Source organism: Dryas octopetala, chromosome 8 (genome assembly GCF_963921425.1).
Source record: "Dryas octopetala chromosome 8, drDryOcto1.1, whole genome shotgun sequence".
Taxonomy (NCBI): Eukaryota; Viridiplantae; Streptophyta; class Magnoliopsida; order Rosales; family Rosaceae; genus Dryas; species Dryas octopetala.
In genome coordinates this window covers 19138151-19210239 of record NC_141373.1, presented here as the reverse complement: position 1 = coordinate 19210239, position 72089 = coordinate 19138151, and the positions used below count along the sequence as shown (strand labels likewise).

At 35.9% G+C, this 72089-nt stretch overlaps 5 protein-coding genes across 5 annotated transcripts; 2 read left to right on the top strand and 3 right to left on the bottom strand.

Moving 5' to 3' along the window:
• Positions 1–1878: 1878 nt before the first annotated feature.
• On the bottom strand, positions 1879–3669 carry LOC147277811 (eukaryotic translation initiation factor 6-2-like). Its single transcript, XM_086255726.1, has 6 exons — positions 3569–3669; positions 3256–3438; positions 3124–3168; positions 2841–2971; positions 2240–2350; positions 1879–2109 (listed from the first exon to the last, which is right to left on the bottom strand). The coding sequence occupies exons 1-6, from the start codon at positions 3576–3578 to the stop codon at positions 1879–1881; spliced, it is 711 nt and encodes a 236-aa protein (XP_086111852.1). The 5' UTR covers positions 3579–3669.
• A 17719-nt stretch (positions 3670–21388) lies between these two features.
• LOC147277810 (eukaryotic translation initiation factor 6-2) lies at positions 21389–23681 on the bottom strand. The gene is made up of 6 exons (XM_086254061.1): positions 23406–23681; positions 23092–23274; positions 22963–23007; positions 22694–22824; positions 22071–22181; positions 21389–21941 (listed from the first exon to the last, which is right to left on the bottom strand). The coding sequence occupies exons 1-6, from the start codon at positions 23413–23415 to the stop codon at positions 21684–21686; spliced, it is 738 nt and encodes a 245-aa protein (XP_086110187.1). The 5' UTR covers positions 23416–23681; the 3' UTR covers positions 21389–21683.
• A 30114-nt stretch (positions 23682–53795) lies between these two features.
• Positions 53796–54308, top strand: LOC147277809 (uncharacterized). The gene has a single exon (XM_086255725.1). The coding sequence runs from the start codon at positions 53796–53798 to the stop codon at positions 54306–54308; it is 513 nt and encodes a 170-aa protein (XP_086111851.1).
• A 4952-nt stretch (positions 54309–59260) lies between these two features.
• Positions 59261–60109, bottom strand: LOC147277808 (uncharacterized). Its single transcript, XM_086255723.1, has one exon. The coding sequence runs from the start codon at positions 60107–60109 to the stop codon at positions 59261–59263; it is 849 nt and encodes a 282-aa protein (XP_086111849.1).
• A 4345-nt stretch (positions 60110–64454) lies between these two features.
• LOC147277807 (uncharacterized) lies at positions 64455–68582 on the top strand. Its single transcript, XM_086254275.1, has 6 exons — positions 64455–64779; positions 65515–65593; positions 65679–65741; positions 66471–66515; positions 66591–66647; positions 68201–68582. Exons 1-6 carry the CDS (start codon positions 64541–64543, stop codon positions 68291–68293), a joined length of 576 nt encoding a protein of 191 aa, XP_086110401.1. The 5' UTR covers positions 64455–64540; the 3' UTR covers positions 68294–68582.
• The last annotated feature ends 3507 nt before the right edge of the window (positions 68583–72089 follow it).

Genomic DNA, 72089 nt, shown 5'->3' with positions numbered 1-72089 from the left:
ACAACAAAATTTGTTTTACTTGATGTTTGTAACTTAGGAATTTCGAGGACGAAACTTTTTAAAGGGGGTAGATTGTAATATCTCAGAAAATCCAAAATTTTCATTTATAATCTATCTTGTTTTTACATAGAATTATTGAAAATTTATTGTTTTTTAAAATGTTTATTTTAATTCACTTTTACAAGTGGTTTGACACAGAAGTTGACTAAATTAAATAACGAGTTTTTCATCGTAATTTTGGTATCGTTAGAAATGTCTTGAGTTCACGAGCTTGCAGAATTGAACGATTCATAGTTCTCACTTTTTTGGTATCGTTAGAAATGTCTTGAGGCCTTCGAAAGAAATATCTTTTCACTTTTTTTGTCAAACCCACTCATAACGCCATAAGTAAGTTAAAATATAAACCAATTTAAGAGGTACATATTCATTTTGCAATGTTAAATATCAAACACTTTCAATGTTAAAAATATTAATCAATCCCTTTTAAAAAAAAAAAAAAATTATCTCCACAGAGAATGCCAGTTTACTAAAATCAAACAAAACTTTGAAATTAATTTTCAAAAAATTTAAACAAACTTATCCATAGCATAGTACTGTCCAAAACAAAAACAAAAACTCTTAAATTAAGACCATTTATATTTGTCATGCAACAAAAAATAAGAGTAAACTTAAAAATATTGAAACTGAACTAATCAAAAAATTAAAATTGTGAACTGAAACTATATTTAAAAACTGAAACTGCGAACTGAAACTGTATCAGAAAACTGAAACTACAACAAAATAATAGTCCAAATCTAGTTAATTTAAAAATAAAACAAGCAAAATCATGTACAAAAAATCAAACAAAACACAAAATAAATCTCAAGTCACCAAAAGAATTAAAGAAAACAACAAATCAAGTAATCAAAACAATACAAATCATTCATAAATATATGAAACAAAAAAATTAAAAATGATACATAATTAATATAAATATAGTTGGAAAGATATTTTAAAAAAATAAAATTATATAACACTAGTTGATTGATCGGTTTGTCTAAAAGTATAAGGATGTGGAATAGAAATAACATCATGCCAAACTCACTTTTCTTCTATTCACGCTGGTAGGTGTGCAAGTAGTCAAGTAGATTGTTGGCGTGAGTGTGTGGGTTATGGCTTATGGGGGTTTATCATGCAATATGGGGAAGCGTGTAATATGAGAGTACGTGTTACATGAAAGGTAAAAACATAAATATGCAGCTCATAAAATGCCACATGTCAAGCTAATTAAACACACTGATATACCTGATTATTAATTTTTTGTACCTTACTATTACATATAATCAATTGATGCACTAGAGATTAATTAGGATGCATGACATGCATACTATAATAATAATTTTTTTTTTAAAGCAGCATCTGGAGAAACTTTTTCTCTATATATATTTATAGATTTATATACATATATGCAATATATATATATTATAAAAATTAATGAAAATGAAGAGAGAGGACTGAGAGAATACAAGAGAGAACTATGGAGATCTCAAGCGTGTGCCTTCATGGCTTTCATTAGGCTTATTTATAGGCAAATGATACTTGGAGAGCACTCCTAATTAATATTTGGAGACTACTACAAATGGTTTACATGGGAAGTACTTCTAATTAGTATATATTACATAGCAACCCCAATTTTCCTTTATTTGTGGAAAATCACATGATTTGTGGAAAAACAGAGCTCTTATAATTAAGATTGATAAAATAAGACTTCTTATGAATATGAACTTAAAACCATTGATAAGCTCAGACATAAACCATAATATGAACTTAAATAAGACTTCTTGTAAATATGAACTTAAAACATAAACCATCGATGAGATTACTAGCACAGAGATTAGCTCAGACATAGGAGTCAATCAACGATTTCCTAATTTCTCTCAACTTGAAAACACTCTCAATAACTGATAGTTCTGTGGCAGTTGTGTCTGATCCACAGAATGCTGTCCAGTCATTCACTGTCATGCCGGCAGCTATCACTTCACTACCACGGTTAACTGTCCCAGCAACCAGAGGGACCTGAAGAAGTGTTGAAAGTTCTTCCAAATCCTCAACAGATGTGTGGGGATGAACCTGCACCAAGTATTTTTGAAATTACGATTTAGAGTGGGACCATTAAGAAAAATAAGATGGAACAACTATAGTACAAACCCTTTCACCAAATATGCGTCAGAAACACCAGACCAAGGAGAGTTGTTCTTACCAAGCCACCTCTGTTGGAGAGGGCACAGTAGCTTCCCACAAGAATATTACCGGCAATTGTCTGCCTAAAAACTTCCACTCCAAGAACATCTGCAATCATTTCCTCTGTTTCCTGAGAAAAAATAAGAAACAAATAAATGAAAAAAAAAAAAAACAAATTAATTTAAAAGTTTGTCATCGGCTAAATTAAAAAGATGGATATAGAGGGCCTTGGGATGCACATTGCATATTTGTTTATTTAAGCAGTATGTTCATGGCTGTCCTACAATCACATATGCATATCTCAGCCGAGACATCCAAATAAAATATAAGCCTGAGAAGCTGACCTCACAACTTTTCCAAAGAATTGATTTTACAATAGAAACAAAAAAACAAAAATCTGGAGTCCTAGAATTTGATGGGTTGAATGCTTTTTTGGTGGAGGAATGGAAATTGTATCACCCATTTGATTCCTCTTTGATTTCCATGAAAAGGACTCTTAATGACTTTACGGGTTATTTGCTTGAATTTCAACGAAACAATTCAGCTTTTCGCAAGGCAAAATAAACAGGAACATGAAATAACCAAAGCCAACTTGCAATAAGTAGAAAAAGAATACCCACCTTATCAAGATCAGTGTGTGCAAGAGCAACATGATCATTGCACGTAATACAGTTACCGAGAGCAGATAGTCTCTCTTCAATGGGCTGAACAACAACATGATCAGGCAAGCTGTTCCTCAAGTGCTGGAGTTCTTCAAAATTTCAATAACAAGAGAAGCTCAATAAGTAACAATAAACCAAAGCAAAGCATACCATACACAACAGAACCCAACAGACCAAAAAAAAAAAACAAAACAAAATTCAAAAATACAAAAAATAAAAGATACAAAGACAGGAAAAAGACCTTGGTCGGTGGTGGTGTGAGGCAAAAGAAGCCCATTTTTGTTTCCTGCAAATAAATTTAAATTATTGAAAAAAAAAAAAAAAAACAGAAAAAATTAAAAGAAATTGACTATGAATTGAAATAAATAAATACCAGCGCAGAGGCGGCCAATGATGCGAGTGCCTCCAATGGAGGTCTTGACGACAGGGATGACGTCAGCCAACTCGGCCTCAAATGTGCTGTAAAAGTTCTCAGAGCCTCCGATGGAAACCAAACAGTAAGCGTTCGTCAACTTCGAGAAAACCCCAACCTCGCACGAGTTCTCAAATTGCAGTCCTGCATACCCAATTAATTTTCCATTAATTCAACCAAAAAATAATAATAATAATTTTTCATTACCATTAACAAAATATAGAAAATATAAGAACAATATTTGGAGAAAAGGAAGAAAGAAAGAACGACTTACTGGTAGCCATGGATTAAACCCTAAGGTCTGAATAGCAGGTATGAGTTTGTTATTAGGGTTTTTGTGTTTCGGGAAAAGAGGAAGAAAGAGGGAAAATTAGGACACCTCTCGTAACCTTTTACAGAACAATTTTTAAAAACTTATATTGTAAAATAAAAATGATAAATTAAATTTTTTATTCTCAAAATATAAGAAGGGCGTCTAATAGCGTAATTAAAAAATAATTATATAAAACAAAAATAATGAAAACAAATTTGATATTAACTAATTATTACAACAAAATAATTATATTCACAAAAGATATTAATTATAAATTATTATTAACCAATTTCATAAAATATATAATTAAAAAAGAGAGAAATTTCATAAAACTCAACCCACTTCGGCTCGCGCGACTACCGTAGAGGTGGAAAAGTTGTTGGTGGTTATATTATTAATGGAGACAAGACTATAAGCACCTATTATCTAATTGAACAAATGTATTTTCTTTATATAAGGGTATTAAGACTCGTGAGCTTCCTGCTATGGATGTTACTGAGAGTCTTGATTTGTTTATTGAAGCGAGAATTTGAAACTATAAAGGGATTACAAAGTATATATTTTGAGAGATGGGTAGAAAGAGAAAGAGAAAGAAATAGAAGAATAGAGGAGAGATGAAGAGAGATGGGTGAGGTGAGCAGTAGTGGGAGGTAGGGCTGCTGCCGGAGCAGTGCCGTTCTTGATTTTTTGGAGGCTCGGGGCAAAAATATGAAATGGGCCTCTTTGTACACAATTTTAGTTTTACAAAAAAAAAAATATTATAAATTTCTGTAGAGATGTTTTCCATTTACATATTCTTGAAAAATAATAATTTCATACAAAACTAATTAAAGTTGCAAAGTCCTTGGCCAAAAAAAAAAAAAAAAAAGGTTGCAGGGCCTTTGGAGTGGACATACAAGCTTTAAAGAGGGAATGAACACTAAAAAAGAGAAACCCCAAACTAATTAAACTAATTACAGTAAACTCTAATTTTTTTGGAGAGGGAATGAGGACTAAAGAAGAGAAACCCCAAATTGAAATAGAATCAAAGAAGAGCTCTCGGGCTGAAGCTTATAGAATTTAAGATCCAATCCGTTGCAAGGAATGGATGAAGAGAAAGTGAGAGGAGAGAGAGAGAGAGAGAGAGAGAGAGAAAGAGAGAGAAATCTTGTTCTTTTAACAAAAAGAAACTTTAATGTTTAAATTCTCCAATAGAGAATTGAAAGTTTAAAACATAAATTGATTTACTAGTTAGTTATAAAAAAATCAGTTGGGGCTTTTTACAAATTTGAGCCTTTTAGAAATAAGGTATTATATATACACTTTTATAGGAATTGTACAAATCATATATTTTTAATTATAGTTTATATTTTTATTGTATAGTGTATATATATATATATATATATATTTGGGGCCCTCCTTGAAGATGAGCCTTGGGCGGTCGCCCCTCCAGCCCATGCTCAGGGACAGCTCTGTGTCGGAGGTGGGTCTGGCTAGGTGGGGAGGAGGTGCAGATCACATGTTTCTTTTTTTTTTTCAGTTGTAAATTTTTTTATATTTGGATCCGTGTTCTTAATGATTTCTAAATTCACTGAAAACATCATTTAGTCGTTTCTAAATTTACAATATAAACTAGAAATTCTATTTTGTGTTTTTCAAAAACTGTTTTCTCAATACGGCAACCAAACGCATTTTTGTCATTACGAAACACACCCTTAGGGTTTTTATGAGAGAGAGAGAGAGAGAGAGAGTTAGGGGTCTTTGTGATTTTCTCAAAGGTTAGATCAGTTTAGGACGTGATGCCTTTGTTGGTTTTGACTTCTAAGAAATTTTAGAACAACAGCCTAATTGGTGTAATTAGGAGAGCTCTTCTAAATCTTGACGCTTCTTTTAATCTAACGGCTCACATATGCTTCTCTCATTTTATTTTCACTTTCTGGGTTAATTATAATTATATACCTCAATTATACACCACTTTTCAACTTTGTATCTCAAATTCAAAAAGTTGCATTAAGATACCCCAACTACAAAACCGTGTCAGTTAGGTACCTCTGTTAATCTAGCTGTCAAAAAGGTCATTATCTGATAACATGGCACACGCGGACCCACCACAAAAAGGCTTCCTTTTAATTTACTACCTCAACTCTACCATGTTTTCAAGTTCATACCTCAAATTCAAAAACTTGCAACTAAATAAATGTTTTCCAGTTTTTATCTCAACTTCACCCGAACTTTTGACCCATCAAATCTCCACCAAAATCATCAATCTTATACTTATTTTGAAGCTATGAATCTCCTCTTTATAACCATATAAAAATTATGCAAAAAGAAGTTATGAAACCCGAAATAATTGGTCGCAAAGTAGGCTACTCAAAACTGTCAAATTTTCCAAACAAATTGGCAATTTCGGATACCTAATTTGTGACAACTTATCTCGCGTTTCATAGCTCTTTTTTGAATTATTTCTCTGTGGCTATAAAAAGAGATTCATACCTTCAAAATGAGTATAAGATTGTTGATTTTTGTGAAGATTTGATGGGTCAAAAATTAGGGTGAAGTTGAGATAAAAACTAGAAAACATTTGAACTTAAGGTATGAACTTGAAAAACATGGTAAAATTGAGGTACTAAATTGAAATTAAGTCTTTTAGTGATGGCTCCATGTGTGCCACGTCATCAGATAACAGTCTTCTTGACGGTCAGACTAACGGAGGTATCTAACTGATACAGTTTCGTAATTGGGATACCTTAATGCAATTTTTTGAACTTGAGATACCAAATTAAAAAGTGGTGTATAATTGAAATATATAATTGTAATTTACCCATACTTTTTTGTGTTAAATAAATAGGATTTGCTAGACTTTTGTTTTGAGCCTGACACCTCATTAAAATTTGATCCAAAGGCTATGAGACTAGCAAGAAATCATTTTATGTTAAAAAAAAAAGGGCAAATAAAACAGCTTTTATAAAATTTAAAGTATGTTTTTTTTTTTTTTTTTTTTTGTATCCAGATTCCAGATTAACTACTAGTCTCATTCGATTTTGAGAATTAAAATTAGGTATATTCTTTCTTCTGGCTTGACCAATTAAATTAAGAGATAATTAGACTTACAATTTTTAGAAAAATAGTTTTTAGATGGAGGCTGGAGGTGTTTTAAAATTTATAAGAAAATCATTTTAATTCTTAATAAAGTCCTTCCCCGATTTGAAGGGTATTTCCTCTTATTTGAAGGGTATTTCCCCTTCTAGGGTGTAGAGTGAACTTTGTAAAGATTGCATGTTAGATTTTAACTCTGAGATTTTGGGTTGTGTGAAATAAATAAGATTTGCTAGACTTTTGTTTTGAGCATGACACCTCATTAAAATTTGATCCAAAGGCTATGAGACTAGCAAGAAATCATTTTATGTTAAAAAAAGGGGCAAATAAAACGGCTTTTATAAAATTTAAAGTATGTATTTTTTTGTATCCAGATTCCAGATTAACTACTAGTCTTATTTGAATTTGAGAATTAAAATTAGGTATATTCTTTCTTCCAGCTTGACCAATTAAATTAAGAGATAATTAGACTTACATTTTTTAGAAAAATAGTTTTTAGATGGAGGCCGGAAGTATTTTAAAATTTATAAGAAAATCATTTTAATTCATAATAAAGTCATTTTAATTTATAAGAAAATCATTTTAATTCATAATAAAGTCCTTCCCCGATTTGAAGGGTATTTCCTCTTATTTGAAGGGTATTTCCCCTTCTAGGGTGTAGAGTGAATTTTGTAAAGGTTGCATGTTAGATTTTAACTCTGAGATTTTGAGTTGTGTGAAATAAATAAGATTTGCTAGACTTTTGTTTTGAGCATGACACCTCATTAAAATTTGATCCAAAGGCTATGAGACTAGCAAGAAATCATTTTATGTTAAAAAAAAGGGGCAAATAAAACGGCTTTTATAAAATTTAAAGTATGTATTGTTTTGTATCCAGATTCCAGATTAACTACTAGTCTCATTCGAATTTGAGAATTAAAATTAGGTATATTCTTTCTTCCATCTTGACCAATTAAATTAAGAGATAATTAGACTTACATTTTTTAGAAAAATAGTTTTTAGATGGAGGCCGGAAGCGTTTTAAAATTTATAAAAACATTATTTTAATTCATAATAAAGTCATTTTAATTTATAAGAAAATCATTTTAATTCATAATAAAGTCCTTCCCCGATTTGAAGGGTATTTCCTCTTATTTGAAGGGTATTTCCCCTTCTAGGGTGTAGAGTGAATTTTGTAAAGGTTGCATGTTAGATTTTAACTCTGAGATTTTGAGTTAAAACCTAACATAAAGCTGTCAAAGAAGAAAAATAAAAGAACTTAATTAAAAATCATAAATCACTACTGGTCTTAGTCTAACAAAGGCTTATAAAATGGACTGGACTCTAAGTCTCCCTTAAATTAATTAATCTAATAGAATAATAGAAATTTTTTTTTAAGTTTTTCTTAATTAAACGGGAAATGAGTAAATAAATTTTTTGATGTAGTTTATTATATGCATAACCAAGGGGTAAAATTTCGATTTCGAGGAAATTTTTGATGGAAATGTTTGTAGAAATTTCAATTAAAATTGAAATTTCGACAACATTAGATAATAACGATGAAAATTACTATCAAAATACGGAAATTTTCGCCGATAATTCTCTCTAATGAATTGAATAACTTCAACCTGAGTAACCTTTTTCATTGGCTCAGCCTTCACCCACTTAGTAAAATAATCGGTAGCCACTAGGATAAATTTATGCCCTTGGCTCGACTCCGGCGTGATTCTGCCAATCATATCCACTGCCCAACCCCTGAACGGCCAAGGCTTGATAACTAGGTGAAGGGATGCAACCGAGACATATTGGATGAGGCCGCACATTTGACGTGGGTTGCAAGTTTTTGCATATTCAATGCAATCTTTCAAAATGGTCAGCCAGTAATAGCCGTGTCTGTGGATCAACCATCTCATCTTGTGGCCGGCTTGGTGCGCACTGCAAAGTCCGGCATGGACCTCTGCCACGACAATTTTGGACTCTTGTTCTCCAAACATTTCATTAGTAGCTCCTTCTATAGAGATTATCATCTACCATTACATAGTTTCTTGCCTGATATCTCACCTTCATTGGGTGAGGTTGGTGTGGATTTCTTAGGTATTGGATGTGAGGCCATCTCCAATCATTTGTGTCAACTTGCACACAACATATGGCGTCGGGCTTCATCCGTTGCTGAGCAAAGGGAAGTTCTCGTCTCTCTATCTTCACCGTTCGTGACTTAGCATGTGAGACCCTGTAATTTTAAACGATTTATTCTAAATATTTTGAGAATTTATTTTGATCATTTTGGGAATTTATTTGGAAAATAAAAAGGTTTTGGTTTAATTTTTAATTTTTGTTTTAATTTGGGCTTGACCCAAAAGTTGACTTTTAAAGTTAGGAGGCTTTCTTCTTTGATTTTGGGCACGAGTTCGTAGACACGTAGCACGCATCGATCCGAGTTACAGGCTATTTAAGTAAAGGCAATCTTATAATTTGTACCAAAGGGGTTTTAAAACCCAAAATCAGACTTTTTATCTCATTCTCTCTCCTCTCACACGCAATTACTCTCTCTCCCCACGTCTTTGTCTCTCCCGCCTCTCACCTTTGCCGCGCCTACCACCGGCGTGTGGGCGCACGTCCGGCGACGATTGGGGCCGAGCTTTGGCTCCCCGCCATCACCGCCCTTCCCTTTTTCTCCCCTTGGTCGCCGATCACCTATCCGAGCCAGCACTGCGATGAATCAGCGCGAGACACAGAAGACGCTTTAGCCGGCGATCTGCGTTTTTCGACGGAGTTGCGGCGCCAGACCACCCAGGTCCTCCTCCGCTCATCACGGCGAGTCTAGCCATGGCGTTCGTTCGTCCATGCGATGCTCTACGACGAAGCAATGAGCTGAGAAAGCCAAACCCCACCGCTGATTTGACCCGTTTCCGGTGACTTTTGACCGTTGGCCCAGTTACGAGAATTGATCTTCAAGGTATACGTAATCTTTCCCCAAAGGTGGGCATGTCAAATTTTGAGAAATTAGAAATTCGATTTTAGGGTTTATGCCTATTTGGAATTTCTTGAAATTCGACTTAAATTCGAATTGTTTTTATACAATTGAAGATTCCATTGTGCAACTAGGATTAATTGGAGTTGATTTTGGGTATTTCCAAGTTTGTGCCGCCACTTCCACCATTGGAACCATGAAAAGACCGCCCCCGGATTCCACCCTGAAACCAGGAGAGGTCCTGCGGGAATCCAAATTTAAGGAAAATCCTACCGAAAATTCGGCAGAACCTCCCCTGAAAATGGACTAACCCGGAAATTTCAAACCTGTTAAAAAGCACTTCTAACATGTCAACCACCTCTACCACAACCAAATAGGGTCTCAGACCCAACAATTTTAAAGAAAAACCATCTAAGAATTTTAAGTGTGATCATCAGAGCCACTATCCTAATACAAGGAATTTTTACAAGAATATTAACTGGCGCCTACAGGGTCCGACTTGAGAGATGGATGTAACTGCCTCGACGTGTTTGGCTCGACCTCCACCAAAGCTACTACCTGGGGGGGAACAATTTAAGACAAAACAAGAAAACCGTGAGACAAACTCAGTGAGTGGACAGTTTAATAGAAACGAAAATAAAAATAAACTTTCTGTTTCAGAAAATCCTTCAAAAACCACATTTAGCACCAAGACCTCCCGTCACTCTCTGAAATCCCCCAGTTTTAAAATCATTTCCAAACTTAAAGAGAGTTATAAAACTAATGAGACTCAAAGCAAAAATAAATCAAAACTCATTTCTCAAAAGCCACCCATCTAAATAACAAGTCACAGTAATAATAAAATCGAAATCATTATAAAACTCGAAAAGTAGTTCTCACTTAAAATCCATATTTAAACTCTTGAAAATACCTATTTCATTTTCCACCATGCTATATACCCTGAATTGCGGAATTCCTGCATCGCACAGGCAGGCAATATCCTGGCCAGACACACGCGTGGAGTAAATCCAACACGTGCAGGCAATATCCTGGCCATACACACGTGCGAATAAAATCAGCACGTGCAGGCAATCCTGGTCATACGTGCACGCAGAGCGGCCCCCAAAGGGCGAAGCATCCCGACACACGGCCCAAAGCCTATATGTGTGCTGTGATGGGTACCAAAGACCTATTTATCTGATAACCTGGAGGGTACTGCAAAGGTGGTTTGAAAACCATTTTTCTATAATCAAATCGTAAATATATTAAAATTAAACTCAGTCCTTTCGTATCCTTTTAAACTTTCTTTAACAAAACCAAATACATAAATCCATGAAACTTTGAATACGCAAAACCACAAAATCCTTAGTTTCCACCACAATTTTCAAATAGAAATATTTAATTTATTCAAAGCTTAAAACAAGATTTTTCAAATATAAATGAAATTCCTCAAACTTGTTTTAAAACATGCTCTCCAATGGCAATAAATCAACATGATGAAGGTATTAGTCCAAATCAATTTCTTCAAGAAAATATATAAAACTTATTAGATCGTCATGCATAAACCATAAACATCGATTTAAACTTAGGAAAAAGATTTTAAAACCGAATTCTATCTCAAAATCCTTTAACTTAGGTTCAAACGCAATATAGTCAAGAAATCGAATTTCATTAACAAACATATAAAACATTTCAGGAAAATAAAAATCAGTCCACTCACAGTGATAACCCTAGCTTCGATCTTTCGCCGGATCGTCACGAGCCACGGTCGTCTCGCCTATACAATAAAACAATACAACCAAAGATTAGCCTCGGTTCTACGACATTTAAAAAGAGTGTGTGTGTGGAGTCTAACGTCCCACTCGACTTCGTTCCTACGCGATTGGTTTACGATCTACACGAATTGACCAATAACACTTCCACAAACGCTCCTAAGGTTTCCCGGCTCAACCTAACCACAATCACTATAACTAATAACGATAATCCAATCAACCAATTATCATAAATACTCTAAAATTATGGAATATCAGTGGGGGTTTCGAAATCATAAAGGTTGCTGCCCAAGGTGACTGTTTCAAGCCCAAAAATTTAACTAAATATACAAAAAATTTCTCAATCTTCATATACATTCTTATCTAACATCCAATATCGGGTTTCCTACACATGAGATTGTCCAAAATCACACCAAAAATACTCTGAAACTCGGCCAATCCTCAGCAAACCCGAAATGGGTTCCAATCCTTACAAATCCAACTTCTCAAATCTATTCAATCTTTACTTCCAAACATCCATTTGGTTTCCTAGAGATAAAATTGCCCAAAATAATAACTATAATCGCCCCTAATCCAGAAACCCAAAGAAATCCCGAAATGGCTAAAATTCCCAAAATTTCAAATTCCCAATTACTCAAAATTAATCAACCTAAGCTTAAGAGAATGAAAACCCAAAGAAAGAGGAACGAAACCCACCTAGGAATGAGGTGATTGGCGCTGGAAAACTGGTCGAAGAAGGGAGAGAAGCCGGCGGCCAGTGGAGCTCTTCTGACAGCAACCGCGCGCAGGGGGTGGCTGGGTTGGCTGGAGGAGGGCCGGGCTGAGCTGATCGGCCAACGGGGGAGGTCGCCGGTGGTCGGGGTCGATGGAAAAGCCGCCGAAAGTGGCTGGGTGGCTGGGTTGGCCGCGCACAGAGAAAAGGGGAAGAGAGAGAGAACTCGGGGAGAGAGAGAGGATGAGGAGAAAGAGTAGGCTGGGGGGTGTGGTCGGCGCCTGGGGGTCATGCCGGTGAGGTCAGTGGTGGTCGGTGGTGGGCTGGGTGGTGGTGGTAGTCGGTTGGTGCTGGGTGGTTGCGGGGGAGGAGAAAAACCGAGAGAGAGAGTGTGCGGGGAGAGAGAGAGATAAAGGGAGGAGAGAGAAGCTTGTAGAAAATTCTAGAGAGAGAGAAATCAGAAAAATTTTCTGATTTTGGGTATTTACAAACCCACCTTTATAAATTTACAAAATTGCCCCTCACATCACATGTCCGTATCTTCTAAACCGTAACTCGAAATGACGCGTGCTACGTGTCTATGAAATCGTGGAATCAAAACCTATCTAACGGACCCGAAGTCAAAATCGAAATCTCATTTATTTTAAAAGTCAACTTTGGGTCAAGCCCAAACAAAAATAAAAATAAAAATTTTAAATCCAAACCCTTTTTATTTTCCAAATAAATCCTAAAATCTTTAAAATGCAATTCCACACCTTAAAAAAAATTTCTTAAAAACATAATTAAATAAAAATTTAAATTTCTAGTGAAAATTTGGGTCGGGTTGTTACAAACCACCACTTTTGGTGGCGGGTTAATGATTGTTTGACTCAATTCCGCCTAATTGAAGTCCCAAGAACCTTTATAGTTCCATTTGGTGAGTTTTTGTTGTTTTCTATGTGTTCTTTGGGGTCGGGCAACCACCATGTGTGGTGGTTACCGCCCGTTTCTGTTGTTGAATGACCATTTGTGAATCATTTTGTAATTGTGTTGATTGATAGTCTTAACAGGTACACGGGCTCAGGAAATCTTATTCTCGATGCCGTCATGCTGCCGGATTTGTTATCCGAGCGTGTTGTCGTCCAAGGGCATTTCAGTCTTTTCACGTGGTTGCACTGTGAATGAAATTAGATAGATGATTATTTGTATTGTGTGCTTGTATTGCATTTGTTTGGGTAGGACTTGGTAAAGTGTAGGCTTGAATCATGAGGATGGAATTGATGATGAGTTTGAGTTTAAGAAAGTAAAAGAGGATTTTGAGGTTAAAGGTTTATTTGAGGATTCTTGAGATGCCATGAGATTTATTGATGTTGATGTTTAGAATATTTAAGTTTGCTGGATTTAGTTGTTTGATTATCTGTTGGATCATTGGCTTGTGAGGATTATTTGTTTATGCCTTGGTATTATTGTGAATATATTGTGGATTATAAACTATGATAATTAAGGCAAAGCATATTGAGGCCATGTGATTATTTATTGAAGATAGTTGTTACGTCATTTCACTCATACAAGCTCTAGTGAGCTTACCGGGTTGTTTGTTTAAATGACCCAGTGTACCATGGATATGGTGCAGTGTGGTTGATGTTTTGCAAGTTAAGCAAGCTAAGGAGGCAGTGGGGAAAAGACGAGGCAGTGAGACCTACTTTGATTTGTGTCAATGATTTTAAACAGTAATTATATATATGTTTTCGGGCTCAGACTATATTTATTATATGTATTTAATTATTATGTTAAGTGCATGGCTCATTTTTTGAAAAAGAGTTGAAAGACAGTGTTTCAGTATTTTTATGGGCGCGAGCTTCGGGGTGTTACACGGAGCCCTCTGGAAAAGTGATCCCTTCTAACATGTTCGATAGGTTCGGTTCGAAGCTATCTTAACCAACTCGTCGACCTCATAGTTCCTTCCCTTCTAACATGATTGAATGTGATTTTTGTGAATTTCACGAGTAGCTGTGTTATCATGGCCCAATAAAAACTTAAAATCGGATCAAGACATCTATATTGTCCTGTAACTTATTTGATTACTAACAGAGAATCGCCGTACACGGCGACGTATTGTGCGTCGAGTTCTCCCAAAATCTCTAACCCAATAGGGCGTCATATTTTGCTTGGTTATTAGTACAAGGGAATCCTAATTGAAAAGCAAACTGGTATCTCATCCCTTGTGGTGATTTTATGATTATTCCAGCTCCCGCCGAATCATCTGGGCTGGACCCATCAAACCAAATATTCCACGGCTCAATCCCTACATAGTGACTGGAAATAACATCAATTTTGATTTCATCGATATCTTCAAAATCTTTAGAAGGGTGGTGCGCCAAAAAATCAGTTAGAGTTTGGCCTTTGACTGCCTTCTGAGGGATGTATCTGAAATCTAATTCAAAAAGGGCTATGGTCCACTTTCCAATCCGGCCGTGAATGATTGGCCGTCTAAGCATGTATAATTGATTACATTCGTTTTTGAAATGATTAAAATCATAGTTGGCAGCATATAGTGCCGCAACTTCATCACCGAGAAATATAAAGCCAAGCACAGCTTCTCAACGGGCGAGTATCTAGTTTCAACCTCGGTCAAGATCCGGCTGATATAATGAATTGCTTGCTCATTTCCCTCAAATCAACTCTACAAAGAATGCCAGTTTACTAAAATCGAACAAAAATTTGAAATTAATTTTCAAAAAATTTAAACAAACTTATCCATAGCATGGTACTGTCCAAAACAAAAACAACAACTCTTAAATTAAGACTATTTATATTTGTCATGCAACAAAAAATAAGAGTAAACTTGAAAATATTGAAACTGAACTAATTAGAAAATTCAAATTGCGAACTAAAACTGCGAACTAAAACTGTATTAGAAAACTGAAACTGCATCTGAAAATTGAAACTGCAACAAAATAATATACCAAATCTCAGTCAATTTAAAAATAAAACAAGCAAAATCATGTACAAAAAATCAAACAAAATACAAAATAAATCTCAAGTCACCAAAAGAACAAAAAAAAACAACAAATCAAGTAATCAAAACAATACAAATCATTCATAAATATATGAAACAAAAAAAAACTCAATAAACAAAAAAATTTAAAATTTAAAATGATGAATAATTAATATAAATATAGTTGGAAAGATATATATTTTTTTTAAAAAATTATATATCACTAGTTGATTGATCGGTTTGTCTAAAAGTATAAAGATGTGGAGTACAAATGACATCACGCCAAACTCACTTTTCTTCTATTCATGCTGGTAGGTGTGCAAGTAGTCTAAGTAGATTGTTCGCGTGAGTGTAGGGGTGGGCACGGTCCGGTACAATCCAGTGCACCCCCCAAACTGTGGACTGGACTGTGGAGGTTATCCAGTCCAGTCCAGTGCTATAGAACTGGAAATTTTCGATCAGAATTGGACCAAACTGAACTGGAACAGTTCCAGTTTGGTCTGGTGCACTGTTTGAAATTATACCCTTAATTGCCTAAAATCACCATTGAATTCGCTGGACAGAAGAGGAGGAGCCGCCGGCCTTTAGGGTTTCGATTCGGCCTTTGTGGTGGTCCGATGAACAATCGGAGACCACCATCGTGTTCATGAAGTCAAGAGGAAGCTGAGTGGGGTGGTGGATGATCCAGACGTCGCCGGAATCAAAGGCAACTCCGGCGAGGGAAAATCGGCAAAACCTTGATTTTCCTCCGCCGTTGATCGGATGAGAAATCCAATGGCACCCCTGCTCTCAGAGAGAAATGGCGAGCAGAACTTGGCAGGTCTCGCACCTCGTCGCTGCCGGGAATGACGATTCGCCCCCGCGAATCTCCAACCGGGTTCTGGGTTGTGTTTTTTAGTGCGGCGGATTTCTGGGTGATTCACGAGTATGGGGAAAGGAGGAAGATGGCGAGGGCGAGTCGGCGAGTCGGCGACGGACACAGGGTTAGGGCTGTTTGCGAGAAGAAGATCGCGACGGCGTGAGGAAGACCGCGACGGCGAGAGGAAGATCGCGACGGCGAGAGGAAGATCGGGACGGCAAGAGGAAGATCGGGACGGCAAGAGGAAGATCGCGACGGCGAGAGTGAGGGGTGACTGCGGTCTGCGTGACTGCGGGCTGTGACTGCGGTCTGCGGGCTGCGGGCTGCGGGCTGCAGCGTGAGGGACCTGGCTGAGGGTTTCACTCTTTCAGACTTTGAGTCTGTGAATTGAGTTTGAAGTCTTCGAGACTTCGAGTCAGTCAAAATGAAATATTGAAATGGTTTGGCTGTTTACTTGTTTAGTGAATAGTGATTACTGATTAGTGACTTCAGTGTTTGAGTTTTGTAATTAAATTGGGGTTTTAATTTTTTAAACACTTAAGTCACTTGGTTTTAATTTTCATTGGGGTTTCAATTGTGGTTATATAGTTATACTTATATAGTTAATTAGTTATATATGTTATATATGTATAGAGTAATTAATATAATTTAGGATACATGGTTATAGTTGACTATGAGTCTAATTGGGGTTTCAATTGGGTATATAGTTATATATGTTATATACTTATATACTTATTACTTATATATAATATATTTATAGAGTAATTAACTAATTAATATATTTTAGGGTATATAGTTATAATTTTATTAGGGTATAGGGTTATAGACTTATAGTTGACTATGAGTCTAATTGGGGTTTCATTGGGGTTTCAATTAGGTTTATATACTTATATAATTATATATGTTATATACTTATTACTTATATATAATAGAGGAAATTACAGATTTGGTCCACTTATTTTATACCTAGTTCAATTTTGGTCCACGATCTTTTTTAAGTTCTGTTTTGGTCCACTAATTGTTTCATTTGTTCAATAAAGGTCCAGATTTGTGACTTTAAATCTTTTGAGTTGTGTTTTCTTCAATTATAATTGAAGTATAAGTTATATTTCATCATTTCTTAGTCATAAAAACAAATTTGGAGTATTATAATCTAAGAGAATTGAGATTTGGTGAAATTTGAAAAATTGACAGTTTTGGGTACCCTACTTTAGGGTCAATTATCTTGAGTTTTAGAACTCCAATTTGAATGATCTTTATATGGTTGTAAAGAAGAAATGCATAGCTTTAAAACAAGTATATATTTGCTGAATTTGGGTGAGATTTGATAGGGTAAATAGCAGGCCAAATTTGAGAAAACAAATCTGGACCTTTATTGAACAAGTGAAACAATTAGTGGACCAAAACAGAACTTAAAAAAGATTGTGGACCAAAATTGAACTAGGTATAAAATAACTGGACTAAATCTGTAATTTCCTCTATATAATATATGTATAAAGTAATTAACTAATTAATATAGTTTAGGGTATATGGTTATAATGTATTAGGATATAGGGTTATAGTTGACTATGAGTCTAATTGGGGTTTCATTGGGGTTTCAATTGGGTATATAGTTATATATGTTATATACTTATATACTTATTACTTATATATACAGGGCCCTTCTAATAAGGGATCCCTCATTTAGTGTTAAATGAGGGATCACTCTGTGTTGCCCACACGGGTCGTTTTGTGTTAATCTGAACCGTCCATTTTTTACATCTCCGTTGATAGATCATCTCTGCAAAAAATCAGCCAAATCGAAAATCGTTTAGCCGTTTATTTAAGCGGTCAAAGTTTAAAACAAATAGACGAATAACAAATTCTTCTATAAACACCTAAACTTTGACCACTTAATCGAACGGGTAAACGATTTTCAATTTGGCTGATTTTTTGTAAGAATGATTTATCAATGGAGATGCAAAAAATGGGTGGTTCGGATTAACACAAAACGACTCGTGTGGGCCCCACAAGGTGATCCCTCATTTAACACTAAATGAGGGATCCCTTATTGGAAGGGCCCTACTTATATATAATATATGCATAGAGTAATTAACTAATTAATATATTTTAGGGTATATAGTTATAATTTTATTAGGGTATAGGGTTATAGACTTATAGTTGACTATGAGTCTAATTGGGGTTTCAATTGAGTTTATATACTTATATAATTATATATGTTATATACTTATATACTTATTACTTATATATAATATATGTATAGAGTAATTAACTAATTAATATAGTTTAGGGTATATGGTTATAATGTATTAGGATATAGGGTTATATTTGACTATGAGTCTAATTGGGGTTTCAATTGGGTATATAGTTATATATGTTATATACTTATATACTTATTACTTATATATAATATATGTATAGAGTAATTAACTAATTAATATAGTTTAGGGTATATAGTTATAATTGTATTAGGGTATAGGGTTATAGACTTATAGTTGACTATGAGTCTAATTGGGGTTTCATTGGGATTTCAATTGGGTTTATATGCTTATATAGTTATTAGTTATATATGTTATATACTTATTGGGTTTATATGCTTATATGTTATATAACTATATACTATACCATAGAACTATAATAATTTTAGTATATAGGGTTTAGTGTATATATAAAGAATATATTAATTGTATTATAAAAGGTGTAACTAAAATTTTATACTAAAAAATTATTATATATATATAATATAGGCCATAGGGTTATATAAAATATATTTTAGAGTCTAAAATATAGCTAGGTTAATATTAATTTTATTATCTAAAATGTATAAAATGTGTGTAAACATGTTTGTAAAAATGTGTATAAAAATGTTTAAAAAGTGTATAAAAATTAAATATGTATAAAAATTAAAAATAAATATTAATTATCCGATCCAGTCCAGTTCTGTGAAGTGCAAAACTGGACCGGAATTGGATTGGACCGGTCCAGTCCAGTTCGGTCCCGGTGTTGACCAGTTTTGGTCAAAGCGGTTTTTTACGGTTTTTTTTCCCCCGGTTCGGTCCGGTCCACCCGGTTCCCGGTTTAAACGCCCACCCCTACGTGAGTGTATGGGTTATGGCCAAGGAATAAAATTTCGAGTTTCGAGGAAATTTCGACGGAAATTTCGAAGATTTTTAAATTTCGACAGAAATTAGATGGAAATGATGGAAATGACGGAAATTGCTATCAAAATATGAAAATTTTGAATAAAACTTTACCATATGTTTATTTAACATATTATCTACTAAATTGATAAAAAAAAAAAACATTGAATAAATCAAATTATATAGTAGGTTTCATGTAATATAAGGTGAATATAATGCGCGCTAGAGCAAATACTGTTAAATAAAATTAGTATAATGAATAAACAAAATTATTATATTCTTTAAACTGTATAATTTAATTATACACTAAAATCTAAACTCTAATACTCTATATATTCTATATACCCTAATACTCTTTATACTCTATAATCTATACATTAAACCCTTTATACTCTATATTTTTTAGGATATTAGGTTTTAAGTCCTTTAGCATACTTTTAATTATTTTTTTATATAGAAATCTATTAAAGTTTAAGGTTTAAAATAACTAAAAGAAAGCTCAAACCTTTTTTTCTTCTTTCCAATTACCCAAAGGCCCCAAACCCCCCCCCCCCCCTCCCTCATTTTTTTTCTTTTTTTTTTCTTTCCTTACTTTCTTTCCCCGTGCCTCTCTCTTCAGTCTTTTTTTTTTATTTTTTATCTTTCCTTCCTTTTTTCCCATGTCTCTTACTTAGCCAAGCTTTGTCTTCACTAAGTGTAACAACCCAAATTTTGGCTTATGGTAATTTTGTTACTTAAAATTTTCAAATTTGTTTTAAGGTTTGTTTAAATGAATTAGAAATTTTTTTAAATTTATTTTAACTAACTTAGACCTTTGGTTATAGTTCTAGAGCTTAGTTGTGTGGAAATGAATTTTAGAAAATGAAAATTCAAGAATTTGACGATTATTATTTTTTCAGAATTAAATTATAAGAGTAGGATTTTTCATAATTTTTTTGAAAGCAATTTGACTATTTTGAGGTTATAGGAAATTAGTACTCATCAATACGAGTTCGTAGAATTTTTCGATGAATTATTGGAGTCTTAAGCTATTTTTGGTGAATTTCTGAAGTTGGAGAAAATAGAAAATATGAAAATTTCGATAATTTCGGTAAACTTCGGTAAATTTCGAAAAATTTCGATAAATTTCAGTAAATTTCGGTAAATTTCGATAAATTTCGAAAAATTTCGGCGAAATTTCAAAAATTTTGGCAAAATTTTCTCGAAAAATTATTAAACATGTGTTTCGATTTCGACACCCTAAAAAAACGAAATTTAATCCTTGGTTATGGCTTATGGGGGTTCATCATGTAGTATGGGAAAACGTGTAGTATGAGAGTACGTGCTACATGAAGGGTAAAAACATAAATATGTAGCTCATAAAATGCCACACATGTCAAGCTAAACACGCTAACATACTGATCATTAATTTTTCTTACTTTATTATTACATATAATCAATTGGTGCACTAGAGATTAAATAGGATGCACATGCATCCTATAGTAATTTTTTTTTTTTTTTTAAGCAGCATCTAGAGAAACTTTTTCTCTATATATTTATAGATTTATATACATATATGCAATATATATGTTATAAAAATTAATGAAAATGGAGAGAACTGAGAGAATACAAGAGGGAACTATGGAGATCTCAAGCGTGTGCCTTCATTGCTTTCATTAGGCTTATTTATAGGCAAATGATACTTGGAGAGCACTCCTAATATTTGGAGACTACTACAAATGGTTTACATGGGAAGTACTTCTAATTAGTATATATTACATAGCAACCCCAAATTTTCCTTTATTTGTGGAAAATCACATGATTTTACATTATTTAAAGCACTCTCCCTTGGATGTCCAGAAACCTTAGTATCCAAAACCCTATAAAAAAAACTAGCCAAGGAAAATGTAGTCTTCATGTGTTTCTACACTACCTTAATAAAACTCTGCCAAAAAAACCCAATTAAACAAAAACCTGGGACAAATGGAAAAGAGTACAACGTGATCACTTTGTTTTGAAGGTGGGTTGCTATTAGCATCTTGGATGTCAAACACCGATAAAAACTCGGATGCATTCAAAGTTGCAGCATATAATTTCCCATCAATTATTTCTATATCACAAAATCAGAGCCCTGTAGCCAACTCCCCATCAATGAAGGTCTATGAGTTATCAGTGGGCCTACAGAAAGCCAAACGATTTCGAGAAAAACGGGCACATTTTTGACAAACAAATTGTACTCTATTTCCCACATAATCAAAAGACTATATCCTCTAAAGCAACCCATTAACATTGCATAGTCAGATTTATGCTTGCAAGTCAAGAAATAAGCATTGGCAAATGAAGAAATGACGATAATTGATTCAGCACTTCCTAAAAATTAAAAAAGCAAAACAACAAACCAAATTACCCAATTTCAATAAAATCCTAAACAAAATTGGGGCAACATAATTATACAACTTGGACAAAACAGAGTTCTTATAATTAAGATTGATAAAATAAGACTTCTTGTGAATATGAACTTAAAACCATTGATAAGCTCAGACATAAACCATAATATGAACTTAAACAAGACTTCTTGTAAATATGAACTTAAAACATAAACCATCGATGAGATTACTAGCACAAAGATTAGCTCAGACATAGGAGTCAATCAACGATTTCCTCATTTCATCAACAATGGCACTAGGTTGAGCTTCCCTCAACTTGAAAACACTCTCAATAACTGATAGTTCTGTGGCAGTTGTGTCTGATCCACAGAATGCTGTCCAGTCATTCACTGTCATGCCGGCAGCTATCACTTCACTACCACGGTTAACTGTGCCAGCAACCAGAGGGACCTGAAGAAGTGTTGAAAGTTCTTCCAGGTCCTCAACAGATGTGTGGGGATGAACCTGCACCAAGATTTTTGAAATTACTATTTAGAGTGGGACCATTAAGAAAAATAAGATGGAACGACTATAGTACAAACTCTTTCACCAAATATGCATCAGAAACACCAGACCAAGGAGAGTTGTTCTTACCAAGCCACCTCTGTTGGAGAGGGCACAGTAGCTTCCCACAAGAATATTACCGGCAATTGTCTGCCTAAAAACTTCCACTCCAAGAACATCTGCAATCATTTGCTCTGTTTCCTGAGAAAAAATAAGAAACAAATAAATGAAAAAATAACAAACAAATTAATTTAAAAGTTTGTCATCGGCTAAATTAAAAAGATGGATATAGAGGGCCTTGGGATGCACATTGCATCTTTGTTTATTTAACGAGAATGTAGATTGCTCTTAAAGCAGTATGTTCATGGCTGTCCTACAATCACACATGCATATTATCTCAGCCGAGACATCCAAACAAAATATAAGCCTGAGAAGCTGACCTCACAACTTTTCCAAAGAATTGGTTTTACAATAGAAACAAAAAAAAAAAATTCTGGAGTCCTAGAATTTGATGGGTTGAATGCTTTTGGTGGAGAATGGAAATTGTATCACCCATTTGATTCTTCTTTACTTTCCATGAAAAGGACTCTTAATGACTTTGTGGGTTATTTGCTTGAATTTCATCGAAACAATTCAGCTTTTCGAAAGGCAAAATAAACAGGAACATGAAATAACCAAAACCAACTTGCAATAAGTAGAAAAAGAATACCCACCTTGTCAAGGTCAGTGTGTGTAAGAGCAACATGATCATTGCACGCAATACAATTACCGAGAGCAGATAGTCTCTCTTCAATGCGCTGAACAACAACATGATCAGGCAAGCTGTTCCTCAAGTGCTGGAGTTCTTCAAAATTTCAATAACAAGAGAAGCTCAATAAGTAACAAAACCAAAGCAAAGCATACCATATACAACATAACCCAAAAGACCAAAAGAAAAATTAAAAAATACGAAAAATAAAAGATACAAAGACAGGAAAAAGACCTTGGTCGGTGGTGGTGTGAGGCAAAAGAAGCCCATTTTTGTTTCCTGCAAATAAATTTAAATTAGTGAAAAAAAAAAAAAACAGAAAAAATCAAAAGAAATTGACTATGAATTGAAATAAATAAATACCAGCGCAGAGGCGGCCAATGATGCGAGTGCCTCCAATGGAGGTCTTGACGACAGGGATGACGTCAGCCAACTCGGCCTCAAATGTGCTGTAGAAGTTCTCAGAGCCTCCGATGGAAACCAAACAGTAAGCGTTCGTCAACTTCGAGAAAACCCCAACCTCGCACGAGTTCTCAAATTGCAGTCCTACATACCCAATTAATTTTCCATTAATTCAACCAAAAAATAATAATAATAATTTTTCATTACCATTAACAAATTATAGAAAATATAAGAACAATATTTGGAGAAAGAGAAGAAAGAAAGAACCGACTTACTGGTAGCCATGGATTAAACCCTAAGGTCTGAATAGCAGGTATGAGTTTGTTATTAGGGTATGAATAGCAGGTATGAGTTTGTTATTAGGGTTTTTGTGTTACGGGAAGAGAGGAAGAAAGAGAGAAAATTAGGGTTTTGATGAGAGAAAGAGTCAGGGGTAGAGAAAATTAGGGTTTTGATGAGAGAGAGAGAGAGAGAGAGAGAGAGAGTTAGGGGTCTTTGTGATTTTCTCAAAGGTAGGCGATGCCTTTGTTGGTTCTGACTTCTGAGGAATTTTAGAACAACAGCCTAATGGCCCTAATTGGTGTAATGAGGAGAGCTCTTCTAAATCTTGACGCTTCTTTTAATCTAACGGCTCACATCTGCTTCTCTCATTTTATTTTTACTTTTTTGTGTGAAATAAATAGGATCTGCTAGACTTTTGTTTTGAGCATGATACCTCATTAAAATTTGATCCAAAGGCTATGAGACAAGAATTCATTTTATGTTAAAAATAAAAAAAGGGCAAATAAAACGGCTTTTATAAAATTTAAAGTGGGTTTTTTTTTTTTTTTGTATTCAGATTAACTACTAGTCTCATTCGAATTTGAGAATTAAAATTAGGTATATTCTTTCTTCCAGCTTGACTAATTAAATTAATTAATCTAATAGAATAATAGAAAAAAATTTAAGATTTTTTTAATTAAATAGGAAAAGAGTAATTAAATTTTTCGATGTAGTTTATTATATGTAAAACCAAGAAGTAAAATTTTAATTTCGAGGAAGTTTTCGATAGAAATTTTCGCAGAAATTTCGATTAAAATTTCGATTTTGACGAAAATTGCTATCAAATACGAAAATTTTGAATGAAACTTGACCATATGTTTATTTAACATATTATCTACTACATTAATAAAAAATATTGAAGAAACCAAATTATATAGTAGGTTTAATGTAATATAAGGTGAATATAATGCGCGCTAGAAATAACACTGTTAAAAAATTGGATCACTAATTAATAATTATATAAATAAGACCTCAAATTTATTTATATTACAATATTAAATCATGAATTAAATAAATATTCAATAAAATGAATACAATGCGTGTTGAAGATAAATACTGTTAAATAAAAATAGTTCACTAATTAACAATTACATAAAAATGACCTCTTTTTAAGGGATAGAAATGTATTAGGGTCAAAGAATAAAATTTCGGGTTTCGAGGAAATTTCGATGGAAATTTCGATAGAAATTTCGACGAAAATTTCGAAGATTTTTAAATTTCGACAAAAATTCGATGGAAACGACGAAAATTGTTATCAAAATACGAAAATTTTGAATGAAACTTTACTATATGTTTATTTAACACATTATCTACTACATTGATAAAAAACATTGAAAAAACCAAATTATATGGTAGGTTTCATGTGATATGTAATGAATATAATGCGCGCTGAAGGCAAATACTATTAAATAAAATTAATATAATGAATAAATAAAATTATTATATTCTTTATACTCTATAATTTATACACTAAATCATATATATTCTATATACTAAATCTTATATACTCTATAATATATACACTAAATTTTATATATTTTATAATGTGTATTATATATTCTTTAGGATATGGTATAAGATATTAAAGTTTAGGCTCTTTAAGATATTTTTAATTATTTTTATATAAAAATGTAATAGGATTTAAAATTTAAAAACAATTAAACGAAATCCCAAATTTTTTTTTTCTTTCTAATTACACAAAGACCCCAAACCTCAAGTCCTCAACCAATTCTAAACTTTTTTTTTCCTTTCTTTTTTTTTTTTTCTTTTCTTTTCTTTTTCTTTTCCTTTTTCTTTCTTTTCTTTTCTTTTTCTTTTCTTTCTTTTCTTTTCTTTTTCTTTTCTTTCCTTCCTTTCCTTCTTTTCTTCTTTCTTCCTGTGACTTCACCTTTTTTCCTTCTCTTTCTTCTTTGCCACTACCCAGCCACCAAACCCATTATCTTTCTTTTTTCCCACTGCATGCCCAGCCACCAGACCCACGCCTTCTCTCTCCTCCCTTTTTCTCCTCCCTCTTTTTCCTCCCTCCTTCTCTTCCTCTTTTCTCCTCCCTCCTTCTCTTCCTCTTTTCTCCTTCTTTCCCACTGCCCAGCCACCAGACCCACGCCGATCTCTTCTCTCTCTTCGATCTACTGCCTTCGGCGACGGTCGGCAACGAGGCCAGCTCGCCTCTTTCTCCCCTCTCTTCCTCTGGTCTCCTCTTCCTTCCTCAATCCCTCACTGGCTTCAGCTGGGTATTTAGCGAAATTTCGAATATTTTGGCGAAATTTTTCGAAATTTGGTCGAATTAGTGTTAAAATTTCGGAACCCTTAAAAATCGAAATTTAAACCCTTGATTAGGGTTTACTGGTTTAAGGTTTAAAAAGTAAAAACAATTAAATGAAACCCCAAAACGGTCAAATTAAACCCCAAACGAAATCTCAAACCCTTTTTTTTTTTCCAATTGCCCAAAGACCCTAAACCTCCTTAACCCTAAACCTTTTTTTTTTTTTTTTTCTTTCCTTCCTTTTCTTTCCCCGTGACTCTCAGTCTTCCTCTCATTAGTCTTTCTCACTTATCTTTTTCTCATCTTTTCCTTTTTATTTCTCAAAAGTCAAAACTGCTCCCAGCTCCCCCAGCTCCCCCACTCCACTTTCTCTTTTTTTTTTTTTTCTTCTTCTCCAGTTCTCCTTTCTCTCATTTCTCTCCACAGACTCCAACCCCCGTGCTTCTCTCTCTCTCTCTCTCTCTCTCTCTCTCTCTCTCTCTCGGCATGTCCATCACCAGCCCACCCTCACCCTCATCTCTTTCTCTCTCATCTCGCCCCTGCCACGGCCCCCTACCGCCGAAAACCCAGCCCTCTCTTCTCTTCCTCCCTCCATGGCCTCAGCTCCCAAGTGAGAGAGAGATTTGGTCTGGGGCTGGGAGTTAGTTACAACAGCGAAATTTCCCCAAATTTCGACGAAATTCAGAGAAATTTTACAAAACACATGTGCTCTGTGTTCGAAATTTTGGGCAAAATTTAAGAGAAATTTCGCTAAAATAATACCGAAAAATAATGGATATATGATAAAATTTCAGGACCCCAAAAACGAAAATTTCGCCAAAATTTTTGAAATTTCATTCCTTGTGTATAACTATAACAAAAGAGAGTTGAGGATTGGAATTAATGTACGAGGCTCTCCACAACAATGAGAGTGAGAGTGCAAATTTGATCTAAAAAACTGATTAGTGGGCCAAAATTGTGAGAGTGTGAGTGAGTGAGGGTAAAAATTGAGAGCTTTGCAAAGCGCTGGCTAAGAATGAGAACAAGAGAGAGGTGGGGCCCACCACGTGGGAGTGAAAAAGGGGGTGAAAAACCGGGTTGGGAAATGACGTTGTAGCCCTTCAAGAAAAAAATTGGTTTAAGGGAATTTAGAAAAAGAAGGGGGGATATTTTGATAATAACCGAGGGAGAAAAAAAGCAGCCAACAGCTGCACTGTCGCGTGTCAGTGCTGTCTGCCACCTCCCTCTCCCCGCGCACACGTGTGCAAACGACAAACAATCCAGATGAATTGACTGTTGCATCTGGACGGTCCTCGTTGTTCGACCGTTATGCGTTTAAAAAAAAAAAAGGGCCCAGACGCGTGGCGCGATCTAGGCCTTCCTTTTTAAATAACCATCAGTGATCAACGGTTCTAATTAATTGACATATGAAAAAAATACCAAAAAATTAATTAAAAATTTTCACGGCTATTTCATCACTTTTCCTATAAATTGAGCATTCACATCTCATTTTTTCACATATCTATCTATCATTTTCACTCCTCATTGTTGTAAAAAAATTTTCTTTTCTATAATGGTAAATCCAAAGGGTCTCAATTGGTCCAATGAGGAAGAGGTAGCTCTAGTTGTAGCTTGGATGCAACACTAGGAAGATTGTGAACTCGGCTCCAATCAAAGAAACATGGATTTTTGGCATAAAGTGTACGATGAATTTATTCGGAATTGTTCTCGAGCCATGGCTAATGGACGACAACTTGGGGCGGTTCAAGCTCACTTCAAAATGATAGGGGAAGCCACCACGAAATATCAAAAATATATTTTGGCGGCAGAACAAGAATGCACTAGCGGACAAAACCAAATTGATATGGTGAGTTTTTTTGTTAATTAAATTCAAATATGTTTGTTGGCAAAAAAAAAATTCAAAATTTTTTATACCATATTGTAATTTAGTATTAGGGGCCATAACAGCCTAATTTACTGAGTTAGAACCTCACTCAGTAGTAGGACCTCAATTTTCATTTAAATGATGACTCGGAAACTAATCAATCAAACAAACATAAATTTGATCCTGAGATTGACACCCGAAACCAATTCACAGATTTTTCAAACAACACAAATCAAACACACACAAGGATTAAATGACAACCTAGGCACTCAAAGGATCCATCAATATATGCATCTCAGTGCTATCAACAACTAGAGTGGTGTGTGTATGGTTAACATATTCAACTTATCATTTGGTTTCAAGTTATCATGTACATAAGTGAAGTGTGTGTTGTTGTGTTTATGATTCCATTTTAACACAAAGCAACACAATTAAAATAATTCAAAAAGGAAGACAGAATATTGTTCACCCAAAAAAACCACTAAAGGATTGAAAAATTGGGGTCGTTTTCGGCTAACCAAGCAATATATTATCAAGAGTTTCAATACAAAGAGACACACGAACAAGCTCAATCACTTAATCCTAACTCTAAGTGGCAGCTCCTTACTCTTGTGCATCCTTGTACAAACATCTTGAGCCTACCAGTCAATCATTCATGTCATTAGCAGCTCCACCTCGAGCTCTTCAATGTACGGCACCGACGGCAACCAAGCACAGCGGATCCAAAGAAAAATGCTATGAAATGCAAGTTTGGAATCTATAAAAATCAGCTTCCTTAAGTTACAAAAATTAAAGAAGTTGATGGAAAATACAAAATCTAAAATCTATATGAGTGCTTAATGATAATGAAGAACACACAAAGCACACTCAGATTTTAGAAAACAAAACCCAGATTTTAGAAATCAATTTTTCATAAAAAAAAATAATTTTCCTTACTAGTATAACAAGCACACTCTCTCTCAAAAAGCCCAAGGCGTAAAAATCAGAATGAAAAAAGGTAGAAGAGAAGAGTGTGATGTACCTACATTTTGATCAAAACCAATCTCACTTAATTTGGACACTTAGAGGATTCTTACTTGGTTTAACTAGAAGACAAGGCTAGCAAAAGGAATATCCAAGTATCATAGCATAAAGGGATAAGGATGAGAATGATGATGTGGCTGAATAAAGAGATTTGACATGAAGAATTTTAACAAGGGAATGTTTGCTGCAGTGTGCGTGAGTGAATTTGTAGGTGATGATGAATAGTGCACATGAGAATGTATTAAAACATGTGACTGAAAGCATATGCACTGCACATGACTTATTAAAACAAGACTGGGCTTACAGAACTGATACTATTTGACTTGTCCAATACCAGCATCATTTAACACACATAATGAACTGAAATTGATAAACATATGACATGCCCAAATACCAACACACACAACCTTTGAAGGCATTTTAAAGACTCATCAAACCTGCTAAAATATGATGCATGAAATGCATTTTACCTTGGTCCACATGCTATGAGACATTCAACTTGATTTCTTCATTCCATAAATAACTCATTAATTTGTTTTCATGTTACTCCAGCCTTTGAACCAATTGCTGGTAATCGCCTGAGGTCACCTAATAGAGATAAGTTAAAGAAGGCTAGACACGATAGTGCTCACTCGACTCAACTTGCTGAAGGTATCACCAATCTTGTCCAACACACGGAGTTGTTGTCGAAACAACAAAAGCTACTCATGCGGCGGTACGATAATCGAAAACAAAAACATGAAGACTTGATCATTATAGGCAAGGAACTCAACACCATGTCAGGAGAACAACGAATGTTTTGGGAGGCACGACAGCGTGAAGTTATAACAAAATGGAATTCAACTGTTGCAGCCTAGGCCAATCATGGCACTTCAATCTCGGGAGGGAAGTATCCCAACACCAACTTTTCACAATATATTTTTATATGTATTTCAATTATATTTTTCGTCTACTTTATCTAAGTGTGCATTGTATCAATATGTATGTACGTATGTACTATTTCTCGTGTAGTTTTATGAATTTTAATAAATTATCCTATTATTAAATGTCACGTTTCCAAGTTATGAGAAGCATCAGATTCTTTTACATCAAGACACTTCGATAAAACCATGCGATTCGTTTACGTTTCCTAGATGATAAGCTTCTGAGCAGTTTACGTTTCTAAGATGATAATATTATGATTCTATTAAATTTCATTTTTAATTTGATCCATTGGATCGTTATATTTGATTTCACATATACCTCTATAAATATGATGGCTGAATATACGTTTCAATCACACTAATTTTCAGGATGTCTTCTGCCAACGAGTTCGATGACTCAAATGATAAGATATTTCATAATTAAATGACAGTATTTCATCAACAAATCACAAATCTACGGCGTGTGTCATGGGTGCTACAGCCATGTGCCGATTGTGAGGCAAAACCAGATATCTCATTTTGGGGAGGATATAAAAATGTTTACTTGAACGCCCGTGAATCGTCCGAGGCCACTTGTGGGAACCACTGAAGATTGTGTTTATCGTTTAATCATCGTTTCTTTGTTGTTAAGTGTTATTTTTGTTGTTAATTTTATATACCCGTTATAGTTTTTAGTTGTTAGTGTAAATTTCTTTATATGTTTGTTGTCGTTCCTATTATGAAATACAATGAATTGTATTGTGTTTATCATTTTTTTTGCATTTCAAACATTAAAAAATATCAAACAACTTGAAATATTGAATTTATAATTTGGGTAATAAAAGTATAAATCTAAATATATTCAATATTGACTTTATATTAAAAATCTCTTTAAAATAAATAAAACCAATGACATAATTTTTATAAGAGAAAATTACAGATTTGGTCTACTTATTTTATACCTAGTTCAATTTTGGTCCATGATATTTTTTAAGTTCTGTTCACTAATTGTTTCATTTGTTCAATAAAGGTCCTGATTTCTGACTTTAAATCCTTTGAGTTGTGTTTTCTTCAATTATAATTGAAGTATAAGTTATATTTCATCATTTTTTAGTCATAGGAATCAATTTAGAGTATTAGAATCTAAGAGAATTGATATTGAGTGAAGTTTGAAAAATTGGCAGTTTCGGATATCCTACTTTGGAGTCAATTATCTTGAGTTTTAGAACTCCAATTTTTAATCTTTATATAGTTGTAAAATAGAGATGCATAGCTTTAAAAGAAATATATGTTTGCTGAATTTGAGTGAGATTCGATAGGGTAAAAGGCAGGTCAAATTTGAGAAAACAAATCTGGACTTTTATTGAACAAGTGGAATAATTAGTAGACCAAAACAGAACTTAAAAAAGATTGTACACCAAAATTGAACTAGGTATAAAATAAGTGGACTAAATCTGTAATGTCCTCTTTTTATAAATATTTAAGTTATAATTTATAACTTAATCATCACTTAATCTATATTAAGCTTAATTTAATTAGGTACAACTGTATTACTCTCAGCTACGACTTTCAGCACCACTGCAGCTTCAACGGATATGACTATCACTCTTAGATCATAAAATCACTTTTCAGACCATGTATTACTCTCACTCTCACCACTATGGACATCTGATTCTTGATTGGTGCTGAGCTAACCATAGTGCAAAGCCGTATCTCTTTAGTCACGCCACATATTGAAAATAAAAATAAAAATTATTTAAGAAATTTGAAAAAATTAACCCATTTTTATTTTTATTAAAGATTAATTTTTAGAATTTTGATTTTCGAGTAGTACTCAAGCTCCTATCAAAAAGTGCTCTAACCCTTTCGATTAGTATTCAAACCCTATTGAATAGTGCTCGAGGGATCTTCAAACACTTTTCGAGAATAACTCGAGCACTACTCAAAGGTCAAATTTTTTAAAATTTAAAAAATAAGTTAAAAATCTTTAATTGATTTTAATTTAGATTAATTTTCGAATAATTTTATTCAATATATTGTTTTAATACCCCTCCAACTATTTTGACCCCCCAGCCCAAAAAATAATTTTTATGACTCTTTTCCTATTTTTGAGACCATTATACCCTTATACATATATCCTTTGTAGACCACACAGTCCTTTTGGCGACCTTCTACTTTCCTCATTTTCTCCATCGTCGTTGCCAACCAAAATTCGATCGGCGTCTTCCTACAGCAAAGACTCTATCTGACCGCCACTATCAAAGTCGTCGTCGCCATTTGCAAGAAGACCACGAATAATCTAGGACGCGGAAATCATTGACCTACCCACACCTGGATTCGAATCAGCTGTTGAACAAAGGTATTTCTGAGACCCCTTTTTTTCTTTAGCCTTCTCGTTTTCTCTGATCCCATGAATTCTATAATGTTATGGATTCAATCAATAACCTGCGAGGACTGCATTACATTCTAAATTATTACACCAGTTTGTTTTGGTTTCATGTGCCTTCTACAATATCATTTATGGTTCAAGGTTCCTTTATGTTATATACCATTCTCATATGTTAATTCATGAAATGTGAGAAATTTCGTTTAATGCCTGATACCTAAAAAGATGATGTTTACTGTATGAAATAGAAGGTAGTATGCACTGCAACACTCGATTAGTAACTGCTGCAGCACATACCACATCAAGTGTTGTAGCAGGAGTCTTAGAATTATATGTCATTACGTACAAGTGAAATTCATGTTGTAGCTGTATTTAATATTTACAATTTCAATTCAATATCATGCAGATGTCTACGCGCAGAACCTACGAGCTAAAACTCAAATGTCTGCCTCACCAGGTTAGGATTTCATGCCGATCATATCTGAAAGAATGCATGCACAACATCATATCAAAGTTTAATCCGACACAACTGGAAAGTTTTGAGAATTTTCTAGATGTTGTTGACCGTTTTAAGTTCAACAGAATGCTTATTCATTTGTTACTGCTAAAGAAGGCAACATCGGAGGACGATATTGAGGAGGGAATGATTGTTATGTTCAATGACAGCCAAATACTAAGGTTCAGCAAGAAGGATTTTGCACTCATTACAGGCCTACGGTTTGGTTATAAACTTGCAATCAATTGGAATGATAAGGAGAGTGTGGAAGAAATGGATAGAATGTGCAAATTAAAGGGAACGTATTTTAGGGGTTCAAAGAGCATTTTGAGGCGGGATCTATAACTTATTTTTTTGTCTTGTGAGAATGAAGAGGACACATACAACTTGGGACTGCTATATTTTGTGAATTTTGTGTTGCTGGGGAAGCAAAAAACAAATCATATTCAGAAGAGGTATCTTAAACTCGTTGACAACGTAGAAGAGTTTTGCAACTATCTGTGGGAGAGTTTAAGCTACTTGATGACCATAGAGTCAATGCGATGTGAAAAACAAGGTCGATATGAGAAGGCTCAGAGCGAGGGAGTGAAAACCACTGAATATGAACTTTGTGGCTTTCCTTATGCACTTCAGGTAAAATTGTATAAACTTTGGAAACATTTGACCCCCATAACTGTTGACTGAATAAGTAAAACTAATTACATTCCTATTAACAGGTTTGGGCATATGAATGTATTCTTGCAATAGCTGTAAATCGCGATGCCAAAAAGGAAGGCAATGCACTTCCACGTATGCTACGTTGGACGAATTCAACCAGCATCAATTTGAAGCAGCTGTTGAGCGACATACTCCCATTTGATGAGGTGAGATGTTAATTAAAGTATTGTTTTGGTTTCTCATGTAATGCTTGCTTGAACTATGTGTGTATGGTGAATGCAGTTGTCGTTGCAATTTATTTTATTTTCCTGTTCTACTTTGCAGCCTCATATGGATCTTGTGGAGATTCAGCCGTCAGAAGAAGAGAAGAGACAAGTATATTGGGATAGTAGGTAGGATCTCCTAGTACTTGAATCCCGAGTACGATTTCCTGGTAAGAATGTGGCCGACCATGTGGATAATCAGCCCGAAACGATTTTATTCAATTCACCGATTGACAAAAAAAAAAATTGATTCTCGAACAAGCAATCGAAAAGATTCTAGAGCTACTGCTGACATTTCTGAGGCGTCGCAGGTTATAAACCACAACATATACTATTAATATATGACGCTGTTATGGGAACGAATATGCAATTTGGCTAATAATTGTGATTTCGTGTAGGGGGATCTCATGCAAACTATGGTGCGGAGGATGGAGGCGGCGATGTTGGGAATGAAGCAATACTTACTGTGTGAGACCACTTCTTTCATGGCTAGTGAATTTGCAAAGCTAAAAACTAACATAGTAGCAGAGATTTTGAAAATACAACATGATGCTTTCGGTACAGATAGCCGTGTTGCAGACAGCCCCAGGTTTAGCTCACATAGTGCGCCAAATGATTTTAATGCTACTGTCAACCTTGCCTTTAGATAAGCAAGTATTGGAGAGGGAGTCTTCTAAAGATCAAGTGGATATTCTTGTTCCCGATAAGGCGATGCCAATAGGTTCTCCCAAACATGCGTCACCCAAGAATATGGATGAGGATGCTGAGGCTGATGGGTGTGCAAAACGTTCAGTTAAAGTGTGGATTGATCCTTTGATTAAGCCACGACAGTCTCGGATGAGTGTTGCGGAAGGGGAGATCCATGACTTGCGTACAAATTTAAGATATATGTGTATTATCATACTGCTTTGTTGGTGCGTGATTTTGTTTTTTGTGGTGTCTGCTTTAATATTCGAAAGGTAGGTTTGAGTTTTATCTTCAAGGCCTAGGTATTGGATCCAGACCATGTTTATAAGTCTGGTCGATTTTTGCGTATCATGGATGTGTCTTTAGGTTTCAAGTTTGGAATTTTCATGTTTTTGGACAAGTGCATAATCTTTACTGTGAAGAGGCCATGACAACTTGTGCGTTGGGGATATTATGATCGTCATTGACAATGATTTTTTAATCTGTATAATATATATTATTATTGTCTTAATCATACATGTGTTTAATGTTTGAGTACATTGATAGTTATTGCCTACCATTTTGTGCGTGATTTCTATGATCAATCTTTGAGTTATTCGCATTGGTACACTCAAACCCTAGTGGAACAATTAAGAAATTTTCATATATGCAATCCATACTTATTTCTACATATGGGTGTATTATTAAGAGTTAATACATGTACAATTGCATATTGTTTTTTGCTAATTTTATCCTATTTTTATCCCTATTTATGAGACATGTATTAATGATCTACAATATTATCAAACCACTAAAGGGATTCATATGACACGCATTGCACTTGGATATGGCATTTGTAGGTTAACATGACAATACCACTCCATATGATGAATACATCCATGCTTATTTGCTACACATCGCATTAATGAACACGTGGTTAATTTTCCAGTTAATCATCAATGAACTTAATTACTAATAAAAATTAAACCAAATTAATTACTAAGCATGAACAACACTTCTTGAGGATTCATATTGGTTAAATACAGTAGATGCAACACAGTCCACACCGTAATGACTATATATTCCTTCACGTGTACATCTAAATGTTCACCTTTTGCATCCCATATGGTCAACCTATTGTCCACCATGTAATTCAGTATGTGGCAACCATATATTCCAAGCCCGAGTACAAATTAAAGTATTGAACAATATACGTGTTTGTAGTGATTTTGCGTACTTTACGGGATTCAGTTTCTTGGTGCTACAATTTATGGAGATTGTTTGCGACCACTGAGATTGTTCATCTTCCTAGTCATGATTGTATGATTTATTAGAAAAATATATATCTAATCTACATTGTCATAAAGTTAACCCAAGTACATTCATTGGCCGTTGGAGATCAGCATTCTCAATATCGAGGTAGTGAAGGCCAACAATCGCGTCTCTTAGTATAGGGATGAGATTAATTAATGTACCACTTTCTTTTGCAAGACTTAATCATCAAAATCACTGGAAAGACATCCCAACCATCACGTGCTTTTCTGGGACTCCAACAGTCGTCTCTATGGTGTAGGGATGATTCATTTTAACAATTTATAAACATTGTGAGAGAGAGGCTAATGTTCATTCATGTTCCATATGTAGTCCTTAACCATTTAGTCAGGTGATTATGGTTATATATCCACTCACAAACCATCTGTTTTACAGGGTTCCAATCATATAATAGTACAGTATGGCATCTTTTTTCGGTGATCACTTTCCTTTAAGCCTACTGCCTTATGACATGTGGGTTACAATTTTGTTGTACCTGTCCTCGCACTGCCTCTCCACCTTCTTTCGGATGAAATCTGCTTTGAGGTTGTTTGTTACAATGAGGGAACATGACTTGATGTATCGATGCATGCTCATTGAGACGTATTCATTTAACGGCTATTGGTCCAGTGCTAATTTCATACGTTTAATTAGGAGATGTTGAGAGGCGGGAAATCCGAATGTCATATTTGGCTTGGGTATCAGACTATTTTTTTACTGTGGAAATATTGAGCGTGGCATGGAGTGGTTTCGTCGGGCGATGAGCACTAATCACAAATCATCTTCTTATTTCATAGATCTCGTTATGCTGTGCCAAGGGGGTGCAGCATGTGAGGAAATAATGAGGTTTTTGTGTAATCTATCGCAAGGTTCATGGTCAGAGTTAGACGTCCAGTCGATTAGGCGGACTTTCATTCATCAATTCAGATATGCATGGCCTGCAGCACGTCAAGCTCTGGACGCCCTTCACCCATCAATGATTAAATTTGAAAAATGCAGGAGTTGTAGAAACAATGTTTTTCGTCTGCCATATGGTGGTTGGGAACCTGTTCTAAATTGTGATCCAGCCGAATTAAATTGTTGCGATGTGTGCAGGTGGCTTACATAGATCTTCATGTTTCACGAAATATGTAGACAACAATGGTCGTATCACGTTCGCCCTATTAGTTAGGAAACGATCATGTATGTTTACTGTTTTGTAAAAAGGAATGTCTAATTATGACAAAACAAGTGTATTGATAATAATATTTATGATCTAATATTTATTTACGCAAAATAGAACACTTTGTCTTATCGTAGCGACACCTTCTTCACTCTACCGGTGACTCGTATGTATTAACAGGAAATTGAAGAGAGATTCTTACAGCGAATTGCAGTATGATTAAAATGAATGGCAAACCCCACATGTATTCTACAGAAAACCCCACTGCAGAACTGCAGATCACAAAATAATTCGTCAAACTCTCAGCATGATAATCCCCTCACATGGAAAAAATTAAAGGCATTAATTGAAATTTATGTTATAGAAAATGTTGAGATTTAAGTCGGTATAGAAATTGACTTTGGTGCCTCTTTAGAGCCCAATCCTTCTATTTTAATATGCAAATAGAAAAAGAAAAGAAAAAAAGACCATGGATACATGGCTTTGTTATAGAGATATAGGAAAACCTGGAAAATTGATGTAATAAGCAAATAGGGAAATTGACTTTGGAATCGTCTTCAAAGCCCAACCCTACGGAGGGTGTATTCAATTAGGATTTTAAATGACTTTGGTGGAATTAAAAAGTTTGGTGGTATTCAATCAAAACTTTTAAAGAGTTTATAAAAGTTTGGTGGTATTTAATCAATACTTTTAAAAAGTCTATGGTATTCAATTAAAACTTTTAGAGAGTCTATAAAAGTGACATGGTATTCAAAAAGTCATTGAATTTATTAAATGATAGACTTTAAAAGACTTTCATAGACTTTGTAGTGTAAATTATGTTATATCAAAGTCAATAATTCTCCAGCGTTCCCCCTGCATATTTCAAAGGATTTCAAATATTAAAAAATTATTAAAAAAATGGTATTTATTTATTTTTTAAAGAGTGATGCTAAACCCCCTAATTTTATTTTTTCACCCACCTCTTAATTTATTTTTTTCTAATTACTATATCCTCTTATATTAATTTTTTTTCTCTCTTATATTTAATTGACTTCTCGTTCTGGGTTGGAACCAATAGTGTTGCCACAATGCAATGTAACAACAAGATATTCAAACCAACCACTTTACAGTCTTTAAGTACTCAACAAAATCACAAGATTATATATTCATAATTTGAGAAATAATGTTACCACCACATCATATAATGTTCTCAACCTGTCAATTCAATTAGACAAATTTTAACAACTCGTTAAAACACAATATTTGACAGTCTAACAACATAAAAATATAAAATTCAGAACACTTATAATAAATTATGGAACAAAATAATTTTTGTCCCTACAATTCTAGCCCCAACTTTTTATATTGTTTGCAATATTAGGACAATTTATAACACATGCATCTCGGTTTTGAAGCTTATCTCCATTCCACTCACTTACGAAGGACAAAAAAATAAAAAACATATTGGAGAAATCCTAAAATAAATAATAAAAAATTATATCAAAGTTATTAGAAGTCTATAAAAATCCTTCAAAATCTATGAGAAAAGTCAGGGAAACTCTATATAGAATTCTGTCAAAGTCTGTGTGAAGTTTATGAAAGTCATTAAAAATCCATCAACTCTACCAAAGTCAATGACTTTTAAAAACTCTACAAAAGTCCATTAAAATCTTAATTAAATACACCCCCCTACATGTTAATCTGCAAAGAAATGGAGAAATAAGTAAGAAAATATTCTTCGACGAAAAAAAAAGGTAAGAAAATATGAATTTTTAACCAAAGGGTATTTTATGAGGTTTTTGAATGTTTAATTACACTCTCCCTTCCCTTTATAAATTAGCTTTTGCATCCACATTTAGACATGGAAAATATCTAATATAGTAACAAAATAGATAAACAAAAATACCTAAGTTATATATATTTTTTTGTATGTATTAACACCAAATAGATAATTTCTCTAGTTCGTCTAGATCAAAACCAAGCAAATAGAACATGCATACACAAACTATGACACAACAAAAGTTTAGAAATTAAATATAGTACATGGTGTCATCTAAAACTGGAAGACGCCATGGTTGGCATGGATATGTACTACAGCAATAGCATGCTGATATGCACACAAAGAGAAAATAGTCACTATGGGAAGACAAACTGACTATTGTCAAATAGGCACAAGCAGATCAAATATAGATGTTATTAGTTAAAGTTGTAGATATCGTCTCTAAAATGCATCGATCTTGATGTAATGTAATCTCTAAAATAAAAATAAAATTGAAAATACACACGAACTGAATTAAGAATCATCATCTTATATCATCAAAGTATACCACCAAACGATAACCAAATAAACAGAATAGAGTAAGGAGAGGAAAGTAAGAGGAAATGCAAACTTGAAATGCTCTCTCCAATGGAATGTCTTCCGGGTTTTCATTACCTGGCTTCTTTTTCCATTTCCTCTTTGGTCTGGTCTTTTTTATTTGAATCTCAATAAGACAAAATCTCATCCTTAAACAACTGAAACAAAACCATTTTTTCTAGAGATCTTTGTCTATAACTCACTCATCCTTTCAGCCAAATTCTTGCACTCAAAAGAGTACGTGTATGGTTTTATATATTTTTTCCAGTCTCATTTAGTAACTCTATACATGCCCACTAAAGCAAGCAGCAAAAGCAAAGTATATTAGAAAACTATGAGAACCCAGACAGAGCAAAGTGAAATCTAGAGCAAAGATGAGTATGTTTTTTTATGGTTTAGCGGCAAAAACCAAGTAAATAGAGGTCGGATACCCAACATAGAGGTCAAATACCCAGAAATATCAGTGTGGAGAGAACTTGAGTAATCCAAGTAAATACCCAAGTAATCCAACAAATATGGTATTGTATGTGACAGTCTTAAGTACACAATTTGTTAAAGATAAATAAAAAAAATTAATTAAAAAGTAAAACATTCATGCAAACCAAATCACAAACTACCCAATTGAACTTGATAATTGTAGAAACCAAAATAAGAAAGCCAAAATGAGAAAAGCAAATTCAACTGCAGGAACCTACTTCTTGAATGGAGAAAATTTAACGAAAGCAAAACAACAAAATCACTCCCGAAATCGCATAGATTGAACTCCCCCAATTGGTAAAAAATACACACCCAGAAAGAATTTCAATTTCTACTCTGTGAAGTCAATCAAAATGAAGAAAAATAAAAGGAGAGAACCTCGGTTTGAATTCCACGTTTGGCTTCAGGTCTCTGTGATCCACGCTGGTCTGATCTGAATATTGCCAATGTTTAGAAAGTGAAAGCAATGGAAGAGCGTTGAGAGGTCAGAGGTCAGAGGTGTATTCTGCCTTCTTGGCCCAGCTCTTCCCCACGTCGTTTGGCCATTCTTTCTTTTTTCCCGAACTCCTCCCAACGTCGCCTGTTTTTTGTTTGTTTTTTTGTATTATGCATTCAAGGCGTGGTCTCATTGGTTTTTATTTTTAGGAGGGTGTATTAAATCTTGACTTTTAAAAACTTTAAATAATCTCATAAGTTTTTACCTTTTCGTCCTTAGTTAATAAAGGGTAGTTTTGGATTATTTAAAAATTGAACTTTACTTTCCCTTCTCCCTTTATTTATATAGATACAAGAACAAATGTGACTGAAAAACTACAATATAATTTCTCATCCCAAATCTTTTTATTAAAATAAAACAAATTGGCACCAATAATTGAATTTGGAAAATTATATAGCAATGTTGTAATGAGTTTTTGTTCTTCATTTATGAATCAATCCAGACGTAATAAGATTGAGAGAATAGGAATGCTAAAAATCTTAGGAGGATTATGGGGACTGTTTAAAATCATTTGGACAATTATCTATGTCACGTTGTCGTGAGTCAAACGTTCCTCATGTATTCTTCAGCGGTAATAAGATTAGAAGGAATATTTTAACCCACGTAGTTAATTTTCGGTAACTATGTTATCTACAACACTTGAGGACCTTCATTGCAAGATTGAGATTTTATATATGGGTTTGACAAGGGAGTATTTATGAACTCACACAATTCAATGAAGACACACAATTACATTTCTTTGTCATCTGGTGGAAGGTTAATTGTAGTCGTCAGCTTAAGGAACATGGGGTGGACAATGTGAGGTAGCACATTGGCTTCCATCCATAGTATATAGATAGTCGCTAGCTTAATGACGATGAGATCGCCAATGTGATATATCACATTGATTTGCAACTACACTGTAAATAAAGTTGCCATCTTAAGGAGTATGAGGTCGACAATGTGATATAGTACATTGGGTTCCTTCTATACTCTAAATATAGTAACCATTGCAGTGAATACGTGGTCGCCAACCGTAGTGAGTGTTTGATAACGTTCTATGTTGGCCCTTGGAGCCGCTACGAACGAAAACATGTGTAAGTTTGCATACATTAGAATGTACGTTTCATGGGTTCGTAGACTAAAAAAGCGACGAGCTTGAAAATGTAAATCCAAATAGTGCTTAAGACGTCCATAAAATAACAAGAATCGGTACATTGGCTACAAAACATAGTCCCAACAAAACACAACGTGCCCACAATTTATGAAGGTCGAACTGAGCCCTGCTAAGTGAAGCAAAACTAAAAAGAAAATGCCCCGCCATAGCTAACACATTAAAAAAACAGAGGACATGAACGATATGAAAAAAGACGACAATACCGTCAAACAATAGAATAAGTAAACACTTGTTAAAAGGGATACGTCACTGCACAGAGATATGAGAGAAGTGGTTGTGATCATGGAATTGCAGTACGAGCAGCTTTGACTGCTTCATGTGCCTTTGATGGAATCAACGTGTCTCACTGCCCATCTGGTTGGATAGTCTTCAAATATGATCTGTGCGCATCATCACGTAAAAGTTAAGTATCAACCATTCAAGTGAAAAACCTTATTTAGGTTTTTTGAAAACACGTGTAGACGTGGTACATAAGTTGGAACAAACCTAAAAAGCTTAAAACCAAAATCGTAGTGGGTTTGCTTCAACCAGCCATACACCGGTGTTTCTTTCCACTCTAGGAGCGCTGCTTCCTCTTCAACCCGGATCTTCTCCTCTGTCATTTGGAGCTTCCTCTTACATGATGCGATCTTGTCAATGCGAATCTCGTGAAAACTCTCCTTGGCATGTGCGTTCTATCACTCAACTGAAAAGAGGCTCTTCGCATCAGCTAATTGGGATTTGATGAGAGACACCTTGTTACTCCAATGATTAGCCCTTTCCTCATACCACTCGAGAACATTAGCATCATGTATTGTTTGCTCTACGGCAAACTGATCTCCGGACTGAACGGAGCCGTCACTCAGATATACGTGATTGGACTCCATGGAGCGTATCGAAACATGCGACCTAGGTGAATTTGTCGACGACACATATGGTGGAGGAGATGGATATGGAGAGTCGTCCATATACAGTGGTGGAGGAGATGGATCTCCACTTGCCATGGGATCTGGATACAGGGACCTAGGCACTAACTTGTGGTTTGCCTATCTTACAAGCAAATTTCATTTATATAATGGAAATGAATTAAGTACACAAATTTATTTACGGCACTTGCGTGCTTTGAATGTCAGTAATATTGGTAGGTGCAAGTACCATTTTGGGTTACTTGCTATTTCACCGTATGTCATACTCACCTTGCTTGAATGTCTGAGGTCCTTCAGCCAACTCATAATACCAAGTGTACTGGTAGTGAACTTCCCCATATGGTTTCCTGCATGTGATGTAGCCATGGTGGTTGGGAGGTGAAAAGCAGGATGTGTGATGTATTTGTAACCACTGTTAACTACACCTTTATATGTAATATAAATCATCTCACTAGATTTGCCCTACAATGGAGATCTTCATGCATATCAACTCAATTCATGCATCCTGCATAATTGACACTGGAAGGCGTGTAAGGTAGATGGAGAAATAAATGTATGGCTTGATTTGCGCATTTCTCCCAAGTTGGATCACACACGCTCCCACTATTTGTATTAATCCTTATTTTACAGAACATATGGATTAACCAACAATTTTTTAAGTTATTGAAATCGACATTGTAGGGGAGACTGATCATATACATTCGTAGTGTTCCAATCATATTAACTGGAAATTATAATTTTTAAATGATTGCATATTGCAGGTTTCTTAACGATGCAAATACTATTAAGTGGACTACAATTGTGTGATATTTTTACTAAATAAATAAGTTAAGAGTGTAACATTGATGATCCGTCATGCATGGAGTGCTTCACATCCATGGTGGGTTTGGGGATTTATGTTCTTGAGTAGCCTTTCTAGTCGGGTCACTTATAATCGTAATAATAAAAAAAAAATACTAAAAGCCGAAGTTCATATACTGCCCGTAGAACAATCTCACATTGGCAAAAAAGAGAATATGGACTGCTTTGTGGCAGATAAAGTGAACGCAATGCTATACATGGACAGTGCTGCAATGGCAGTTTTGGTGGAATATATGGTACACACTTAAAGCTCTGCAACACCATTAAAAAGAATATACCCAAAAGTGCACTTCAGGTATTGCTAACCCAGTAAAGTACACATAGTTACTGAAATATAATGACCCACGAAACTTAATTACACATAAATAACGCAAAATATATGGCCCTTCGTAGTTCAGTACACACCTTGATATTTAAACTTTTCTACCCACATGGAGCTGGAAACAACTACTCGAGAAGATGGACCGCAAAAGGTATGGCCTAACAAACCAGTGTCTTCAACCACCGCGCAAAAGGTATCGAACTATCTATCGAGTTTGATACATACCAAAATATACTGCTACTACGTATCATACAAAACACTAAAGTTCATTTTATAAACATTCATCCTAACCCACTTAACAGACAAACGCAACGCTAACAATAGATATGTTGTAATAGAACGCTTAGTAATCAGTTGGATGACTGCGGTCTCCATAAACCATTCGTTCGGCAGTGCCTGAAGTAATGGCCTCCCACATAAATTTTTTCTCAGGTTGCACAACTGCCATGTAGTCCATGACATAGGCAAGAATGGTGCGTTAAGTTACCATCATTCGGTAATATTATGTGAAATGGGTGGACGGAGAAATACGCCAGCAAAAACTGAATTAAAAAACCAAACCAATATATAAAATTAGACAACAAAAAAAAAAGTTCACCACTTTGATTACCTGAAAATTGAAAACTCATGCTCGAACTCGAGGTCCAGAATTGCCTTGTACTGAGGGGATTTTTGGAAGTCATATATAACCGCAATCTTGCAACAGATGTGCCTCTCTCGGGCCTTGTACAGCTCTTGCCTTAGAACCAGTAGCCTTTCGCGTGCGTTGACATGTAAGGTGTGTCTCATCGTCTTCTCAGCAAGCAGTTTGTTGGTCTCCAGTTGTGTTTCCTCCAACTCCGCCTCAAGCTGAGTAAATGATGCTCTAGTGGGTTGTCCTCCCTTCAAGCCAAGCAATACATTCTTGTTTTGCCTCCATTTTAGCCTGTTGGTCGTCGGAGTCGGAGCTTGTGAGAACCCGTATTTTTTAAAGATTTATTTTAAATATTTTGAGAATTTATTTTGATCATTTTGGGAAATTATTTGGAAAATAAAAAAGTTTTGGTTTAATTTTTAATTTTTATTTTAAATTGGGCTTAACTCAAAGTTGACTTTTAAAATTATTGGGCTTTTGATTTTGACTTTGAGCTTGTTAGGAAGGTCTCGAGTCCACGAGTTCGTAAACGCGAAGCGTACGTCTAACAGAGTTAAGGATTGGGTTTTACGGACGTTCAAAGTGAGGGGCATTTTTGTAATTTTGTATCAATGGGTTTTTAAATCCAAAATCAGTTTTTCATTTTTTAAAACTCACTCTCTCTCTCTCTCTCCCCGATTTTCCCTCTTCTCTCTCTCTCCAATCGCTCTCTCCTCTCACTTTGATTCTCAGCTGTCCAACGACAATTGGCGGCGAGACCAGCAGGAAAAGATCGTCTCCCTCTCCTCTTCCTCCCAGTGGCAGCCTTGAACCTTGAACCCAGCAGCTCTGGCGAAACCAACGCGAGACAAAACCGATGGCTACGCCGGTGATCTCACTTCTCCGGCCAAATGATAGCGCCAGACCACCTGGGTCATCCTCCCCTCATCACGGCGAGTTCATCCATGGGTTTTTCTTGCTCTGACGACCTCTCACGAAGGCGAATCGAAGCTCCATGGTCGGCAGCTTCTCCGGTCAGTTTATGATTTTTCCGTCGAGTGAGGTACCTAAATTGATCTTCTCTCTCTCCTCTACATGTTGGTCAGTTCTGTTTTGTGCAAAAATTAGTAGAACGAAAACCTTAAAATGGAACCTACGACCACCGCGAGCTCCACCGTGCGTGGTGGCTAGTTTGGGCTTCCTTCCTTCGATTTATTATCTCATTTGATGATTGTGTGATGATTTTGGGCCTGGTTTGCTTTGAAATTCTTTGTCCAAGTATTGTTCCGCCACTGCCACCGCTAGCTCCACTACTGGTGGCGACGGATTGGTGATTGTTCGTCTCAATTCTCTCCAATTGATCATTCTAAAGACCATTTCCAGGCTCGGTTACGTTTTAGGTGAGTGTTTGTGTATTGTTTAGGGCCGGACAACCACCGTGCGTGGTGTTGCCATCCATTTCGGCTGTTGAACGGCCAATTTGTGAAACTGAATTGTATTTGATTGGTTGTATGGTCTTAACAGGTACTCGGGCTTGAGAATTCTATTTTTGATGTCTTTATGCTGCCGGATTAGGAATCCGAGCGTGTTGTCGTTCAAGGGCATTTCGGTCTTCTTACGTGGTTGTACTGTGAGTGAAATTAAATAGTTTGCTTGTTTGCTTGGTTGTTTATATGCATTGTTTGTTAGGATTTGGTAAAGTTTAGGCTTGAATCATGAAAATGGAAATGATGGTGATTATGCTTTGAGGTTATTAATGAAGATGTGAATGATTGAGATGGAGGTTAAAGTTAGTTGACAATTAGGAAATTGATTTTTCAGAATGATTATTGGTGAGATTTGATGTGAATACGAGGAATTATGATTATTTTGATGCTTGGATCATTGGTGAATGAAATATTATGTGATTGGATAATTATTATTTATGCTTTGATATTATTATGGATTATTATTGAGTATGAAAATTGAGGAATTATTGAGGATAATTTGTTAGGTCTTTTCACTCATACAAGCTCTAGTGAGCTTATCGAGTTGTTTGTTGAATGACTCGGTGTACCATGGAAGTGGTGCAGTGTGGTTGTTGTTGTTTTGCAGGTTAAGTATGTTGAAGAGGCATTAGGGAGAAGACAAGGCAGTGTGACCCATTTTGATTTGTGTAATTGTTTTTATACAATGATCTTACATAAATGTTTTTGGGCTCACACTCTGATTTATTAAATGTATTTATTTATTATGTTAAGTGCATGACTCATTAGAAAGAAAAAACATGTTTAATTGCTTGATGTTTCAGTGTTATTATGGGCCCGAGGTTCGGAGCGTTACAGAGCTTGATTCAGGAAGAAAGACGTGGTTAGAATCGGTCGATTGTGGCTTTTTCTGGGCCACTGGCGACCTGGGTGGGGATGACCAAGTTGAAAAAGGGTGTCTATCGGGAATATCGGTAGACACAGATGATGACTTAGTGGAGTCCATAATTGATTGATGCTTGCGATGTGGAGAATGATCAGTTGATTAAGTGAGATTTGTCTTTCAACATGTCCTTGAAAGGTAGTATATATTATTAAAAGTTAGGATTATGTATTTAATATGGTTGGTATGATGAGTTGGGTTCCATTGTAAATATTGTTGGTGGCCGGTGCAGTTGGATGGTTCAAAATTTAAATTAAATTGGATATGAGTTAGATTCGTTGTGGTAGGATCCAACACAAATGTATACTTGGCAGTATATGTTTTTCAAATGCGTAACCAACAAAAACATAATTCAACAATATATTGCACAATTATTTAAAATGTGGACTACTCTTGTTTATTCCGTTTGTCACTCAACTGTTTTCCATTCTCTTATTACCACGAGTAATGTAATGTCACATTCTGAGTATTCGTTTGCTCACATCTAGCGTCATCCTAAACCTTTTCAAGCGAAAATTTGTTCTGTCTTTTTTTAACGTTGTCAATTATGTACAAAAATAGGGCCGACATGTGCTGTAGCAACTATCGTCGACACGATCGATCTAGTAGATGTTCAATGGATGGAGACCGGATAGTCCACAAACGACACTTTAGTTAAATGCGATGTCCAAAATTTGCAGGCATCCACAAGATGGCGATTGAATAATCTAAATTCGTTAATTTCAGTAAAAGTCTGACAATTAAACAGAATAGACTTCTCATACATAGGCGATGGCCTAGTTATGATGTATTTTATAATCTCTGACAGTAACACCACTACTACATTTCTCTACTAAAACAGTTTCACAGCAAATTAAGTGTTGACGGTCATAAAGCATATGTTTAATTACACCATTTGCTCCTTTGTTGAGGTAGGGTTAGTTGACCTTTCTTAGACAATACTAGATCCCTAATTCACTGTGGCTATAATTAAAACAAAACTGGCTTGGATAATCCAAACTAATTTTGTGGCTGTAACCACGACAGTAATATAATTTTTCACATGAATAGAAATGAGTTACCTCACTTAAAGTACATTTCTTTTTACAACAAAAAAACAACATAATAGCATTGAAATAAAAGGAAAGGAAATATTAGACATGGTTAAAGGCACAAATTATAAATACACCCTTTCAAGGTGGATCAAAGTACCAAGGTGTTAGGAGGGCATGTGAGAGAGAGGAATGGTCTCCTTGCATGTTGCTCGGTTGTGTCTAGTGCCACCACAACGAGAGCACGTGATAGTTTTCCTCTTCTCCCCAACTGATAGGGTCCTTTGCTTCTTTTTACAACCAGCCTTTAGCCTCATTAATGGGGTCAACACAACGCGGCTCCTCACCTCATCTGGTGTATCCTAAGCTTCATGCCCTCCCACAAGATAAATCCATTCGGAATAAACTGCTGCCTAAGTCACTTGAGTGTAATATCTCGAGCATAGTTCGTAGAAGTCTCAACCCCGATATCTTGCAGCTGCCAATGCATGCTTGCAAGGTAGACCCTCTAGATCGAAGGCATTGCATGAGCAACTGCTGTGGTCGAGGTTTACACAACCTCTAACATTTCCATCATCAACATTGAACTCGGTTCCATTAATTGAATGTACAACAAACCGCATGATATCTTCCATTCGTTGTTTAAGTACCAACTCACCCATTTCTCAGTATGTGGCCCTTGAATGGCGTGTGTAAAACCACAGCTGAAGCATGTGACGGATATTCTCAACCAATCCAGTGACAGGAAGCTCTCTTGCATCTTTCAAGCGGTTATTCAACGACTCTGCAATATTAGTAGTCATTTGGTTATACCTTAAAAATATATAGTAGGACCAAGCCCATAAATCATAGCCAACTTGCTCGTCAGTGAGCCACTCCACAATATTGGAACGCATTTTCTTTAGAATATGGAGACATGCTATCCTGCAAGGTTTCTTGGCGGCTGAGACGAATCAAATCAAATCACGGTCTCCATCTGGGAGTTCGAACTTCGTCTTCATGTTGGCCTTAAAGTGGATAATACAATTAGCATTGCTGCATCAAGAAAGACCTTGTGGCAAGCTTTTCGTATGCTATTATGCCAGTTGGCAACAATCAAAAGATTCGGCACATTCCATATAGCAGCCCGCGGTTTAATGAGAAACCACTCCCACGATGCATCGTTTTCATTGTCACATATTCCAAAGGCAATGAGATATATATGATTATTGTCGTCCAATGAAGAAGCAATCAACAAATGGCCACGATACTTGCATTTAAGATGTGTCCCGTCCACTGCTATAACAGGTCGAATATACCGCTGGAACCCTCTAATACACGCTCCAAGGGTCATGAATAGATATAAAAAGTGATCATCATCATTCGTATGTATGGTTGTGACTGTGCCAGGATTATTCTTCTCAAACTCATGACAGTAGGATGGCAAAAACGCATATGATGATTCTGGAGAACCATGAACAATTTCTAGAGCCACCTATCGGGCTCTCCACGCAGTTTGATAGGACAGAAGTAAACTGTGATACTTGTGCATGCCTTTTTGTATATCACAAGGTGCATACAATCGGCTAGCCCCAATATACCTGTCTCTTATCATTTCTCCAATAACACTGGCAATGCCCTACGGGTGATGGTGTTGGAAAGACTTCAATCCATAGGTGTGTTCATCCCGAAGTTTAGTTATTTTGAATTCCCCACAATTGGGTTGAGTAACAGCACGGAGCCAGTAATTGCAACCTTAGTGCATGCAACGATGTATGAAGAGATTCAGTTTGGACTTATGTACCCAGTATTGACGGTTTCCCCTGATAGCTTACAGCGCGAGTGCTTGACGTAAATGCTTCTTAGAATGAAAAATACCATTAATTGCAAAATCATCAGTCTGCCACTCAATGATCCATACATGTAATGGTATCATCAGTAGCTATATGTTCGAGCCTGGCCCAAAAAGAAAAACGCTAAAAAGATTTTTGCAGGATAGCATTCGAATTTTGGCCACATTGGCAAGCTTCATCCACACATTGCCTGCAGTGTGACGCTGCCCTATAATGAGGATTAACTGTCTTATCATGTCCACATGCATCATAACTTGACATGGCCCGGGGCACTGCTTGTTCTGACCCCGAGGTTACAGGTGATTTGCCTCTTTCAATAAGGACTATGTCATGAACTGGTGTACCTGGTCCACTGCAAATTCGTCAGGGATTTTCGTTTCTGGGTGCAACGTCAGCTGGTGTACTCACCCATCGCACAATGCTGTGAGTAGTTCATCGCTCAAACGTTTAGGCAGGACTCCATTGTCAACAAATGTATCTGCGTTCTAGTCAATGTCACCGTAATCAAAATCACCTAGCAATACGTCTACCTCAATAAAATAATTTTCGGTACTTTCATAAACATCAGATTGGTTATGAATGGAATGCATGGCTGGTTGAGTGCTAGCATCAACTACTACTTTGTTTTGGCAAACATTGCTTGCCTCACTGCTCAATATTCCACTCTCGGGCTGAACTGCAGTCTCCGAGGCTATAGTCACATTAGGCTCTACATCAATGTACATTTGAACCATTGTAGATCTATCTTGATTGAGAAAAAAGTCAATGTCATCCTCATCCTTGATCTTGATGTACTTAACTATCCCGCCAACCAATAGTGTCACAGAGTACCTGAGATTCAAATTGTGCTTCTCTTTGTCCACATCCAACACTTTGTATGCCTTCTCATACAACTAGGGAAGCGTTGTGTTTCGCAGTAATCTTATTCATTTCTCATTGCCACCATCATACTTCAATAACTCGCCCGTTTCAGCTGAGGTTATCCACTTGTCGTTGAAGCAAACCAATACTGGGACAACGTCCATATCCTAAGTCATTAAACCAATTCAACAGTAATGGATTTAAAAGCCAAGTAAAATATCAGTTAACTCAATAAAATGACACAAATAATAGACGGGGCAAGTCATGGAAGAAACTATTACCAGTTAACAACAATTCAACGAGAATGGATTTAAATGCCAAAAACAATAAGTCAGTTAACTCAATTACATGACACAAATAATATAAGGGGCGAGTCATGTCAGAGACAATTCTCACTCAAAACCAGTTCAACAAGAATGAACTAAAATGCCAATTAAGGAAAATGTCAGTTAACTCAATTAAATGACATGAACAGTACATAGTGCAAGTTAAGGAAAAAGTCATTCCCAATTAAAAAGATATTCAACCATGTTGGATTCCAATGCAAAAAACAATAAGTCAACTAACTCAATTAAATAGCAGAAACAATACACATGGCAAGTCATGGCGAGTCATTGTGCCATAACGAAATAACATGTGCATCACTTTTGCTATAGCACAATGACCCAATTTACATAGTGCTACCGCACTACATATGCTGAAGAACGTGCCTCCCTCCCATATTCGACCTTTCAATCTTACCCAGAATCATATCCAGACCAACAAAAAAAATAAATAAATATTTTTTCGCATATAATATAAGTTTTTTTAAAAAAAAAATTGTGAGAATCGAATTGACCAGAATGGTGCTTTAATTCCAAAACCCCTATTGTTGGATGAGAATTACCTTCAAGGAATGTCGAATTAGGCTATGATTAATGGGTGAGAGTGAGAGTGAGGGTGAGAGTTAAGACTAACTCTCAGTACTTGATTAGTGGGCCGGAGGTTGAGCGTGAGACTAACAGAGGATAATATTTGAGATTGATATATGCAAAACTTGAGAGTGAGAGTTTGAGTGAGAGTGGGGTCCACCAAATAATGTGTGTTGCGGATGGGGATGGCTGAGAGAAAGTGGGGTAGTGAAATTCCTTCCCAGCCCTCATGTCATAAATTCATTGTTGTTTTATTGTGTTGGTATTAAATTAAATGCAAGGGGCGGATTTGGAAAAATGGGGAGATGTGAAAAGCAGCCGACAATGGACTGGCCCACATGACAGAAGCTGACTGACGCACCATGAGGACGCCTGCATGACACGGACGGTCAAGATCTATGGACCGTTGCGGATCAACGGTCGAGATCTTTGGACTGTTGTTGTTTTTTTTTTTAATTTGAAAATAGCCCTTACACGTGGCGCCTATCTGACCATTTAAATTAATTACCGTTGGTGATCAACAGCTGCAAATAAATGACCGTTATAATTAGAATTAAAAAATATATAAAAATACCAAAAAATACGTAAAAAATTCAAAATAATTTAATAAAATTTCCAACAACTATTTCTCACTTGTCCTATAAATTGAGCATTCACATCTCATTTTTTCACACATCTATCTATCATTTTCACTCATCCATATTGTAGAAAAATTTTCTTTGCAATTTTAATCATGGTAAAGGATCCCAATTGGTCCAATGGTGAAGAGGTAGCTCTAGTTAAAGCTTGGATGAAGCTTTCTGAAGATTGTGTTATCGGCTCCCATCAAAGAAACACCGACTTTTGATGCAAAGTGTACGATAAATTTATTCGGAATTGTCCTCAAGCCCTGGCTCATGGACGACAACTTGGGGCGGTCCAAGCTCACTTCAAGAAGATAGGGCAAGCCACTAGTAAGTATCATAAATGTATCTTGGTGGCAAAACGATCACGCACTAGCGGGCAATCACAAATTGATGTGGTGAATTTTTTTGGTTAATTAAATTCAAATAGCTTTGTTGGCCAAAAAAAAAAATTCAAATATTTTTATACCATTTATTTGTTTTTATTGATTTGTTTTCATGTTACTAGGTGAGCTTTGCCAATGCACGATACCAAGAACTCGACAACAGGAACCGTCCTTTTGGTTGGCACCATTGTTTTGCCAAGATGCAACACTTTGTGAAGTGGCAACATAAGAATGCCGACACCCCCACCGACATCGACACCCCCACTGATGCCGATACCGATGACGCGGTTTGATCGAGCCCGACTGAGGATCCCCCGGCTTTTCAACCACTTGTCGAAGCTCGCCCGAGGCCGCCTGGCAGAGATAAATCAAAGAAAGCCAAACACGATAGTGCGCCATTTTCTGAGGGTTACACCCACCTTGTCGAAGAAGCGCGATCATTGTCGAAACAACATGAGCAATTCATGGGGCGGTTTAATGATCGAAAACAAAGGCAAGAAGACTTTATCATTATGGGTAAGGACCTTAACACCATGTTCGGAGAACAACAAGCATTTTGGGAGGCACGACAACGTGAAGTTATGGCAAAATGGAATTCGACTAGTGCAACCTCGGCCACTCATGGCACATCAAGCTCGGGAGGGTACCATCCTAACACTGACTTTTCACAATTGGACTAAAATGTATTTTTAAGTGCGCTTTAATTATATTTGTCATCTACTTATTTAAGTGTTCGTTTTTATTATGTTTGTCGTCTACTGTATTTAAGTGTGTGTTGTATGAATATGTGTGTACTCTTTGTCTTGTACTTTTATGAAATTTAATAAATTATCCTATTATTAAATGTCATATTTCCAAGTCATGAGCAAGCATTGAATTCCTTTAACATGACAAGATGATAAGATTTCGATTCCTTTAACATTTCCAAGACAATGTGCAAGCATCAAATTCCTTTAATATGACAAGATGATGAGATTCTGAATCCTTTAACATTTTCAAGACAATGACCAAGCATCAGATTCCTTTACGTTTTCTAGATGATAAGCTTGCTTCTGAAATGTTTATGTTTCCAAGATGATAAGATTCTGATTCTATTAAATTTCACTTTTAATCTAGTCCGTTAGATTGTTATCTTTGATTCCACATGTACCTCTATAAATATGATGGATGTCTTCTACCAATCACATGTACCTCTATCTTTGATTGTTTTTTTTTTAATTTCACTTTCATACGCTTCAATCACACTAATTTTCAAGATGTCTTCTACCAACGAGTTCAACAACGAGTTCGATAACTCGGATGATGAGATATTCTTGAATCAAATGGTGCTATTTCGTCAACAAATCACAAATCTCACGACGGCATGTGTCATGGGTGCTGCAACTGCTTATCAATAGCAAAATGAAGAACCACGCCGAGGAGGCACATCAAATCCAAGACGCCAAATACATCGAGATCGAGAAGTTGGCCACAATCTTATAATGACCAACTACTTCACTCATGACGCCAGATTTACTGACAAGATGTTTCGTCGACGCTATCGAATGTAGAAATCTCTATTCCTAAAGATGCTCCAAGATGTGTGCAACCATGATGACTACTTCCAGCAAATACAAGATGCTGTTGGAAAATGGGGATGCATGCCGGAGCAGAAGGTAACTTCAGTCATGAGAATGCTCTCCGCTGGGTACTCAGCCGATGCACCAGATGAGGGATTCCAGATTGCCTAAAGCATAATGCTGCAGTCTTTGAAGAGGTTCATAAGAGTGATTCCAGAGATATATGGAGCGGAATACCTCCGCACCCCAACAGTTGCTGATTTTCAAAGGCTGTTGCGTAGGACCAACAAATGAGGATTCCCATGCATGCTTGGGAGTCTAGATTGTATGCATTGGGAGTGGAGGAATTGCCCTATGGGACACCAGGGGACATATCAATGGTATTATCACACCCCAACAGTGATACTCAAGGCAGTTGCCGGGTACGACACGTAGATCTGGCATGCCAACTTTGGTTGGCCTAGGAGCAACAACGACATTAACGTCTTAGATGGCTCGCATCTTTTTGATGCTGAAGAGCAGCATCACAACCCTCAAGTAAGATACAAAGTCAATGAGAATGAGTACACAAATGGGGCATTATCTAGTGGATCGGATTTACCCCAAATGGGCCACGTTGATCGAAACAATATCGAATCCGGTAAGAGATGCTAATAAACTATTTGCAAAGTATCAAGAGTCCTACAGGAAAGATATTGAGAGGGCTTTCGGGATTCTGAGGGCGAGATGGGAGATCCTTAAAAAACCCGCCAAAGGATGGAGCCTTAATGATCTCGGTTATATTATGAAGACGTGCATAATTATGCACAATATGATCATTGAAAACGAGCGGCCAGAAAACGAAGATGATAAATCGGATGATGATGTCGACCACTTTAAGGAAAGGACCGCCCGAGCTGTTTCACGATATGAAACTTCAGCAGGGGGCGGAGGTGAAGGTTATCGTCCACGTCATGTGGTGGAAAGATTTTCTCGAATAAGGTTAATTAGGTCAAAGGTGATCCACAATCGTTTAAAGAAAGATCTGGTAAAGCACCTCTGGATGCACCAAGGAAGTCGTGCTCACGCACGACGCCAACGTTGAACGTCGACGTTTTATGTGTGTCAATTGTGTTTGTCGTTTATCTGTGTTGCATTTTGTTTTTGTATCGAGTTTCTAATAAAGCACATTTGTGTGCATGTTTGTGTTTGTCGTTTCGTGAAATGAAATAAATCGTGTTGTGTTTAATTTTCTTGTTTTATGTTATTGAAATGAAATAAAGGTATTGGAATCGAATTGATGTTGTGTTTACCATTTTTTTACATTTCAAACATTAAAAAAAAATCAAACAACACGATAATTTCATAAATTAGACAACATAAGCCGTACAACATCGGAACTTCAACAACCATAAATAACAAGAGCAACACGATAATTTAAAGAAACAACAACAACTGCATTCAACATAACAAAAAATGAAGCGAAGTTCTTATTCGGAGTCCGATGACGAAGAATTGACACCCACGTAATTATACCAATCTGAGATCTTCTGTTCGGTTTCACACTCGTCACATAGTTGAACGGGAGGGTTTTTCCCGCAGGTGCATGGCACGGGTGGTTTGGGCTCTGGCAGGTGGTTCAACTGTTGGTGGTGAAAATTTGGGTGATTGGCCAAATCCTTAAGTTCCAATCTTATGCAAAATTCACACAAAGGGACCAAAATATCATCTGAACACTTGCAGAACCTCCAGTCTGGTCCTTTTGCACGCTCCATCATTAAACAATAATCGAACAATGGAGCAGCACAGTTAGGGAGGCACTTACAGAAACTTTGATCGCATTGTTGTTTGGAGCTCTCACCGGCGCCTTGCTTGGAGCTCTCACCGACGCGTTTCTTAGAGCTATCACCGACATTTTGCCTAGAGGAGGAAGCCATTTCTAAACGATAGTTATGTGGATGTGTTGGCCTACTAGTTAAACCTTGATATTTATAAGGGAAAAAAGCATGATAACTTGCCCATTGGATTCCCTGATGGGTTCACAGATACTCGAATCTCACATGTGAAGCAACAATGTTGTGCATGGGATAGAGTGTGAAGTAAGTGTATGGTCTTGTCATTGTTTGAGTGAATTATTTTGCAAGCATGTGATGGTTGTGTCATGTTAAGTCAGCTAAGAGAAATCAATGTCTTTATTTCATTTCACAAACTACAACCGACAAATACAAACACACTTGAACAGCAAACACAAAGACAAGAAACAAAATTCGAAGATAAACAATGAAAATTAACCTAACATACGAAGATAAACCTAACATACGATAATGAGAACAACATTGATGAACCATGTTTCTGATCTCAATGTGTTGTTGCAAGTGGCGAGTTCCCTTCTCGGATCCAATGTGTTAGTTATTTTAGTGTGATTTCTTTTATATGTTTGTCGTCGTTTGTTTTATAAAATATAATAAATTGTGTTGTGTTTACCATTTTTTTACATTTCAAACATTAAAAAAATATCAAACATGCAACTTGAAATATATAATTTATAATTTGGGCCACAAAATTATAAATCCAAATATATTCAATATTGACCTTATGTTAAAGATCTCTTTAAAATAAAATCAATGATATAACTTTTATAAATATTTAAGTTATAAATTATAAATTAAACATCACTTAATCTAAATTAGGCTTAATTTAATGAGTTTTTTTTTTTTAAGTCCATTTTTTAAAATGTACTGTTCATCCGGCCCATACGCTATAGTAAAATACTGTAGCGGCCCACATTTTAAAAACCATCACTGCTACAGTGTTTTTTAAAAAAAAAAAAATTTCCCTTTCTTCTTCTTCTTCATTTCAGTGTCAATTAGTACAAAAACTACCAAAAAAAAAAAAAACATAATTTAAGTAATTTTCATTCCATAAATATGTTAAATAACAATCAACATAAAACACAAAAAATCAAGAATGAGGCATCCATAATCTTTTGTGTTTTAATAGTAAATATAATTGTTACTATCAAATAGTAATAATCACCTATTGCTACTGCCTGACAGTAACAATCACATATTGTCACTGCCTGACAGTAATAATCACTTATTGCTACTGTTAATCAGGTATTGCTATTGTTTGATAATAACAATCACATATTACTACTGTCTGGCAATAAGAATCACCTATTACAATCACCTATTACAATCACCTATTGCTACTGCCTGGAAGTAATAATTAGGTATTGTCCAATGTTACCTGCAATTCATCCACTCAAAATTATGTCTACAAACACCACTTTTTAACGCAGCAACTAAGCATCAACAAACAGTTTTAAGGTACCAGTGGTGCCATATTAACAACTTATATATTGTTACTGATAAGTAGTAACAACCATAGCCCCACTTACATATTGTTACTGCTTGTCAGTAACAATCATAGCCCACTCATATATTGTTACTGACAAGTAGTAACAACCATAGCCCCCACTTACATATTATTACTAACAAACAGTAACAACCATAGCCTCACTTACATATTGTTACTGCTTGCATAGCCCTCACTTACAATATTAGCCTCACTTATATATTGTTACTATTTATCAGTAACAATCATAACAATCATAGCCCCACTCAAATGTTTTAATTTAAAAGAAGATAATGCACCCAACTCTTCTCAACCCCAAGCATACATTTTAGTATGCTTAAATATTGTAACAAATTAATAATATATTGTGTTCCTGTTGGCAAGCAGTTTAGCAATCAATATAGATATATCAACTTTCACACCAAGTGAGAGAGAACGATTATTGTACATAAAAACTGAAGTAGAAGTTCTACATAAAAAGGTAAAAGCCATAAATTATCTTGTAAAGAAAGCAACTAGCAATATTATAGCATAAAGAAGTTCAAGGATATTAACAGAAAACAGGGGAGGTATTGTCATCTACTCAACAAAGAAATAAATCCCTACTTTAGCAAACCATTGATCACAAAAGCTATAATATCCTTTAAGTTTTACATTTAGATCAAGATCGATGAAATAACAAAACATAACTCACAGAAGCAGAATAGCAGATGAAGTGAAGCTGCAACAGAATCGCAGCAGTCCATATAATCAATCAAAAGATTTCATTGTATGCATTCATGAAATCACCATAACCATTTAAAGTATTTGCGCCCAAGAAGCTTCTCAAGGACCTGAACCAAATACCTATTCACCACTCAAACATGTAATCAAATCTAAATAAACCAAAATTAAAAATTCTGCAATCAAAAGCATAAAAGGAAAACATAAAAATCAAAAGATAGTACAACAGCTTAGTGAATTACTGCAAAGCCTTGTAAATTAGTTGACTAACTGAAAAAACCCATAATTCATAAATTAGTCTGGCTCAATCCACACCTTTTTTTCCAAAACCAAGAAAATAAGAATAGGACATTAATTTGGAAGTATTATAACACACTTTATCCACACACAATCATATCCATCATAATATGTGATCCGACAAACAAATAATTAAACTTGAAAAATCAAGCAAATAATTCTCGGAGCAAAAACAGGACCCAAAGTGATTTGAATTCACCTTCCTCTAAGCCAATTTTCGCAGCTTAGAAATTTCCTCCATCAATCGAGCCTTGACCCGATGAACCTGTCATTCATGACAACCGCAACAGCCCTATTACTCTTCAACAATGCCATATCCGCTTTCTGAACATTTGAAAAAAATCAAACATGCATTTTCTGAGCAACCAAACAAAAAATGGAAAGAAAGAGGAACCTGGTGAGCGGCCTGGATCTGGTCCTCGAACTGGGCGTAGAGGCAAGTGAAGGCATCGTCGGCGTAGTGGTTGAGCTGGCCCTGCTTCTCGATGTCGTACTTGTCGTATTTCCTGCATACCGTTTCGACTCGGGAGAGGATGTCGATGATGCTCATTTTCTTTTCCTCTCAGAGAGAGACATAATCGATTGTCGCGAGAACGAGGAGAGAGAAATGGAGAGAGATGGAGAGGGAGACGAACAGAGAGAGACAGATAGAGAAGGAGGGAGATAGAGAAGGAGGAAGACAGAGATCAAGTGAGAGACGAAGAAGGAAGGAGATAGAGAGAGACGGAGTGACAGACAGATAACGATGGAGACGGAAGTGAGGACCGGGTTGGTATAAATTGGGCTTCCTTCGGGCTTCTACAATGGGGATCCCCAAATACCTAATACCAAAATCAATTTTGGGGATCAAAAAGTGTAAAAAGATAGATTTTGGGGAGCATTAACACAATGGTGTTGATGCCCAAATATGGGGATATTAATATTTAACTCATTTACTTAATCTTAAAATTGATTAAGTGCCCGTTAATTAAATATTTAAAATATTTTATGATGAAGAATATTATATCATTATTAATAATTTAATTAGCTCTTCAAAATAACACCAAGATTAATATATTAATATTAAAATATTAAAAACGTTAAACACAATACAATTTATTTCATTTCACAATACAAACACATAAACTAAACCACAAACACATGATCTAAACAACATTGGCCCCTCAAGCATGTGGTGCGCCTCCCGCTTGGATCCATACGTGCTCAATCAAATTTTTCTTCAAGTGTTCATTCACACGCCTATTCCTAATCAAATTGCGACGGACATTCTCTTCAGGTAAAGATGATGGAGGCCCACCTTGTATGCTTGGTTCCACGCCGTCATACTCTGATTCTGCTCTTCTAATCGCCTCTTCCACATTAAACTCCTGCCAAGCTGGATCATCTTGCTGTCGCTCATCATCGACAATCATATTGTGCAATATTATGCACGCTTTCATGATATAACCCATATCATCCATATCCTAATAACGAGCGGGTCGTTTGATAATCTACCATCGGGCTTTTAAAATCCCAAACGCCCTCTCCACATCCTTACGAAAGCCCTCTTGTTTCCTCGCAAACAATCTGTGAGGTTCCGAAACTGGATTGCGTATTGATGAAATTAGAGTCGCCCACTTGGGGTAGATCCCGTTAGCAAGATAGTATGAGATTTTAATTTCACATCATTGACACTATATTTCACCCTGTGGGCTCTTCCAGATATCTCCCAATCAAAAAGGTGTGAGCAATCCAACACGGTAATACATTGTTAAAACCCGGAAATCCGAAGTTTGCATGCCAAATCCACATGTCGTATGAGGCAACTGCTTCCAAAATAACGGTAGGTGTATGATAGTGCCCACGATAGTGAGCTTGCTCAGCCATGGGGCAATTTTGCCACACCCAGTGCATGCAGTCTAAGCTTCCAATCATTCCTGGAAATCCTCTCTGGCGCCCCTTTCGCATAAGTCTTCTCATATCCTCCAAGTTAGGTCTGCGGAGATACTCTTCCTCATAGACGTGGGTGATGGCTCGACAGAACTTATATAGTGCATTCTTTATAGTGCTCTGGCTAATGGTTAGTAGCTCTGCAACCCCATCGAGGGGTTGGCCATACGCCATCACTCTCAATGCTGCAGTCACCTTCTGATGGGGTGTGCAACCAAGTCTACCGAGGGCATCTGGCCTGGATTGGAACCAATCATCATGGAGGCACACATCATTCAGAATCTTGTTGAATAAGGGTTGATGCATACGGAAGTGTCTCTGAAACGTCACTGTGTCTTCTATCGGTGCAGAGATAAAGTAATTCTGCATCAGCCTCCCGTGAGCGCCTTCCCTATCCCGACGTGTGTAACGTCGACGAGAACACGTACCACCATGACGTGGACGTGGGGCGACGACTGATTGTCCCATAGACATAATTACACACCCCATCAGCCTTCTGCCTTCATCTACCCTCTCGTAACTAGTATCGGAATCGTCATACTCGATCTCGGGAGGACTCGAAGATGACGACGAAGATGATGCGTAGTTGAAAGGATTCATCGAAGTTTTGATCGGATGATAAATTATTCTAAATAGATAAAAACTATGTGAATTTCAATGGACGAAGTTATCACAATTTATACAGAGTTCATAATGTAAGGTACGTGAATAGTCATATCATGCGGGGTACGTGAATAGTCACTTCATGCAGGGTATGTGAATAGTCACTTCATGTAGGGTACGTGAATAGTCATATCATGCAGGGTGCGTGAATAGTCACTTCATGCAGGGTGCGTGAATAGTCACTTCATGCAGGGTACGTGAATAGTCACTTCATATAGTGTACGGTAATAGTCACTTCATTAAATCCTAAACATAATTTAACTTTCAAACATAATAAAAACATAATTCAATTCTCAGACATAATAAAAACATAATTCAAATCTCAGACGTAATAAAAACATAATTCAAATCCACTAATTATTTTGAGGGTATCCTGGGTATGACTGGTTGAGGTCGGTCATATCCGAGTAGTATCCGGCTGAACTCGAGGTAGCACGTGCACGTTTTCTTGCAATTATTTCAGCTTGCTTTGATCCCCAATACTCTCTTTGCATGTCATTCATGTTTGTCAAGTCTTTGTCCATAATCTGACCTTCCTCCCACTCTATCACCCTCTCAAGCTTCACCTGTTCTCTTGCTTCCCTCGCCCTTTCTCTTGCTTCCTTCACCCTTTCTCTTGCTTCCCATGCCATGTCTCTTGACACTTCTCTTTCTTGTTTCGCCACTTCTCTTTCTTGTTTCGCCCTTTCTATTTCATGTCTCATTTCCTCAGCTACACATGACCTATCATTATATTCGTCAATTGCCTCCAACATATGAATTTGGTGGGGATCAGCTGCCTTGGCCCGCTTTGCTTTATTTCTTCCTATTGGCCTTGGGCGTGACGGGCCTACTGGTTGCCATGATGGTGGGTCATCATCTGTATCAAGACAAGTCTCATCTTCATCATTCGGTGTGTAATCGGTCGGTGCTTCCTGATCTCTGACCCGCACAGTTGAATTTGCAGCTGAGTACTTGACGCATTCTTTTAAATCCTTCCAAAAGTGGAGCATGCTAAACTTTTTTCCATTGTTCTTGTCCTTATATATCTCAAGTGCGTCCATAAACTACAAAAATTATGACACATGAATAAATTATCAAGCATTAACAATAGAATAAACATACAACATTCAATTAAATATATACATTCATAAAAAATAACTTACAACATCGTCTGAATTCGCACAGCTTTGACGTCTCCTTTCGGCATCCAAAAACGAGGCATAAAATTTGTTGCAAAAGGCGGCAATGTCCTTCTACCGTGATCTAATTGCACCCATCGTTCTGTCCGTTGGTGTGCCCAAATTACGCTGAAAAACAATGTAAACTTCGGCCCATAATACATCATTTTTTTGTTGTGCACCGAGTTCCGAATTTGGAGACTTCTTTAGCCAAGCTTGAACTAGAGCAATGTCTTCATCTTTGGTCCAACCAAGACCTCTAACCATATTGAATTCACTAATTTGATGAAAATGTGGTGTAAAAGAGAGAAAGATGTGAAGAAAAAAATAAGAAGAATGAGGTTTATATATAATTTTTAGTGTACTAGCCGTTATAAAATTAAAGGGCATTTTTAAAAAAATTTCTGAAATTTTTCGATTTTTTTTGACATTTTTTTCGATTTTTCTATAGTTATTATTATTTTTTTGGTTCAAAAATAACATTTAGTCATTCTGGGCCATTGATCTTCAATGGCACACAGATCCCCACCGTCCAAATTGAATGACAGGGAGCCATTGCACTGTGGAGCTGCAGGGGGCTTGTCTTGGAAGCAGCATCCAAATTTTTAGTGTACTTGTTGCAGCTGATATATTAGATTGTGGAGTGCAGGAGTTAGTTTCTTCTTGTCAGCCATGGATCCCGCATGCATGTTAATGACTTTGAAATTGGTTTTTTATTTTTGGTGGGCCAGCCATGAGTTTTGGTTTTGGGTATAACTTATACCCAAAACTGGAGATAGATTTTGGGGATTAAACAATTTTGGGGTTAAGGTTCCGGTGCATTGTACATGGGCTATATCCAAATTATACCCAAAAAATAGAATTGGGGATCAGATACAGTCCCCACTGTAGAAGGCCTTCGAAAATGAAAAAAAAAGACATGGGTCTTTAAAGTAGTGCAAGCCCAAAATTGGACTTTATAATCATTTACTTTAATTTAATTAGTTACAACTGTATTACTCTCAGCACCACTGTAGCTTCAGCACATATTACTATCACTCTTAGATCACAAAATTACTTTTCAGGCCATGTATTACTCTTATTCTCACTCTCACTCTCACCGCTGTGGATAGCGTTACATGTAAGTAAATGGAAGCTGAGATGTACCAGAAGCGGGTGACCTCCCGCCTTCGCCTTCAGTCTTCTAATACAGTAGAGGTCTGACAATACCTATACGATTGAGGGTGTGATGCGTTCGAGGTCTGAGTGTGGTACGGCGAAAAAGAAAACTAGGGTAGCTGATATGGCAATAGTTCTACCTCTAAGGACATCAATGGATAAATCTTGTATGGGGCATGCCCATTGAAGACTCTCTCCATCTTAATTGCTTCGTAGTAAGGAATTGTGGGGGCCTGGAACGGCCGAGAAAATTGGTGAACATGAAAGTGGAAGAACTGTTTTGATTTCTTGTCCGTACAGTAGGTTCAGCAATTTATTGCAAGGGTAATTTTGACATTTCAAAGGCAAAAGGGTCATAAAAGTAATTTTTTGGGTCGGGGCATGGGGAGTCAAAATAGTTGGAGGCAAGGAGTAAAATTTCGGTTTCGAGGAAATTTTCGATGGAAATTTCGACGGAAATTTTCGAGGAAATTTCGATTAAAATTTCGATTTCGACAAAATTAGACAAAAACGACGGAAATTTTGAATGAAATTTGACCATATGCTTATTTAACATATTATCTACTACATTGATAAAAAAACATTAAAGAAACCAAGTTATATAGTAGGTTTCATGTGATATAAGGTGAATATAATGCGCGCTGGAGACAAATACTGTTAAAAAATTGGGTCACTAATTAATAATTACATAATAAAATTACACGAATAAATCACCAATGTGGCAACGGAAAGTAGCAAGTTTACTCAAAGGGACTTGAAAATGGTCTTCAATAGTTAAATTAAGTCGAATTGGGTTAAAATAGAACCAATCCGATGGGAGCAGCGGCGACAACTGTTTATCTAAAATTTCAATTTTACAAATTATCAAAATTGGAAAACCAAAACATTAAGGAAATGAAACTTTATGATAAGGGGATAAATTTTTTTTTCCATAATTTATGTTTACAAGTTACAACTAAACGAAACACCAAAATGACCAGATCAAACCCCAAATAAAATTTCAAACCTTTTTTTTTCTTTCCAATTGACTAAAGACTCTAAATCTCAATCTACCTTAAAAAAAAAAAAAAATTTCTTTCCTTTTTTCTCTTCTTTTTTTTTCTTTTCTCTTCTTTTTTTTCTTTCCTTTTCTTTTCTTTTTTTTTTCTTTTCTCTTCTTTTTTTTTTTTTTTTTCCTTTTCCTTTCTTTTCTCTTCTTTTTTTTTTTTCATTTTCCTTTCTTTTCTCTTCTTTTTTTTTTTTTTTTCCTTTTCCTTTCTTTTCTCTTCTTTTTTTTTTTTTCCTTTTCCTCTTCTTCCCCAGTTCCCCCAATCCCCCGTGACCTTCCTCCTTTTTTCTTTCATTTTCCTCTTCTTCCCCCAGACGCCCACTCTTCCTTTCCTTCTCCCTCCTTGCCCAGACGCCCAGTGATCTGCGCCCACCTCCCGCGACCAAAACCCACTCCGTGCGCCGCCCGCGCCTGCGGCTTGCTCCTCCCTCCTTCCCCAGCCAGCCCGCTCGCCTCATCCCTCCTTCCTCAGCCAGCCTCACGCCGTCGCTCGCCTCCTCCCCCACCTCATCACCGGCAAAAAGCACAACGAGATCGTCCTCAAGCTCGACCCCAACAGCCAGACCATCGAAGACGACTTTCTCGGCGCCAAGGTGATGTGGATGACCGAAGGGCAGACTGGCAGAGATATAGTCGCGAAATTTCGCCGACATTTTACAAAATTGCACTTGAAACCTTACCGAAATTTCGGACGAAATTTTGGCGAAATTTCGAAAATTTCGCCGAAATATTACCGAAATTTCGTGGTTATGTGATAATATTTCGGGATCCCAAAAAAACGAAAATTTCGACGAAATTTCGGCGAAATTTTCGAAATTTCACTCCTTGGTTGGAGGGGTATATATTGAATAAAATTACTCATCTTTTATCACCAACTTTTATTTTTAATTTCCAATTAATTGACCAAATTGTCCATCTCTAATCCCAATTTCTCAAACCCTTCTTTGGCATCTTTGCCTCAGACTCTCTCAATCTCTCTCTATCTCTCTCCCTCTCCCAGACATGGTGGCTTCGTCCTCGTCGCTGTCCGCGTACTCCTCGGACTCCTCTTCCTCGTCTTCATCTGCCTCTCGCCGCCGACATCGTCGTCACCACCGTAGTCGCCGAGACAAAGACAAAGACAAAGATGCCCTCAAGATTCGCAAAAAGACCAGTCGCTCCCACGCCAAACGACGTCGCAGACACCACCGCCACCACCAGTCATCTGATTCCGACTCTTCCTCCCTTTCCGACGATTCCAGGTCTCGAAAAAATCAAAGCAGTTTTTTATTTTTTATTTTTTATTATTAGGGCTTAGTGTGTGGTTTTTATTCCCTTTTTAATTTGGTCCTCTGTTTAGTTTTTGATAATACATCGGAAAAGGGGTAGGAGAATTTTGTGTTTTGAGTTGTCTGAGACTATAGTTATCGATTTTTGAGGGAACCCTTGTTGGGATTTATTCGGTGTTTGACCTGGTTGAGTAATTTATTCTAATTTTATGCATATACATATTCGTAGTTTGAAAATAGTGCTTTGTGTAGTTTGAGCCAAAATTGAAAAAGTTTTAAAACAACCCACTAGGAAAATTAGCTGATTTCTGCTCAAAGTTGAACTCTTTTCTGTTTTTCTTAGAAAGATGCGTGCTTCAGTTGACTAAAATTGATTGTTGATGAAATTGAAGCGTGTTTTAAATCGGGGAGCTTAAATTTTTTAGTGGATATATATTGAGGAAGTTTGGATCTTGTGAGGTGTGTCAACCATTGTAACTGATAAGGACTATATGGCAATTTGATAAGGACTATATGGCAATTGGGCAACGATTTGGGTTGCTGTATTGATTTATATATTTCATTATGGGTTTCTCTGTTTTTTTCAATTTAAATTTGAAACCATTATGTTGCTGGGCAATGAGGTTGAGATGCAAGTTAGAAAATGTTCATAGGCCAGAGTTGGATGATCGTTTTTGTAACATGTTTTGTTTTTATTTTTTAATGTAGAAGTGATAGTTCTTCGGACAGTGAGCATGAGACATCTAGTCAGTCAAAGAGGCACAAGAAGAATGACAAACATAAGAAGGTGGTTATTTGGTATTTCTTTTTAGTGTCACCTTACATTTTCTGTTTGTCCTTTGGTCTCATTCAGTTGCTCTTTTGCCTTCTAGAGCAAGGAAAGGGACCAGAGCAAGGGTCATCGCCACAAACATCAGAAAAACAAACTGAAAGAGGTAAGCCAGTATTCTTTCTGTAGCACTCTTGCCTTCATGTGATTGTTGTATTAAAATTATGTTAAGATTGATTCATTGTCCTTTTCTAGACTATGTATTAAATAATATTTTATAGGAAACTGTTTTGCATTTGTCAACATTGTTATGAACACATGTTGCTCTAACTTCAGAAAATAATGAACAATTTTTTAGAGTAAGAAAAGAGGTGGAAGAGGTAACTGTGCATTAGAGTTGAATCTTGCCTCCATATGATTGTTGTGAATGCATTTGGCCTTCATGATTGTTTTGTTAGAATTTGTGCTAGATTGATTCATTGTCTTTTTCTATTCCATGGGTTAACTAAGATATTTGTAGGCAACGCTAATTTATTTTTGAAAAATTGTTAGGAATGCATCTTGCTCCAACTTCAGAAAAATAATAAACAATTCTATTGTGAGTAAAGAAAGAACTGGAAGAGGAAACTGTGCATTGGAATTGAATCTTCTAATAGAACTATGACACATACATGTGCACAATTTCTATTTGAGCATTCACATTGTTTGGCATTAAATGCTTGTAAGTTTATATACATCAATTTCTGAGGTGCTTATAGTACTTTCTGCATGTTTTATGGATTGGCTCTTTGAAATTGGAGCTGGGGTCTGTGACATGATGACTGGGCACTTGATTTGCTTGCCTGGATGATGTTTCTGGGTTGGGTTTTTTCCTGGCAATGGGAGCCATATATAGAAGCAGCGGAAAGAGAGAAATAGAAGCCCTGTTCAGCTTTCAAAGGTTTTAATTTCAATCTTGATAACTACAGTTTCATCATTTTCTATGTTCTTGAATTAACCATTTTGCTTCATACAGTTTTTAGGGCGTGACAAAGATGACGGAGTGCGTCGCAGTGCTGTCTCTGGCAAAAAGGTTAGCCTTCTTTTTTCAGCAAAAAATGTTGACTGTTCTTCAAAGATCTATAAGAGATTTTAGGGGCATCTAGGGATGGCAACCGGGTGGGGCAAGGTTGGGTTTGTCAATACCATCCCCATCCCGCCGGGTAAACGGGTCCCTGTTGGGTATGCGAGCCCATTATCTTTTTTTAAAAAAAATTATTTTCTTATTAAAATGATACAAAATCAACGTAAATACGATTTTTAAGCCCGGTATTGATGAAAGGGTCAGGTTCAAGGGACACGCCCTTTAACAAACATTTTTACACCCTTCTTAAATCTGTTAGATCAAAGTACGTTCAACAGTTCAGATTATCTCTTACATATATATTTGCTTTTATTTAAAAAGTTAATATATCTCGGGAATATACCACTGAGAGCTTTTAATTATGACCTTCACTTTCCCCTCTTTTTCTCTCCACCCAAAAGAAAAGTAAAAAATAAAACTGAAAAGCAAAACCTTTCGTCATCTCTCTCCTTCCCTTCAACCACTCTCTGCTCCAATCCCTTCACAAAACAAACTTATTTCCATCTTCCTTGCCGTGGCTTGCTGGTGGAAATCACCTCCATCCTCACCCATATGTTACAGTATTTGGAAGACTTCTTGGTTCAAACTTATTTCCATCAGACCTGATTTTCCCAAGTTTAACTCATGATTAATTGTTGGGGACTTCTTGAACTGTATCACTGACTAAAGCTTCATAATTGGTCCTGCAATGTCATCCTGGAGGTTTCATCACATAATTTTGGATTTTTGGTTTTTTATTTTATTTATTCTTTGATGCGATTAGAGCTTTCATTTTAGATAAACAAATTAATACTGATAAAATAAGAACTTGGCAACATTTGGGTTGGGGAAAAGTCTTTGTTCTTTGTCGTGGTAATTTTTCTTGTTGGGATTTTAGCCCCATAGCACCAAAAAGAAAAAATTGGGGCGATGGGATCTTTCAAATAAATTTTATGAATCTGTTTTTTCTATCAAAGATTCAAATTTCTTATGAACTGTATCTCTCATCCCCAAACAAATTATAAGTTATTCAGAATAATTATGTGAATCTCGTTTTTTAATTATATAGTCAAATTAAATTAAAGTGGAGAGAGAGTTTCGGAAGATGTGCATTTAGCCAAATTAATAAAAATAACTCTCTTTTATTAGATGAATCCTGACCGTTAGATGATGAACCATCTAAAGGCTTAAAGTGTGTAAAAATGTTTGTAAAAGAATGTGTTCCTTGAACCTGATCCTAGATGAAATACACTAACACACCATATTACATGAAACAACATTGAATCATAAATAACACTATTATTAATTGACATAAAAAAAATTAAAACATAAATTTGAAATATAATTATAATAAATTTATTAAGTTAAACGGGTATACAGGGTGGAGTGGAGAGTGGTATTCCCACACCCGCTGAATTAGGTCGGGGCTCATCAGGGAATTTTGTATCTATGATCATTAATTCTTTTTCTTTTTCTCTGGCTAAAAAGAAAAGATAAAAATCCTCTTTTATTTTGTTTTGCAGATTCTCTTGAAACTTGAGAAGACAAAGGAGGACAAGGCAGCAGAAAACAAAAGGAATGAATTGCTGAAGTTCTTGAATGCTAGTTTTGATTAATGTTGCAGGACGGAAATAAACAAAAGGAATGAATTGCTGAAGTTCTTGAATGTCAATTTGATTTATGTTGTGGAATTCATTGTTGAGTCCATGGATTCAAAGTAGTGTTCAAAGGAATTGAGTCAGTTTGAGCATCTCATCTTAAAAATCCAAGGATTTTCTGTGAGCTCCAAGTTTAGCATGGAGTTGCATTTTATACTTTTTATGTTTCTGTTACTGGTGATGAATGTGAAACATTGTTAAATTAGAGTCATGAACTAATCAGAATCGTGGTTTAAAACCTTTGATTTGGGCGTTGCAGTGTATTCAATTAGTGCTGCCATTATATATAAGCTTTATTCTGTCAATGATTCACCATTAGCCTTCAAGTTGGTTAGTTTAGTGAACTTATATAAAGTCTTTTTGATGACTTGCCTGTGCATCCTGCTTCTACCCCCGAAATCTTTTCCTTCTGGTCTTTAATCATTTGTAGAGGGTGATGTCAATATAGTGTGTAGGCTATTCTTATTGGTTTTTTGTTGGTACTCTTGGGGCATAAGGCCTAAAACAACCAATCAGAGGCATCTAAAGGGGTTATGGATCATAGAGATCATTATTAGAGTTCACTCCCACCTCCCAAATCCCTTGTAATACAGAGAATAATATTCTAAAGAGTTAAACAAGTTAGTTTTGTGTAGCTTGAGGTCATTAAGCAGCTATTGTTTACCACTTGATGCATTGAGCCACAGACTCACCATGACAGGGTGTTGATTAGTAAAGATTGACATGTTAATATGTAGTCAAGCATATGGAAGAGTTGGCCAAAAAAGAAAAAAAAACATATGGAAGAGTTGCACGACCTAAACACACCGTCGAGCTATCCCCTCTTAAAGTTCAAAGTCTCTTGGTGACCTTGTTAAATGGCATTTCTTAGGGGTAAAATTGTTATTTAACATAGCCTCTGAAGCTGAGATTTTTCACTTCACCTATATAAATGCCCTTAACAATAATAGGGTTGCGAACCTCTCATCTTTGATCCTCCGCCTCCTTGGTAGCAGTCCAACAGAGAATGAGGTCTGCCTCTCCCTCTCCCTCTCCCTCTCATTCCCATTTTTTTATTTTTCATATATTCCTTTCGAACTTCTTCTCTGCACTTAAATAGTTCGCACATAGTTCTTCTTGGGTACCTATGAAAATGGTTCCTAGGATTTTATTTGTGCGTATATCAAAGTGAAATTCCTTTCTGCTTGAGCCTTCTTCTTAAACTCATGGAGATGTGTTCCAATGTAACTGGATTACAAGTTTTTCTTGACCCATTTCAAGATTTGTTTTTTCCTTTGCCTTAGTGTTTAGTTGCTGATACAATCATACCAACAAGTTTTTCTCAGTTTGGTTCTGGTTTCAGGGTTATGTCTGGAATAATCAATGAGATAAGTGTTTTAAGTCTTATTGACCCACTTGGTAATTTTGCTTTAAAATTGGAATTTGATTATTGGGAATAGTTTATATTGCAAATAGTTAACCTCCTTTTTAAATCTGATTAAAAGCTCATAGACCATTATGATATATTTTTGGGATTTGATTTGTGTATCTACAACATGAATCTATTCATTTAAGAGGTACCAACTTAGGCTATTCTTTTCTAAATGAGAGATCAAACTGGTGATCAAATTTTTCCATATTGAGTATTGACGTAGCTGGGTCTCCTCACGTTTGAAACAGTTTTGTTGGACTCCAATGCGCATGGACTGCTATGGCTACTTGAAAAATGAAAAAGGCTGATCGAAAGGTTGGGACCTCTCTCCGAATGTGCAACAGCTCTATGTAGAAAAGAATCATAAATGGCTGATCAAATTTTCTTCAAATGGTGCAATGGCTGAATGGCATATATTTATGTAAAAAAGTTATAAAAATGGCTGTCACAGCTCTTTAGTCAATTCTGTAAATATAGAAGTCAAGTTCTCATGCCATGGATGCCAACATGAACATCAATTCCTTGCCCTCCTCCTCAAAGTCTCGAACACATCACACAGACTCTCAAAACCCAAATAAAAGGTCTACAATGGGGAAAGCTGCAAAAGAAGCTTGCAAGAAAAGCAAGGTAACAATTGAATCTCTCTTGTGTGACATAGTGGAACGGTTTGAAGGGTCAGAGAGACGTAGCTTGAAGATGATGGAGGAAAGGCTTGAATGGTTAGAGAAAAGCAAATTGAAGAGGATGGAGGAAAGTTTGCTAATGGAGCAGATTGATAAAGACACAAAAATTGTGAATATGGACACTTCCAATCTAGACCCACTTGCAAGGGCTTACATTGAGCAACTGAAGAATGAAATTTATGCCAAAGAGGTTGACTTTTCCAACCTTGACCCACTTGCTAGGGCTTGCTACGAGCCACTCTGGAATGAAATTCAAGCCAAAGAGGTGGCACGCCGTGCATCACCGTCGATCTCGATCCACCATGCTCCTCAACCTCCACCTCCACCTCCCTGATCATGTTAATTTTCATCTTATGTTTGTAATTTATTTTATGTTTAGTTTTTGTACAGGTAATGTTTGTGGTCCATGTTTATGTTTATGTTTGTGGTTTGGTTTATGTAATTATTTTTTTGTTTGTTTTAGGCTTTTAGCTTGTGTTTGTTGTTTATATGTTATGTTATGGCGTTATGCAATGAAATCAATGTTTGTGTGTTCATTTTAATAAGCAATAAAAATCAGATGCAAGTGAATATGAACAATTATTTTAATACAAAAAATTGCAAATACTTCTATAGAAACCTCACGACTGGCATCACCATCATAATCACTATTTCCTTTTTCCCTTCAATTTCTACAATTCTACAAATTCAAGAAATGTTATTTACCTTTACTGATTTTCTCTTTTATTTTTCTTACCGTTTATTTTTAAAATCACCCTTTGAAGAAGATCAATTCTATAAAAAATTAACATAATCGAAAATCGTTTGGTCATGTAACAGTTATCAAGTAAACAAAAAGTGAATGTACTTGTTACCAAAATTGTCTGCTTATATAATCACAATTATATAATCAAACGATTCTCGATTTAATTGATTTTTTTTTTTTTAATTTGAGTAGATTGGTAACACCACGTCATCATGTCATGTGGTGTTATGGTTACACACAATAATTTTTCCTTTAAAAGATAGTTTAAAAAATAAACGGTGTCAATTATGAAATTATATTGTGGAATGAGAAAAATAAAGAATCAAATTGGTGGGGAAATTAGAAAAAGAAAATGTAGAAAACATTTCTCTACTCCAATATGACTTGTGTTGGCAACTCATTAGGACCGGCTTGGAGGGGTTGGGCGACCGCCTAGGGCCTTGGCAAGTATAGGACCTCATTTTGGTCCACTAGTTTTTAAGCCCATTAAGAAATAAAAAGTCTTCTTTATTTGCTTTCTTGTATGGACTTAATCTTCACTTGTTTTCTTGTTTTTAAGCCCATATTTGAACTCCACATTTTTCAAATAGATGGATCTCTCTTTTTAAAATAAAGTAGCCCAATCTTTTTTGTTATAAATGAGTTTTTTTCTTTAAGATAAGGCTTATTATAACAAAGTAACATCTAACCTTTTTTTTCACTAGTTTTTCTTGTCATGTTTTGGTGGTGATGGGTGCATTGGCCCATTATGGTGCCACACTTGTAATGCTAGATTGCAAGTTAAATGCCATTTCTTAGGAGAAATTTGGAAAATTAACACAAATTTGAGTTAATTAAAGACTTGTTGTAACATTTATTTTTAGTGCTGGAAGGTCAAATTTATAAAATTAATAGGAACAAAAAAAAAATGTTAGT

What these genes read in the sequence shown, in the direction of transcription:
- LOC147277811 (XM_086255726.1), bottom strand. An exon ending in CATTGGCCGCCTCTGCGCTG is followed by an intron (nt 3,169 to 3,255) that starts GTATTTATTTAT and finishes ATTTATTTGCAG; the next exon opens with GAAACAAAAATGGGCTTCTT. An exon ending in TCACACCACCACCGACCAAG is followed by an intron (nt 2,972 to 3,123) that starts GTCTTTTTCCTG and finishes GAAATTTTGAAG; the next exon opens with AACTCCAGCACTTGAGGAAC.
- LOC147277810 (XM_086254061.1), bottom strand. An exon ending in TCACACCACCACCGACCAAG is followed by an intron (nt 22,825 to 22,962) that starts GTCTTTTTCCTG and finishes GAAATTTTGAAG; the next exon opens with AACTCCAGCACTTGAGGAAC. An exon ending in CACACACTGACCTTGACAAG is followed by an intron (nt 22,182 to 22,693) that starts GTGGGTATTCTT and finishes ATTTTTTCTCAG; the next exon opens with GAAACAGAGCAAATGATTGC.
- LOC147277809 (XM_086255725.1), top strand. Translation starts at nt 53,796, where the DNA reads ATGGGGCATTATCTAGTGGATCGGATTTACCCCAAATGGGCCACGTTG.
- LOC147277808 (XM_086255723.1), bottom strand. Translation starts at nt 60,109, where the DNA reads ATGAATCCTTTCAACTACGCATCATCTTCGTCGTCATCTTCGAGTCCT.
- LOC147277807 (XM_086254275.1), top strand. Translation starts at nt 64,541, where the DNA reads ATGGTGGCTTCGTCCTCGTCGCTGTCCGCGTACTCCTCGGACTCCTCT. An exon ending in TCCCTTTCCGACGATTCCAG is followed by an intron (nt 64,780 to 65,514) that starts GTCTCGAAAAAA and finishes TTTTTAATGTAG; the next exon opens with AAGTGATAGTTCTTCGGACA. An exon ending in GTGCTGTCTCTGGCAAAAAG is followed by an intron (nt 66,648 to 68,200) that starts GTTAGCCTTCTT and finishes TTTGTTTTGCAG; the next exon opens with ATTCTCTTGAAACTTGAGAA.